Genomic DNA, 72089 nt, shown 5'->3' on the forward strand with positions numbered 1-72089 from the left:
CAGAGAAACTGCTTAGTGTTCTGTTAATTCATCTCACAGAGTTACATCTGTATTTCGTGGATCTCTTTGCTAGCCTTATTTCTGTGGAATCTGAGAACAGATATTGCGGATCCCTTTGAAGACTATAGGGTCAAAAGAAATATCCTCCGACAACAAAGAGAAAGAAGCTTTCTGAGAAACTTCTTTGTGTTCTATGAAATCATCTCACAGAGTTACAGCATTCGCCTCAAGAAGCCTTTCGCTAAGACAGTTCTTGTGGAATTGGCAAAGTGATATATGGACGCCCATAGAGGGCTATGGTGAAAAAGGAAATATCCTCAGATGAAATCTGGAAAGAAGCTTTCTGAGAAACTGCTTAGTGTTTTGTTAATTCATCTCACAGAGTTACATCTGTATTTCGTGGATCTCTTTGCTAGCCTTATTTCTGTGGAATCTGAGAACAGATATTTCGGATCCCTTTGAAGACTATAGGACCAAAAGGAAATATCCTACGATAACAAAGACAAAGAAGCTTTCTGAGAAACTTCTTTGTGTTCTGTGAAATCATCTCACAGAGTTACAGCTTTCCCCTCAAGAAGCCTTTCGCTAAGACAGTTCTTGTGGAATTGGCAAAGTGATATTTGGAAAAACATAGAGGGCTATGGTGAAAAAGGAAATATCCTCAGATGAAATCTGGAAAGAAGCTTTCTGAGAAACTGCTTAGTGTTCTGTTAATTCATCTAACAGAGTTACATCTGTATTTCGTGGATCTCTTTGCTAGCCTTATTTCTGTGGAATCTGAGAACAGATATTTCGGATCCCTTTGAAGACTATAGGGCCAAAGGAAATATCCTCCGATAACAAAGAGAAAGAAGCTTTCTGAGAAACTTCTTTGTGTTCTGTGAAATCATCTCACAGAGTTACAGCTTTCCCCTCAAGAAGCCTTTCGCTAAGGCAGTTCTTGTGGAATTCGCAAAGTGATATTTGCAAGCCCATAGAGGGCTATGGTGAAAAAGGAAATATCTTCAGATGAAATCTGGAAAGAAGCTTTTTGAGAAACTGCTTAGTGTTCTGTTAATTCATCTCACAGAGTTACATCTGTATTTCGTGGATCTCTTTGCTAGCCTTATTTCTGTGGAATCTGAGAACAGATATTTCGGATCCCTTTGAGGACTATAGGGCCAAAGGAAATATCCTCCGATAACAAAGAGAAAGAAGCTTTCTGAGAAACTTCTTTGTGTTCTGTGAAATCATCGCACAGAGTTACAGCTTTACCCTCAAGAAGCCTTTCGCTAAGACAGTTCTTGTGGAACTGGCAAAGTGATATTTGGAAGCCCATAGAGGGCTAAGGTGAAAAAGGAAATATCCTCAGATGAAATCTGGAAAGAAGCTTTCTGAGAAACCGCTTAGTGTTCTGTTAATTCATCTCACAGAGTTACATCTGTATTTCGTGGAACTCTTTGCTAGCCTTATTTCTGTGGAATCTGAGAACAGATATTTCGGATCCCTTTGAAGACTATAGGTCCATAGGAAATATCTTCCGAAAACAAACAGAAAGAAGCTTTCTGAGAAACTTCTTTGTGTGTTCTGTGAAATCATCTCACAGAGTTACAGCTTTCCCCTGAAGAAGCCTTTTGCTAAGACATTTCTTGTGGAAATGGCATAGTGATATTTGGAAGCCCATAGAGGGCTATGGTGAAAAAGGAAATATCCTCAGATGAAATCTGGAAAGAAGCTTTCTGAGAAAGTGCTTAGTGTTCTGTTAATTCATCTCACAGAGTTACATCTGTATTTCGTGGATCTCTTTGCTAGCCTTATTTCTGTGGAATCTGAGAACAGATATTTCGGATCCCTTTGAAGACTATAGGGCCATAGGAAATATCCTCCGAAAACAAACAGAAAGAAGCTTTCTGAGAAACTTCTTTGTGTGTTCTGTGAAGTCATCTCACAGAGTTACAGCTTTCCCCTCAAGAAGCCTTTTGCTAAGACATTTCTTGTGGAAATGGCATAGTGATATTTGGAAGCCCATAGAGGGCTATGGTGAAAAAGGAAATATCCTCAGATGAAATCTGGAAAGAAGCTTTCTGAGAAACTGCTTAGTGTTCTGTTAATTCATCTCACAGAGTTACATCTGTATTCGTGGATCTCTTTGCTAGCCTTATTTCTGTGGAATCTGAGAACAAATATTTCGGATCACATTGAAGACTATAGGGCCATAGGAAATATCCTCCGTTAACAAAGAGAAAGAAGCTTTCTGAGAAACTTCTTTGTGTGTTCTGTGAAATCATCTCACAGAGTTACAGCTTTCCCCTCAAGAAGCCTTTCGCTAAGACAGTTCTTGTGGAATTGGCAAAGTGATATTTGGAAGCCCATAGAGGGCTATTGTGAAAAAGGAAATATCCTCAGATGAAATCTGGAAAGAAGCTTTCTGAGAAACTGCTTAGTGTTCTGTTAATTCATCTCACAGAGTTACATCTGTATTTCGTGGATGTCTTTGCTAGCCTTATTTCTGTGGAATCTGAGAACAGATATTTCGGATCCCTTTAAAGACTATAGGGCCAAAGGAAAAATCCTCCGATAACAAAGAGAAAGAAGCTTTCTGAGAAACTTCTTTGTGTTTGTGAAATCACCTCACAGAGTTACAGCTTTCCCCTCAAGAAGCCTTTCGCTAAGACAGTTCTTGTGGAATTGGCAAAGTGATATTTGGAAGCCCATAGAGGGCTAAGATGAAAAAGGAAATATCCTCAGATGAAATCTGGAAAGAAGCTTTCTGAGAAACCGCTCAGTGTTTTGTTAATTCATCTCACAGAGTTACATCTGTATTTCGTGGAACTCTTTGCTAGCCTTATTTCTGTGGAATCTGAGAACAGATATTTCGGATCCCTTTGAAGACTATAGGGCCATAGGAAATATCCTCCGAAAACAAACAGAAAGAAGCTTTCTGAGAAACTGCTTTGTGTGTTCTGTGAAATCATCTCACAGAGTTACAGCATTCCCCTCAAGAAGACTTTTGCTAAGACATTTCTTGTGGAAATGGCATAGTGATATTTGGAAGCCCAGAGAGGGCTACGGTGAAAAAGGAAATATCCTCAGATGAAATCTGGAAAGAAGCTTTCTGAGAAACTGCTTAGTGTTCTGTTAATTCATCTCACAGAGTTACATCAGTATTTCGTGGATCTCTTTGCTAGCCTTATTTCTGTGGAATCTGACAATAGATATTTCGGATCCCTTTGAAGACTACAGGGCCAAAGGAAATATCATCCGATAACAAAGGGAAAGAAGCTTTCTGAGAAACTTGTTTGTGTTCTGTGAAATCATCTCACAGAGTTACAGCTTTCCCCTCAAGAAGCCTTTCGCTAAGACAGTTCTTGTGGAATTGGCAAAGTGATATTTGGAAGCCCATAGAGGGCTATGGTGAAAAAGGAAATATCCTCAGATGAAATCTGGAAAGAAGCTTTCTGAGAAACTGCTTAGTGTTCTGTTAATTCATCTCACAGAGTTACATCTGTATTTCGTGGATCACTTTGCTAGCATTATTTCTGTGGAATCTGAGAACAGATATTTCGGATCCCTATGAAGACTATAGGGCCAAAGGAAATATCCTCCGATAACAAAGAGAAAGAAGCTTTCTGAGAAACTTCTTTGTGTTCTGTGAAACCATCTCACAGAGTTACAGCTTTCCCCTCAAGAAGCCTTTCGCTAAGAGAGTTCTTGTGGAATTGGCAAAGTGATATTTGGAAGCCCATAGAGGGCTATGTTGAAAAAGGAAATATCCTCAGATGACATCTGGAAAAAAGCTTTCTAAGAAACTGCTTAGTGTTCTGTGACTTCCACTCAGTGAGTTATATCGGTATTTCGTGGATCTCTTTGCTAGCCTTATTTCTGTGGAATCTGAGAACAGATATTTCGGATCCCTTTGAAGACTATAGGGCCAAAGGAAAAATCCTCCGATAACAAAGAGAAAGAAGCTTTCTGTGAAACTTCTTTGTGTTCTGTGAAATCATCTCACAGAGTTACAGCTTTCCAATCAAGAAGCCTTTCGCTAAGACAGTTCTTGTGGAATTGGCAAAGTGATATTTGGAAGCCCATAGAGGGCTATGGTGAAAAAGGAAATATCCTCAGATGAAACCTGGAAAGAAGCTTTCTTAGAAACTGCTTAGTGTTCTGTTAATTCATCTCACAGAGTTACATCTGTATTCGTGGATCTCTTTGCTAACCTTATTTCTGTGGAATCTGAGAACAGATATTTCCGATCCCGTTGAAGACTATAGGGCCATAGGAAATATCCTCCGATAACAAAGAGAAAGAAGCTTTCTGTGAAACTCCTTTGTGTTCTTTGAAATCATCTCACAGAGTTACAGCTTTCCCCTCAAGAAGCCTTTCACTAAGACAGTTCTTGTGGAATTGGCAAAGTGATATTTGGAAGCCCGTAGAGGGCTAGGGTGAAAAAGGATCTATCCTCAGATGAAATCTGGAAAGAAGCTTTCTGAGAAACTGCTTAGTGTTCTGTTAATTCATCTCACAGAGTTACATCTGTATTTCGTGGATCTCTTTGCTAGCCTAATTTCTGTGGAATCTGAGAACAGATATTTCGGATCCCTTTGAAGACTATAGCGCCAAAGGAAATATCCTCCGATAACAAAGATAAAGAAGCTTTCTGAGAAACTTCTTTGTGTTCTATGAAATCATCTCACAGAGTTACAGCATTCGCCTCAAGAAGCCTTTCGCTAAGACAGTTCTTGTGGAATTGGCAAAGTGATATATGGACGCCCATAGAGGGCTATGGTGAAAAAGGAAATATCCTCAGATGAAATCTGGAAAGAAGCTTTCTGAGAAACTGCTTAGTGTTTTGTTAATTCATCTCACAGAGTTACATCTGTATTTCGTGGATCTCTTTGCTAGCCTTATTTCTGTGGAATCTGAGAACAGATATTTCGGATCCCTTTGAAGACTATAGCACCAAAAGGAAATATCCTACGATAACAAAGACAAAGAAGCTTTCTGAGAAACTTCTTTGTGTTCTGTGAAATCATCTCACAGAGTTACAGCTTTCCCCTCAAGAAGCCTTTCGCTAAGACAGTTCTTGTGGAATTGGCAAAGTGATATTTGGAAGCCCATAGAGGGCTATGGTGAAAAAGGAAATATCCTCAGATGAAATCTGGAAAGAAGCTTTCTGAGAAACTGCTTAGTGTTCTGTTAATTCATCTAACAGAGTTACATCTGTATTTCGTGGATCTCTTTGCTAGCCTTATTTCTGTGGAATCTGAGATCAGATATTTCGGATCCCTTTGAAGACTATAGGCCCAAGGAAATATCCTCCGATAACAAAGAGAAAGAAGCTTTCTGAGAAACTTCTTTGTGTTCTGTGAAATCATCTCACAGAGTTACAGCTTTCCCCTCAAGAAGCCTTTCGCCAAGACAGTTCTTGTGGAATTGGCAAAGTGATATTTGGAAGCCCATAGAGGGCTATGGTGAAAAAGGAAATATCCTCAGATGAAATCTGGAAAGAAGCTTTCTGAGAAACTGCTTAGTGTTTTGTTAATTCATCTCACAGAGTTACATCTGTATTTCGTGGATCTCTTTGCTAGCCTTATTTCTGTGGAATCTGAGAACAGATATTTCGGATCACTTTGAGGACTATAGGACCAAAAGGAAATATCCTACGATAACAAAGACAAAGAAGCTTTCTGAGAAACTTCTTTGTGTTCTGTGAAATCATCTCACAGAGTTACAGCTTTCCCCTCAAGAAGCCTTTCGCTAAGACAGTTCTTGTGGAATTGGCAAAGTGATATTTGGAAGCCCATAGAGGGCTATGGTGAAAAAGGATATATCCTCAGATGAAATCTGGAAAGAAGCTTTCTGAGAAACTGCTTAGTGTTCTGTTAATTCATCTCACAGAGTTACATCTGTATTTCGTGGGTCTCTTTGCTAGCCTTATTTCTGTGGAATCTGAGAACAGATATTTCGGATCCCTTTGAAGACTATAGGGCCAAAGGAAATATCCTCCGATAACAAAGAGAAAGAAGCTTTCTGAGAAACTTCTTTGTGTTCTGTGAAATCATCTCACAGAGTTACAGCTTTCCCCTCAAGAAGCCTTTCGCTAAGACAGTTCTTGTGGAATTGGCAAAGTGATATTTGGAAGCCCTTAGAGGGCTATTGTGCAAAAGGAAATATCCTCAGATGAAATCTGGAAACAAGCTTTCTGAGAAACTGCTTAGTGTTCTGTTAATTCATCTCACAGAGTTACATCTTTATTTCGTGGATCTCTTTGCTAGCCTTATTTCTGTGGAATCTGAGAACAGATATTTCGGATCCCTTTGAAGACTATAGGGCCAAAGGAAATATCCTCCGATAACAAAGAGAAAGAAGCTTTCTGAGAAACTTCTTTGTGTTCTGTGAAATCATCTTACAGAGTTACAGCTTTCCCCTCAAGAAGCCTTTCGCTAAGGCAGTTCTTGTGGAATTCGCAAAGTGATATTTGCAAGCCCATAGAGGGCTTTGGTGAAAAAGGAAATATCTTCAGATGAAATCTGGAAAGAAGCTTTCTGAGAAACTGCTTAGTGTTCTGTTAATTCATCTCACAGAGTTATATCTGTATTTCGTGGATCTCTTTGCTAGCCTTATTTCTGTGGAATCTGAGAACAGATATTTCGGATCCCTTTGAGGACTATAGGGCCAAAGGAAATATCCTCCGATAACAAAGAGAAAGAAGATTTCTGAGAAACTTCTTTGTGTTCTGTGAAATCATCGCACAGAGTTTCAGCTTTACCCTCAAGAAGCCGTTCGCTAAGACAGTTCTTGTGGAATTGGCAAGGTCATATTTGGAAGCCCTTAGAGGGCTATGGTGAAAAAGGAAATATCCTAAGATGAAATATTGAAAGAAGCTTTCTGAGAAACTGCTTAGTGTTCTGTTAATTCATTCCACAGAGTTACATCTGTATGTCGTGGATCTCTTCGCTAGCCTTAATTCTGTGGAATCTGAGAACAGATATTTCGGATCCCTTTGAAGACTATAGGGCCAAAGGAAATATCCTCCGATAACAAAGAGAAAGAAGCTTTCTGAGAAACTTCTTTGTGTTCTGTGAAATCATCTCACAGAGTTACATCTTTCCCCTCAAGAAGCTTTTCTCTAAGACAGTTCTTGTGGAATTGGCAAAGTGATATTTGGAAGCCCATAGAGGGCTATGGTGAAAAGGAAATATCCTCAGATGAAATCTGGAAAGAAGCTTTCTGAGAAACTGCTTAGTGTTCTTTTAATTCATCTCATAGAGTTACATCTGTATTTCGTGGATCTCTTTGCTAGCCTTATTTCTGTGGAATCTGAGAACAGATATTTCAGATCCCTTAGAAGACTATAGGGCCAAAGGAAATATCCTCCGATAACAAAGAGAAAGAAGCTTTCTGAGAAACTTCTTTGTGTTCTGTGAAATCACCTCACAGAGTTACAGCTTTCCCCTCAAGAAGCCTTTCGCTAAGACAGTTCTTGTGGAATTCGCAAAGTGATATTTGCAAGCCCCTAGAGGGCTATGGTGAAAAAGGAAATATCCTCAGATGAAATCTGGAAAGAAGCTTTCTGAGAAAGTGCTTAGTGTTCTGTTCATTCATCTCACAGAGTTGCATCTGTATTTCGTGGATCTCTTTGCTAGCCTTATTTCTGTGGAATCTGAGAACAGATATTGCGGATCCCTTTGAAGACTATAGGGTCAAAAGAAATATCCTCCGACAACAAAGAGAAAGAAGCTTTCAGAGAAACTTCTTTGTGTTCTGTGAAATCATCGCACAGAGTTACAGCTTTACCCTCAAGAAGCCTTTCGCTAAGACAGTTCTTGTGGAATTGGCAAGGTGATATTTGGAAGCCCTTAGAGGGCTATGGTGAAAAAGGAAATATCCTCAGATGAAATATTGAAAGAAGCTTTCTGAGAAACTGCTTAGTGTTCTGTTAATTCATTCCACAGAGTTACATCTGTATTTCGTGGATCTCTTTGCTAGCCTTAATTCTGTGGAATCTGAGAACAGATATTTCGGATCCCTTTGAAGACTATAGGGCCAAAGGAAATATCCTCCGATAACAAAGAGAAAGAAGCTTTCTGAGAAACTTGTTTGTGTTCTGTGAAATCATCTCACAGAGTTACAGCTTTCCCCTCAAGAAGCCTTTCGCCAAGACAGTTCTTGTGGAATTGGCAAAGTGATATTTGGAAGCCCATAGAGGGCTATGGTGAAAAAGGAAATATCCTCAGATGAAATCTAGAAAGAAGCTCTCTCAGAAACTGCTTAGTGTTCTGTTAATTCATCTCACAGAGTTACATCTGTATTTCGTGGATCTCTTTGCTAGCCTTATTTCTGTGGAATCTGAGAACAGATATTTCGGATCCCTTTGAAGACTATAGGGCCAAAGGAAATATCCTCCGATAACAAAGAGAAAGAAGCTTTCTGAGAAACTTCTTTGTGTTCTGTGAAATCATCTCACAGAGTTATAGCTTTCCCCTCAAGAAGCCTTTCTCTAAGACAGTTCTTGTGGAATTGGCAAAGTGATATTTGGAAACCCATAGAGGGCTATGGTGAAAAAGGAAATATCCTCAGATGAAATCTGGAAAGAAGCTTTCTGAGAAACTGCTTAGTGTTCTTTTAATTCATCTCATAGAGTTACATCTGTATTTCGTGGATCTCTTTGCTAGCCTTATTTCTGTGGAATCTGAGAACAGATATTTCGGATCCCTTAGAAGACTATAGGGCCAAAGGAAATATCCTCCGATAACAAAGAGAAAGAAGCTTTCTGAGAAACTTCTTTGTGTTCTGTGAAATCATCTCACAGAGTTACAGCTTTCCCCTCAAGAAGCCATTCGCTAAGACAGTTCTTGTGGAATTCGCAAAGTGATATTTGCAAGCCCCTAGAGGGCTATGGTGAAAAAGGAAATATCCTCAGATGAAATCTGGAAAGATTTCAGAGAAACTGCTTAGTGTTCTGTTAATTCATCTCACAGAGTTACATCTGTATTTCGTGGATCTCTTTGCTAGCCTAATTTCTGTGGAATCTGAGAACAGATATTTCGGATCCCTTTGAAGACTATAGCGCCAAAGGAAATATCCTCCGATAACAAAGAGAAAGAAGCTTTCTGAGAAACTTCTTTGTGTTCTATGAAATCATCTCACAGAGTTACAGCATTCGCCTCAAGAAGCCTTTCGCTAAGACAGTTCTTGTGGAATTGGCAAAGTGATATATGGACGCCCATAGAGGGCTATGGTGAAAAAGGAAATATCCTCAGATGAAATCTGGAAAGAAGCTTTCTGAGAAACTGCTTAGTGTTCTGTTAATTCATCTCACAGAGTTACATCTGTATTTCGTGGATCTCTTTGCTAGCCTTATTTCTGTGGAATCTGAGAACAGATATTTCGGATCCCTTTGAAGACTATAGGTCCAAAGGAAATATCCTCCGATAACAAAGAGAAAGAAGCTTTCTGAGAAACTTCTTTGTGTTCTGTGAAATCATCTCACAGAGTTACAGCTTTCCCCTCAAGAAGCCTTTCGCTAAGGCAGTTCTTGTGGAATTCGGAAAGCGATATTTGCAAGCCCATAGAGGGCTATGGTGAAAAAGGAAATATCTTCAGATGAAATCTGGAAAGAAGCTTTCTGAGAAACTGCTTAGTGTTCTGTTCATTCATCTCACAGAGTTGCATCTGTATTTCGTGGATCTCTTTGCTAGCCTTATTTCTGTGGAATCTGAGAACAGATATTGCGGATCCCTTTGAAGACTATAGGGTCAAAAGAAATATCCTCCGACAACAAAGAGAAAGAAGCTTTCAGAGAAACTTCTTTGTGTTCTGTGAAATCATCGCACAGAGTTACAGCTTTACCCTCAAGAAGCCTTTCGCTAAGACAGTTCTTGTGGAATTGGCAAGGTGATATTTGGAAGCCCTTAGAGGGCTATGGTGAAAAAGGAAATATCCTCAGATGAAATATTGAAAGAAGCTTTCTGAGAAACTGCTTAGTGTTCTGTTAATTCATTCCACAGAGTTACATCTGTATTTCGTGGATCTCTTTGCTAGCCTTAATTCTGTGGAATCTGATAACAGATATTTCGGATCCCTTTGAAGACTATAGGGCCAAAGGAAATATCCTCCGATAACAAAGAGAAAGAAGCTTTCTGAGAAACTTCTTTGTGTTCTGTGAAATCATCTCACAGAGTTACAGCTTTCCCCTCAAGAAGCCTTTCGCCAAGACAGTTCTTGTGGAATTGGCAAAGTGATATTTGGAAGCCCATAGAGGGCTATGGTAAAAAAGGAAATATCCTCAGATGAAATCTGGAAAGAAGCTCTCTCAGAAACTGCTTAGTGTTCTGTTAATTCATCTCACAGAGTTACATCTGTATTTCGTGGATCTCTTTGCTAGCCTTATTTCTGTGGAATCTGAGAACAGATATTTCGGATCCCTTTGAAGACTATAGGGCCAAAGGAAATATCCTCCGATAACAAAGAGAAAGAAGCCTTCTGAGAAACTTCTTTGTGTTCTGTGAAATCATCTCACAGAGTTATAGCTTTCCCTTCAAGAAGCCTTTCGCTAAGACAGTTCTTGTGGAATTGTCAAAGTGATATTTGGAAACCCATAGAGGGCTATGGTGAAAAAGGAAATATCCTCAGATGAAATCTGGAAAGAAGCTTTCTGAGAAACTGCTTAGTGTTCTTTTAATTCATCTCATAGAGTTACATCTGTATTTCGTGGATCTCTTTGCTAGCCTTATTTCTGTGGAATCTGAGAACAGATATTTCAGATCCCTTAGAAGACTATAGGGCCAAAGGAAATATCCTCCGATAACAAAGAGAAAGAAGCTTTCTGAGAAACTTCTTTGTGTTCTGTGAAATCATCTCACAGAGTTACAGCTTTCCCCTCAAGAAGCCTTTCGCTAAGACAGTTCTTGTGGAATTCGCAAAGTGATATTTGCAAGCCCCTAGAGGGCTATGGTGAAAAAGGAAATATCCTCAGATGAAATCTGGAAAGATTTCAGAGAAACTGCTTAGTGTTCTGTTAATTCATCTCACAGAGTTACATCTGTATTTCGTGGATCTCTTTGCTAGCCTTATTTCTGTGGAATCTGAGAACAGATATTGCGGATCCCTTTGAAGACTATAGGGTCAAAAGAAATATCCTCCGACAACAAAGAGAAAGAAGCTTTCTGAGAAACTTCTTTGTGTTCTATGAAATCATCTCACAGAGTTACAGCATTCGCCTCAAGAAGCCTTTCGCTAAGACAGTTCTTGTGGAATTGGCAAAGTGATATATGGACGCCCATAGAGGGCTATGGTGAAAAAGGAAATATCCTCAGATGAAATCTGGAAAGAAGCTTTCTGAGAAACTGCTTAGTGTTTTGTTAATTCATCTCACAGAGTTACATCTGTATTTCGTGGATCTCTTTGCTAGCCTTATTTCTGTGGAATCTGAGAACAGATATTTCGGATCCCTTTGAAGACTATAGGACCAAAAGGAAATATCCTACGATAACAAAGACAAAGAAGCTTTCTGAGAAACTTCTTTGTATTCTGTGAAATCATCTCACAGAGTTACAGCTTTCCCCTCAAGAAGCCTTTCGCTAAGACAGTTCTTGTGGAATTGGCAAAGTGATATTTGGAAGCCCATAGAGGGCTATGGTGAAAAAGAAAATATCCTCAGATGAAATCTGGAAAGAAGCTTTCTGAGAAACTGCTTAGTGTTCTGTTAATTCATCTAACAGAGTTACATCTGTATTTCGTGGATCTCTTTGCTAGCCTTATTTCTGTGGAATCTGAGAACAGATATTTCGGATCCCTTTGAAGACTATAGGGCCAAAGGAAATATCCTCCGATAACAAAGAGAAAGAAGCTTTCTGAGAAACTTCTTTGTGTTCTGTGAAATCATCTCACAGAGTTACAGCTTTCACCGCAAGAAGCCTTTCGCTAAGACAGTTCTTGTGGAATTGGCAAAGTGATATTTGGAAGCCCATAGAGGGCTATGGTGAAAAAGGAAATATCCTCAGATGAAATCTGGAAAGAAGCTTTCTGAGAAACTGCTTAGTGTTCTGTTAATTCATCTCACAGAGTTACATCTGTATTTCGTGGATCTCTTTGCTAGCCTTATTTCTGTGGAATCTGAGAACAGATATTTCGGATCCCTTTGAAGACTATAGGGCCAAAGGAAATATCCTCCGATAACAAAGAGAAAGAAGCTTTCTGAGAAACTTCTTTGTGTTCTGTGAAATCATCTCACAGAGTTACAGCTTTCCCCTCAAGAAGCCTTTCGCTAAGGCAGTTCTTGTGGAATTCGCAAAGTGATATTTGCAAGCCCATAGAGGGCTATGGTGAAAAAGGAAATATCTTCAGATGAAATCTGGAAAGAAGCTTTCTGAGAAACTGCTTAGTGTTCTATTCATTCATCTCACAGAGTTGCATCTGTATGTCGTGGATCTCTTTGCTAGCCTTATTTCTGTGGAATCTGAGAACAGATATTGCGGATCCCTTTGAAGACTATAGGGTCAAAAGAAATATCCTCCTACAACAAACAGAAAGAAGCTTTCAGAGAAACTTCTTTGTGTTCTGTGAAATCATCGCACAGAGTTACAGCTTTACCCTCAAGAAGCCTTTCGCTAAGACAGTTCTTGTGGAATTGGCAAGGTGATATTTGGAAGCCCTTAGAGGGCTATGGTGAAAAAGGAAATATCCTCAGATGAAATATTGAAAGAAGCTTTCTGAGAAACTGCTTAGTGTTCTGTTAATTCATTCCACAGAGTTACATCTGTATTTCGTGGATCTCTTTGCTAGCCTTAATTCTGTGGAATCTGAGAACAGATATTTCGGATCCCTTTGAAGACTATAGGGCCAAAGGAAATATCCTCCGATAACAAAGAGAAAGAAGCTTTCTGAGAAACTTCTTTGTGTTCTGTGAAATCATCTCACAGAGTTACAGCTTTCCCCTCAAGAAGCCTTTCGCCAAGACAGTTCTTGTGGAATTGGCAAAGTGATATTTGGAAGCCCATAGAGGGCTATGGTGAAAAAGGAAATATCCTCAGATGAAATCTAGAAAGAAGCTCTCTCAGAAACTGCTTAGTGTTCTGTTAATTCATCTCACAGAGTTACATCTGTATTTCGTGGATCTCTTTGCTAGCCTTATTTCTGTGGAATCTGAGAACAGATATTTCGGATCCCTTTGAAGACTATAGGGCCAAAGGAAATATCCTCCGATAACAAAGAGAAAGAATCTTTCTGAGAAACTTCTTTGTGTTCTGTGAAATCATCTCACAGAGTTATAGCTTTCCCCTCAAGAAGCCTTTCTCTAAGACAGTTCTTGTGGAATTGGCAAAGTGATATTTGGAAACCCATAGAGGGCTATGGTGAATAAGGAAATATCCTCAGATGAAATCTGGAAAGAAGCTTTCTGAGAAACTACTTAGTGTTCTTTCAATTCATCTCATAGAGTTACATCTGTATTTCGTGGATCTCTTTGCTAGCCTTATTTCTGTGGAATCTGAGAACAGATATTTCGGATCCCTTAGAAGACTATAGGGCCAAAGGAAATATCCTCCGATAACAAAGAGAAAGAAGCTTTCTGAGAAACTTCTTTGTGTTCTGTGAAATCATCTCACAGAGTTACAGCTTTCCCCTCAAGAAGCCTTTCGCTAAGACAGTTCTTGTGGAATTCGCAAAGTGATATTTGCAAGCCCATAGAGGGCTATGGTGAAAAAGGAAATATCCTCAGATGAAATCTGGAAAGATTTCAGAGAAACTGCTTAGTGTTCTGTTAATTCATCTCACAGAGTTACATCTGTATTTCGTGGATCTCTTTGCTAGCCTTATTTCTGTGGAATCTGAGAACAGATATTGCGGATCCCTTTGAAGACTATAGGGTCAAAAGAAATATCCTCCGACAACAAAGAGAAAGAAGCTTTCTGAGAAACTTCTTTGTGTTCTATGAAATCATCTCACAGAGTTACAGCATTCGCCTCAAGAAGCCTTTCGCTAAGACAGTTCTTGTGGAATTGGCAAAGTGATATATGGACGCCCATAGAGGGCTATGGTGAAAAAGGAAATATCCTCAGATGAAATCTGGAAAGAAGCTTTCTGAGAAACTGCTTAGTGTTTTGTTAATTCATCTCACAGAGTTACATTTGTATTTCGTGGATCTCTTTGCTAGCCTTATTTCTGTGGAATCTGAGAACAGATATTTCAGATCCCTTTGAAGACTATAGGACCAAAAGGAAATATCCTACGATAACAAAGACAAAGAAGCTTTCTGAGAAACTTCTTTGTGTTCTGTGAAATCATCTCACAGAGTTACAGCTTTCCCCTCAAGAAGCCTTTCGCTAAGACAGTTCTTGTGGAACTGGCAAAGTAATATTTGGAAGCCCATAGAGGGCTATGGTGAAAAAGGAAATATCCTCAGATGAAATCTGGAAAGAAGCTTTCTGAGAAACTGCTTAGTGTTCTGTTAATTCATCTAACAGAGTTACATCTGTATTTCGTGGATCTCTTTGCTAGCCTTATTTCTGTGGAATCTGAGAACAGATATTTCGGATCCCTTTGAAGACTATAGGGCCAAAGGAAATATCCTCCGATAACAAAGAGAAAGAAGCTTTCTGAGAAACTTCTTTGTGTTCTGTGAAATCATCTCACAGAGTTACAGCTTTCACCTCAAGAAGCCTTTCGCTAAGACAGTTCTTGTGGAATTGGCAAAGTGATATTTGGAAGCCCATAGAGGGCTATGGTGAAAAAGGAAATATCCTCAGATGAAATCTGGAAAGAAGCTTTCTGAGAAACTGCTTAGTGTTCTGTTAATTCATCTCACAGAGTTACATCTGTATTTCGTGGATCTCTTTGCTAGCCTTATTTCTGTGGAATCTGAGAACAGATATTTCGGATCCCTTTGAAGACTATAGGGCCAAAGGAAATATCCTCCGATAACAAAGAGAAAGAAGCTTTCTGAGAAACTTCTTTGTGTTCTTTGAAATCATCTCACAGAGTTACAGCTTTCCCCTCAAGAAGCCTTTCGCTAAGACAGTTCTTGTGGAATTCGCAAAGTGATATTTGCAAGCCCCTAGAGGGCTATGGTGAAAAAGGAAATATCCTCAGATGAAATCTGGAAAGATATCAGAGAAACTGCTTAGTGTTCTGTTAATTCATCTCACAGAGTTACATCTGTATTTCGTGGATCTCTTTGCTAGCCTTATTTCTGTGGAATCTGAGAACAGATATTGCGGATCCCTTTGAAGACTATAGGGTCAAAAGAAATATCCTCCGACAACAAAGAGAAAGAAGCTTTCTGAGAAACTTCTTTGTGTTCTATGAAATCATCTCACAGAGTTACAGCATTCGCCTCAAGAAGCCTTTCGCTAAGACAGTTCTTGTGGAATTGGCAAAGTGATATATGGACGCCCATAGAGGGCTATGGTGAAAAAGGAAATATCCTCAGATGAAATCTGGAAAGAAGCTTTCTGAGAAACTGCTTAGTGTTTTGTTAATTCATCTCACAGAGTTACATCTGTATTTCGTGGATCTCTTTGCTAGCCTTATTTCTGTGGAATCTGAGAACAGATATTTCGGATCCCTTTGAAGACTATAGGACCAAAAGGAAATATCCTACGATAACAAAGACAAAGAAGCTTTCTGAGAAACTTCTTTGTGTTCTGTGAAATCATCTCACAGAGTTACAGCTTTCCCCTCAAGAAGCCTTTCGCTAAGACAGTTCTTGTGGAATTGGCAAAGTGATATTTGGAAACCCATAGAGGGCTATGGTGAAAAAGGAAATATCCTCAGATGAAATCTGGAAAGAAGCTTTCTGAGAAACTGCTTAGTGTTCTGTTAATTCATCTAACAGAGTTACATCTGTATTTCGTGGATCTCTTTGCTAGCCTTATTTCTGTGGAATCTGAGAACAGATATTTCGGATCCCTTTGAAGACTATAGGGCCAAAGGAAATATCCTCCGATAACAAAGAGAAAGAAGCTTTCTGAGAAACTTCTTTGTGTTCTGTGAAATCATCTCACAGAGTTACAGCTTTCCCCTCAAGAAGCCTTTCGCTAAGGCAGTTCTTGTGGAATTCGCAAAGTGATATTTGCAAGCCCATAGAGGGCTATGGTGAAAAAGGAAATATCTTCAGATGAAATCTGGAAAGAAGCTTTTTGAGAAACTGCTTAGTGTTCTGTTAATTCATCTCACAGAGTTACATCTGTATTTCGTGGATCTCTTTGCTAGCCTTATTTCTGTGGAATCTGAGAACAGATATTTCGGATCCCTTTGAGGACTATAGGGCCAAAGGAAATATCCTCCGATAACAAAGAGAAAGAAGCTTTCTGAGAAACTTCTTTGTGTTCTGTGAAATCATCGCACAGAGTTACAGCTTTACCCTCAAGAAGCCTTTCGCTAAGACAGTTCTTGTGGAATTGGCAAGGTGATATTTGGAAGCCCTTAGAGGGCTATTGTGAAAAAGGAAATATCCTCAGATGAAATATTGAAAGAAGCTTTCTGAGAAACTGCTTAGTGTTCTGTTAATTCATTCCACAGAGTTACATCTGTATTTCGTGGATCTCTTTGCTAGCCTTAATTCTGTGGAATCTGAGAACAGATATTTCGGATCCCTTTGAAGACTATATGGCCAAAGGAAATATCCTCCGACAACAAAGAGAAAGAAGCTTTCTGAGAAACTTCTTTGTGTTCTGTGAAATCATCTCACAGAGTTACAGCTTTCCCATCAAGAAGCCTTTCGCTAAGACAGTTCTTGTGGAATTGGCAAAGTGATATTTGGAAGCCCATAGAGGGCTATGGTGAAAAAGGAAATATCCTCAGATGAAATCTGGAAAGATATCAGAGAAACTGCTTAGTGTTCTGTTAATTCATCTCACAGAGTTACATCTGTATTTCGTGGATCTCTTTGCTAGCCTTATTTCTGTGGAATCTGAGAACAGATATTTCGGATCCCTTTGAAGACTATAGGGTCAAAAGAAATATCCTCCGACAACAAAGAGAAAGAAGCTTTCTGAGAAACTTCTTTGTGTTCTGTGAAATCACCTCACAGAGTTACAGCTTTCCCCTCAAGAAGCCTTTCGCTAAGACAGTTCTTGTGGAATTGGCAAAGTGATATATGGACGCCCATAGAGGGCTATGGTGAAAAAGGAAATATCCTCAGATGAAATCTGGAAAGAAGCTTTCTGAGAAACTGCTTAGTGTTTTGTTAATTCATCTCACAGAGTTACATCTGTATTTCGTGGATCTCTTTGCTAGCCTTATTTCTGTGGAATCTGAGAACAGATATTTCGGATCCCTTTGAAGACTATAGGACCACAAGGAAATATCCTACGATAACAAAGACAAAGAAGCTTTCTGAGAAACTTCTTTGTGTTCTGTGAAATCATCTCACAGAGTTACAGCTTTCCCATCAAGAAGCCTTTCGCTAAGACAGTTCTTGTGGAATTGGCAAAGTGATATTTGGAAGCCCATAGAGGGCTATGGTGAAAAAGGAAATATCCTCAGATGAAATCTGGAAAGAAGCTTTCTGAGAAACTGCTTAGTGTTCTGTTAATTCATCTAACAGAGTTACATCTGTATTTCGTGGATCTCTTTGCTAGCCTTATTTCTGTGGAATCTGAGAACAGATATTTCGGATCCCTTTGAAGACTATAGGGCCAAAGGAAATATCCTCCGATAACAAAGAGAAAGAAGCTTTCTGAGAAACTTCTTTGTGTTCTGTGAAATCATCTCACAGAGTTACAGCTTTCCCCTCAAGAAGCCTTTCGCTAAGGCAGTTCTTGTGGAATTCGCAAAGTGATATTTGCAAACCCATAGAGGGCTATGGTGAAAAAGGAAATATCTTCAGATGAAATCAGGAAAGAAGCTTTCTGAGAAACTGCTTAGTGTTCTGTTAATTCATCTCACAGAGTTACATCTGTATTTCGTGGATCTCTTTGCTAGCCTTATTTCTGTGGAATCTGAGAACAGATATTTCGGATCCCTTTGAGGACTATAGGGCCAAAGGAAATATCCTCCGATAACAAAGAGAAAGAAGCTTTCTGAGAAACTTCTTTGTGTTCTGTGAAATCATCGCACAGAGTTACAGCTTTACCCTCAAGAAGCCTTTCGCTAAGACAGTTCTTGTGGAATTGGCAAGGTGATATTTGGAAGCCCTTAGAGGGCTATGGTGAAAAAGGAAATATCCTCAGATGAAATATTGAAAGAAGCTTTCCGAGAAACTGCTTAGTGTTCTGTTAATTCATTCCACAGAGTTACATCTGTATTTCGTGGATCTCTTCGCTAGCCTTAATTCTGTGGAATCTGATAACAGATATTTCGGATCCCTTTGAAGACTATAGGGCCAAAGGAAATATCCTCCGATAACAAAGAGAAAGAAGCTTTCTGAGATACATCTTTGTGTTCTGTGAAATCATCACACAGAGTTACAGCTTTCCCCTCAAGAAGCCTTTCGCCAAGACAGTTCTTGTGGAATTGGCAAAGTGATATTTGGAAGCCCATAGAGGGCTATGGTAAAAAAGGAAATATCCTCAGATGAAATCTGGAAAGAAGCTCTCTCAGAAACTGCTTAGTGTTCTGTTAATTCATCTCACAGAGTTACATCTGTATTTCGTGGATCTCTTTGCTAGCCTTATTTCTGTGGAATCTGAGAACAGATATTTCGGATCCCTTTGAAGACTATAGGGCCAAAGGAAATATCCTCCGATAACAAAGAGAAAGAAGCTTTCTGAGAAACTTCTTTGTGTTCTGTGAAATCATCTCACAGAGTTATAGCTTTCCCTTCAAGAAGCCTTTCGCTAAGACAGTTCTTGTGGAATTGTCAAAGTGATATTTGGAAACCCATAGAGGGCTATGGTGAAAAAGGAAATATCCTCAGATGAAATCTGGAAAGAAGCTTTCTGAGAAACTGCTTAGTGTTCTTTTAATTCATCTCATAGAGTTACATCTGTATTTCGTGGATCTCTTTGCTAGCCTTATTTCTGTGGAATCTGAGAACAGATATTTCAGATCCCTTAGAAGACTATAGGGCCAAAGGAAATATCCTCCGATAACAAAGAGAAAGAAGCTTTCTGAGAAACTTCTTTGTGTTCTGTGAAATCATCTCACAGAGTTACAGCTTTCCCCTCAAGAAGCCTTTCGCTAAGACAGTTCTTGTGGAATTCGCAAAGTGATATTTGCAAGCCCCTAGAGGGCTATGGTGAAAAAGGAAATATCCTCAGATGAAATCTGGAAAGATTTCAGAGAAACTGCTTAGTGTTCTGTTAATTCATCTCACAGAGTTACATCTGTATTTCGTGGATCTCTTTGCTAGCCTTATTTCTGTGGAATCTGAGAACAGATATTGCGGATCCCTTTGAAGACTATAGGGTCAAAAGAAATATCCTCCGACAACAAAGAGAAAGAAGCTTTCTGAGAAACTTCTTTGTGTTCTATGAAATCATCTCACAGAGTTACAGCATTCGCCTCAAGAAGCCTTTCGCTAAGACAGTTCTTGTGGAATTGGCAAAGTGATATATGGACGCCCATAGAGGGCTATGGTGAAAAAGGAAATATCCTCAGATGAAATCTGGAAAGAAGCTTTCTGAGAAACTGCTTAGTGTTTTGTTAATTCATCTCACAGAGTTACATCTGTATTTCGTGGATCTCTTTGCTAGCCTTATTTCTGTGGAATCTGAGAACAGATATTTCGGATCCCTTTGAAGACTATAGGACCAAAAGGAAATATCCTACGATAACAAAGACAAAGAAGCTTTCTGAGAAACTTCTTTGTGTTCTGTGAAATCATCTCACAGAGTTACAGTTTTCCCCTCAAGAAGCCTTTCGCTAAGACAGTTCTTGTGGAATTGGCAAAGTGATATTTGGAAGCCCATAGAGGGCTATGGTGAAAAAGAAAATATCCTCAGATGAAATCTGGAAAGAAGCTTTCTGAGAAACTGCTTAGTGTTCTGTTAATTCATCTAACAGAGTTACATCTGTATTTCGTGGATCTCTTTGCTAGCCTTATTTCTGTGGAATCTGAGAACAGATATTTCGGATCCCTTTGAAGACTATAGGGCCAAAGGAAATATCCTCCGATAACAAAGAGAAAGAAGCTTTCTGAGAAACTTCTTTGTGTTCTGTGAAATCATCTCACAGAGTTACAGCTTTCACCGCAAGAAGCCTTTCGCTAAGACAGTTCTTGTGGAATTGGCAAAGTGATATTTGGAAGCCCATAGAGGGCTATGGTGAAAAAGGAAATATCCTCAGATGAAATCTGGAAAGAAGCTTTCTGAGAAACTGCTTAGTGTTCTGTTAATTCATCTCACAGAGTTACATCTGTATTTCGTGGATCTCTTTGCTAGCCTTATTTCTGTGGAATCTGAGAACAGATATTTCGGATCCCTTTGAAGACTATAGGGCCAAAGGAAATATCCTCCGATAACAAAGAGAAAGAAGCTTTCTGAGAAACTTCTTTGTGTTCTGTGAAATCATCTCACAGAGTTACAGCTTTCCCCTCAAGAAGCCTTTCGCTAAGGCAGTTCTTGTGGAATTCGCAAAGTGATATTTGGAAGCCCATAGAGGGCTATGGTGAAAAAGGAAATATCTTCAGATGAAATCTGGAAAGAAGCTTTCTGAGAAACTGCTTAGTGTTCTATTCATTCATCTCACAGAGTTGCATCTGTATGTCGTGGATCTCTTTGCTAGCCTTATTTCTGTGGAATCTGAGAACAGATATTGCGGATCCCTTTGAAGACTATAGGGTCAAAAGAAATATCCTCCTACAACAAACAGAAAGAAGCTTTCAGAGAAACTTCTTTGTGTTCTGTGAAATCATCGCACAGAGTTACAGCTTTACCCTCAAGAAGCCTTTCGCTAAGACAGTTCTTGTGGAATTGGCAAGGTGATATTTGGAAGCCCTTAGAGGGCTATGGTGAAAAAGGAAATATCCTCAGATGAAATATTGAAAGAAGCTTTCTGAGAAACTGCTTAGTGTTCTGTTAATTCATTCCACAGAGTTACATCTGTATTTCGTGGATCTCTTTGCTAGCCTTAATTCTGTGGAATCTGAGAACAGATATTTCGGATCCCTTTGAAGACTATAGGGCCAGAGGAAATATCCTCCGATAACAAAGAGAAAGAAGCTTTCTGAGAAACTTCTTTGTGTTCTGTGAAATCATCTCACAGAGTTACAGCTTTCCCCTCAAGAAGCCTTTCGCCAAGACAGTTCTTGTGGAATTGGCAAAGTGATATTTGGAAGCCCATAGAGGGCTATGGTGAAAAAGGAAATATCCTCAGATGAAATCTAGAAAGAAGCTCTCTCAGAAACTGCTTAGTGTTCTGTTAATTCATCTCACAGAGTTACATCTGTATTTCGTGGATCTCTTTGCTAGCCTTATTTCTGTGGAATCTGAGAACAGATATTTCGGATCCCTTTGAAGACTATAGGGCCAAAGGAAATATCCTCCGATAACAAAGAGAAAGAATCTTTCTGAGAAACTTCTTTGTGTTCTGTGAAATCATCTCACAGAGTTATAGCTTTCCCCTCAAGAAGCCTTTCTCTAAGACAGTTCTTGTGGAATTGGCAAAGTGATATTTGGAAACCCATAGAGGGCTATGGTGAATAAGGAAATATCCTCAGATGAAATCTGGAAAGAAGCTTTCTGAGAAACTACTTAGTGTTCTTTCAATTCATCTCATAGAGTTACATCTGTATTTCGTGGATCTCTTTGCTAGCCTTATTTCTGTGGAATCTGAGAACAGATATTTCGGATCCCTTAGAAGACTATAGGGCCAAAGGAAATATCCTCCGATAACAAAGAGAAAGAAGCTTTCTGAGAAACTTCTTTGTGTTCTGTGAAATCATCTCACAGAGTTACAGCTTTCCCCTCAAGAAGCCTTTCGCTAAGACAGTTCTTGTGGAATTCGCAAAGTGATATTTGCAAGCCCATAGAGGGCTATGGTGAAAAAGGAAATATCCTCAGATGAAATCTGGAAAGATTTCAGAGAAACTGCTTAGTGTTCTGTTAATTCATCTCACAGAGTTACATCTGTATTTCGTGGATCTCTTTGCTAGCCTTATTTCTGTGGAATCTGAGAACAGATATTGCGGATCCCTTTGAAGACTATAGGGTCAAAAGAAATATCCTCCGACAACAAAGAGAAAGAAGCTTTCTGAGAAACTTCTTTGTGTTCTATGAAATCATCTCACAGAGTTACAGCATTCGCCTCAAGAAGCCTTTCGCTAAGACAGTTCTTGTGGAATTGGCAAAGTGATATATGGACGCCCATAGAGGGCTATGGTGAAAAAGGAAATATCCTCAGATGAAATCTGGAAAGAAGCTTTCTGAGAAACTGCTTAGTGTTTTGTTAATTCATCTCACAGAGTTACATTTGTATTTCGTGGATCTCTTTGCTAGCCTTATTTCTGTGGAATCTGAGAACAGATATTTCAGATCCCTTTGAAGACTATAGGACCAAAAGGAAATATCCTACGATAACAAAGACAAAGAAGCTTTCTGAGAAACTTCTTTGTGTTCTGTGAAATCATCTCACAGAGTTACAGCTTTCCCCTCAAGAAGCCTTTCGCTAAGACAGTTCTTGTGGAACTGGCAAAGTAATATTTGGAAGCCCATAGAGGGCTATGGTGAAAAAGGAAATATCCTCAGATGAAATCTGGAAAGAAGCTTTCTGAGAAACTGCTTAGTGTTCTGTTAATTCATCTAACAGAGTTACATCTGTATTTCGTGGATCTCTTTGCTAGCCTTATTTCTGTGGAATCTGAGAACAGATATTTCGGATCCCTTTGAAGACTATAGGGCCAAAGGAAATATCCTCCGATAACAAAGAGAAAGAAGCTTTCTGAGAAACTTCTTTGTGTTCTGTGAAATCATCTCACAGAGTTACAGCTTTCACCTCAAGAAGCCTTTCGCTAAGACAGTTCTTGTGGAATTGGCAAAGTGATATTTGGAAGCCCATAGAGGGCTATGGTGAAAAAGGAAATATCCTCAGATGAAATCTGGAAAGAAGCTTTCTGAGAAACTGCTTAGTGTTTTGTTAATTCATCTCACAGAGTTACATCTGTATTTCGTGGATCTCTTTGCTAGCCTTATTTCTGTGGAATCTGAGAACAGATATTTCGGATCCCTTTGAAGACTATAGGACCAAAAGGAAATATCCTACGATAACAAAGACAAAGAAGCTTTCTGAGAAACTTCTTTGTGTTCTGTGAAATCATCTCACAGAGTTACAGTTTTCCCCTCAAGAAGCCTTTCGCTAAGACAGTTCTTGTGGAATTGGCAAAGTGATATTTGGAAGCCCATAGAGGGCTATGGTGAAAAAGAAAATATCCTCAGATGAAATCTGGAAAGAAGCTTTCTGAGAAACTGCTTAGTGTTCTGTTAATTCATCTAACAGAGTTACATCTGTATTTCGTGGATCTCTTTGCTAGCCTTATTTCTGTGGAATCTGAGAACAGATATTTCGGATCCCTTTGAAGACTATAGGGCCAAAGGAAATATCCTCCGATAACAAAGAGAAAGAAGCTTTCTGAGAAACTTCTTTGTGTTCTGTGATATCATCTCACAGAGTTACAGCTTTCACCGCAAGAAGCCTTTCGCTAAGACAGTTCTTGTGGAATTGGCAAAGTGATATTTGGAAGCCCATAGAGGGCTATGGTGAAAAAGGAAATATCCTCAGATGAAATCTGGAAAGAAGCTTTCTGAGAAACTGCTTAGTGTTCTGTTAATTCATCTCACAGAGTTACATCTGTATTTCGTGGATCTCTTTGCTAGCCTTATTTCTGTGGAATCTGAGAACAGATATTTCGGATCCCTTTGAAGACTATAGGGCCAAAGGAAATATCCTCCGATAACAAAGAGAAAGAAGCTTTCTGAGAAACTTCTTTGTGTTCTGTGAAATCATCTCACAGAGTTACAGCTTTCCCCTCAAGAAGCCTTTCGCTAAGGCAGTTCTTGTGGAATTCGCAAAGTGATATTTGGAAGCCCATAGAGGGCTATGGTGAAAAAGGAAATATCTTCAGATGAAATCTGGAAAGAAGCTTTCTGAGAAACTGCTTAGTGTTCTATTCATTCATCTCACAGAGTTGCATCTGTATGTCGTGGATCTCTTTGCTAGCCTTATTTCTGTGGAATCTGAGAACAGATATTGCGGATCCCTTTGAAGACTATAGGGTCAAAAGAAATATCCTCCTACAACAAACAGAAAGAAGCTTTCAGAGAAACTTCTTTGTGTTCTGTGAAATCATTCCACAGAGTTACAGCTTTACCCTCAAGAAGCCTTTCGCTAAGACAGTTCTTGTGGAATTGGCAAGGTGATATTTGGAAGCCCTTAGAGGGCTATGGTGAAAAAGGAAATATCCTCAGATGAAATATTGAAAGAAGCTTTCTGAGAAACTGCTTAGTGTTCTGTTAATTCATTCCACAGAGTTACATCTGTGTTTCGTGGATCTCTTTGCTAGCCTTAATTCTGTGGAATCTGAGAACAGATATTTCGGATCCCTTTGAAGACTATAGGGCCAGAGGAAATATCCTCCGATAACAAAGAGAAAGAAGCTTTCTGAGAAACTTCTTTGTGTTCTGTGAAATCATCTCACAGAGTTACAGCTTTCCCCTCAAGAAGCCTTTCGCCAAGACAGTTCTTGTGGAATTGGCAAAGTGATATTTGGAAGCCCATAGAGGGCTATGGTGAAAAAGGAAATATCCTCAGATGAAATCTAGAAAGAAGCTCTCTCAGAAACTGCTTAGTGTTCTGTTAATTCATCTCACAGAGTTACATCTGTATTTCGTGGATCTCTTTGCTAGCCTTATTTCTGTGGAATCTGAGAACAGATATTTCGGATCCCTTTGAAGACTATAGGGCCAAAGGAAATATCCTCCGATAACAAAGAGAAAGAATCTTTCTGAGAAACTTCTTTGTGTTCTGTGAAATCATCTCACAGAGTTATAGCTTTCCCCTCAAGAAGCCTTTCTCTAAGACAGTTCATGTGGAATTGGCAAAGTGATATTTGGAAACCCATAGAGGGCTATGGTGAATAAGGAAATATCCTCAGATGAAATCTGGAAAGAAGCTTTCTGAGAAACTACTTAGTGTTCTTTCAATTCATCTCATAGAGTTACATCTGTATTTCGTGGATCTCTTTGCTAGCCTTATTTCTGTGGAATCTGAGAACAGATATTTCGGATCCCTTAGAAGACTATAGGGCCAAAGGAAATATCCTCCGATAACAAAGAGAAAGAAGCTTTCTGAGAAACTTCTTTGTGTTCTGTGAAATCATCTCACAGAGTTACAGCTTTCCCCTCAAGAAGCCTTTCGCTAAGACAGTTCTTGTGGAATTCGCAAAGTGATATTTGCAAGCCCATAGAGGGCTATGGTGAAAAAGGAAATATCCTCAGATGAAATCTGGAAAGATTTCAGAGAAACTGCTTAGTGTTCTGTTAATTCATCTCACAGAGTTACATCTGTATTTCGTGGATCTCTTTGCTAGCCTTATTTCTGTGGAATCTGAGAACAGATATTGCGGATCCCTTTGAAGACTATAGGGTCAAAAGAAATATCCTCCGACAACAAAGAGAAAGAAGCTTTCTGAGAAACTTCTTTGTGTTCTATGAAATCATCTCACAGAGTTACAGCATTCGCCTCAAGAAGCCTTTCGCTAAGACAGTTCTTGTGGAATTGGCAAAGTGATATATGGACGCCCATAGAGGGCTATGGTGAAAAAGGAAATATCCTCAGATGAAATCTGGAAAGAAGCTTTCTGAGAAACTGCTTAGTGTTTTGTTAATTCATCTCACAGAGTTACATTTGTATTTCGTGGATCTCTTTGCTAGCCTTATTTCTGTGGAATCTGAGAACAGATATTTCAGATCCCTTTGAAGACTATAGGACCAAAAGGAAATATCCTACGATAACAAAGACAAAGAAGCTTTCTGAGAAACTTCTTTGTGTTCTGTGAAATCATCTCACAGAGTTACAGCTTTCCCCTCAAGAAGCCTTTCGCTAAGACAGTTCTTGTGGAACTGGCAAAGTAATATTTGGAAGCCCATAGAGGGCTATGGTGAAAAAGGAAATATCCTCAGATGAAATCTGGAAAGAAGCTTTCTGAGAAACTGCTTAGTGTTCTGTTAATTCATCTAACAGAGTTACATCTGTATTTCGTGGATCTCTTTGCTAGCCTTATTTCTGTGGAATCTGAGAACAGATATTTCGGATCCCTTTGAAGACTATAGGGCCAAAGGAAATATCCTCCGATAACAAAGAGAAAGAAGCTTTCTGAGAAACTTCTTTGTGTTCTGTGAAATCATCTCACAGAGTTACAGCTTTCACCTCAAGAAGCCTTTCGCTAAGACAGTTCTTGTGGAATTGGCAAAGTGATATTTGGAAGCCCATAGAGGGCTATGGTGAAAAAGGAAATATCCTCAGATGAAATCTGGAAAGAAGCTTTCTGAGAAACTGCTTAGTGTTCTGTTAATTCATCTCACAGAGTTACATCTGTATTTCGTGGATCTCTTTGCTAGCCTTATTTCTGTGGAATCTGAGAACAGATATTTCGGATCCCTTTGAAGACTATAGGGCCAAAGGAAATATCCTCCGATAACAAAGAGAAAGAAGCTTTCTGAGAAACTTCTTTGTGTTCTGTGAAATCATCTCACAGAGTTACAGCTTTCCCCTCAAGAAGCCTTTCGCTAAGACAGTTCTTGTGGAATTCGCAAAGTGATATTTGCAAGCCCCTAGAGGGCTATGGTGAAAAAGGAAATATCCTCAGATGAAATCTGGAAAGATATCAGAGAAACTGCTTAGTGTTCTGTTAATTCATCTCACAGAGTTACATCTGTATTTCGTGGATCTCTTTGCTAGCCTTATTTCTGTGGAATCTGAGAACAGATATTGCGGATCCCTTTGAAGACTATAGGGTCAAAAGAAATATCCTCCGACAACAAAGAGAAAGAAGCTTTCTGAGAAACTTCTTTGTGTTCTATGAAATCATCTCACAGAGTTACAGCATTCGCCTCAAGAAGCCTTTCGCTAAGACAGTTCTTGTGGAATTGGCAAAGTGATATATGGAAGCCCATAGAGGGCTATGGTGAAAAAGGAAATATCCTCAGATGAAATCTGGAAAGAAGCTTTCTGAGAAACTGCTTAGTGTTTTGTTAATTCATCTCACAGAGTTACATCTGTATTTCGTGGATCTCTTTGCTAGCCTTATTTCTGTGGAATCTGAGAACAGATATTTCGGATCCCTTTGAAGACTATAGGACCAAAAGGAAATATCCTACGATAACAAAGACAAAGAAGCTTTCTGAGAAACTTCTTTGTGTTCTGTGAAATCATCTCACAGAGTTACAGCTTTCCCCTCAAGAAGCCTTTCGCTAAGACAGTTCTTGTGGAATTGGCAAAGTGATATTTGGAAACCCATAGAGGGCTATGGTGAAAAAGGAAATATCCTCAGATGAAATCTGGAAAGAAGCTTTCTGAGAAACTGCTTAGTGTTCTGTTAATTCATCTAACAGAGTTACATCTGTATTTCGTGGATCTCTTTGCTAGCCTTATTTCTGTGGAATCTGAGAACAGATATTTCGGATCCCTTTGAAGACTATAGGGCCAAAGGAAATATCCTCCGATAACAAAGAGAAAGAAGCTTTCTGAGAAACTTCTTTGTGTTCTGTGATATCATCTCACAGAGTTACAGCTTTCCCCTCAAGAAGCCTTTCGCTAAGGCAGTTCTTGTGGAATTCGCAAAGTGATATTTGCAAGCCCATAGAGGGCTATGGTGAAAAAGGAAATATCTTCAGATGAAATCTGGAAAGAAGCTTTTTGAGAAACTGCTTAGTGTTCTGTTAATTCATCTCACAGAGTTACATCTGTATTTCGTGGATCTCTTTGCTAGCTTTATTTCTGTGGAATCTGAGAACAGATATTTCGGATCCCTTTGAGGACTATAGGGCCAAAGGAAATATCCTCCGATAACAAAGAGAAAGAAGCTTTCTGAGAAACTTCTTTGTGTTCTGTGAAATCATCGCACAGAGTTACAGCTTTACCCTCAAGAAGCCTTTCGCTAAGACAGTTCTTGTGGAATTGGCAAGGTGATATTTGGAAGCCCTTAGAGGGCTATTGTGAAAAAGGAAATATCCTCAGATGAAATATTGAAAGAAGCTTTCTGAGAAACTGCTTAGTGTTCTGTTAATTCATTCCACAGAGTTACATCTGTATTTCGTGGATCTCTTTGCTAGCCTTAATTCTGTGGAATCTGAGAACAGATATTTCGGATCCCTTTGAAGACTATATGGCCAAAGGAAATATCCTCCGACAACAAAGAGAAAGAAGCTTTCTGAGAAACTTCTTTGTGTTCTGTGAAATCATCTCACAGAGTTACAGCTTTCCCATCAAGAAGCCTTTCGCTAAGACAGTTCTTGTGGAATTGGCAAAGTGATATTTGGAAGCCCATAGAGGGCTATGGTGAAAAAGGAAATATCCTCAGATGAAATCTGGAAAGATATCAGAGAAACTGCTTAGTGTTCTGTTAATTCATCTCACAGAGTTACATCTGTATTTCGTGGATCTCTTTGCTAGCCTTATTTCTGTGGAATCTGAGAACAGATATTTCGGATCCCTTTGAAGACTATAGGGTCAAAAGAAATATCCTCCGACAACAAAGAGAAAGAAGCTTTCTGAGAAACTTCTTTGTGTTCTGTGAAATCACCTCACAGAGTTACAGCTTTCCCCTCAAGAAGCCTTTCGCTAAGACAGTTCTTGTGGAATTGGCAAAGTGATATATGGACGCCCATAGAGGGCTATGGTGAAAAAGGAAATATCCTCAGATGAAATCTGGAAAGAAGCTTTCTGAGAAACTGCTTAGTGTTTTGTTAATTCATCTCACAGAGTTACATCTGTATTTCGTGGATCTCTTTGCTAGCCTTATTTCTGTGGAATCTGAGAACAGATATTTCGGATCCCTTTGAAGACTATAGGACCACAAGGAAATATCCTACGATAACAAAGACAAAGAAGCTTTCTGAGAAACTTCTTTGTGTTCTGTGAAATCATCTCACAGAGTTACAGCTTTCCCATCAAGAAGCCTTTCGCTAAGACAGTTCTTGTGGAATTGGCAAAGTGATATTTGGAAGCCCATAGAGGGCTATGGTGAAAAAGGAAATATCCTCAGATGAAATCTGGAAAGAAGCTTTCTGAGAAACTGCTTAGTGTTCTGTTAATTCATCTAACAGAGTTACATCTGTATTTCGTGGATCTCTTTGCTAGCCTTATTTCTGTGGAATCTGAGAACAGATATTTCGGATCCCTTTGAAGACTATAGGGCCAAAGGAAATATCCTCCGATAACAAAGAGAAAGAAGCTTTCTGAGAAACTTCTTTGTGTTCTGTGAAATCATCTCACAGAGTTACAGCTTTCCCCTCAAGAAGCCTTTCGCTAAGGCAGTTCTTGTGGAATTCGCAAAGTGATATTTGCAAACCCATAGAGGGCTATGGTGAAAAAGGAAATATCTTCAGATGAAATCAGGAAAGAAGCTTTCTGAGAAACTGCTTAGTGTTCTGTTAATTCATCTCACAGAGTTACATCTGTATTTCGTGGATCTCTTTGATAGCCTTATTTCTGTGGAATCTGAGAACAGATATTTCGGATCCCTTTGAGGACTATAGGGCCAAAGGAAATATCCTCCGATAACAAAGAGAAAGAAGCTTTCTGAGAAACTTCTTTGTCTTCTGTGAAATCATCGCACAGAGTTACAGCTTTACCCTCAAGAAGCCTTTCGCTAAGACAGTTCTTGTGGAATTGGCAAGGTGATATTTGGAAGCCCTTAGAGGGCTATGGTGAAAAAGGAAATATCCTCAGATGAAATATTGAAAGAAGCTTTCTGAGAAACTGCTTAGTGTTCTGTTAATTCATTCCACAGAGTTACATCTGTATTTCGTGGATCTCTTTGCTAGCCTTAATTCTGTGGAATCTGAGAACAGATATTTCGGATCCCTTTGAAGACTATATGGCCAAAGGAAATATCCTCCGACAACAAAGAGAAAGAAGCTTTCTGAGAAACTTCTTTGTGTTCTGTGAAATCATCTCACAGAGTTACAGCTTTCCCCTCAAGAAGCCTTTCGCCAAGACAGTTCTTGTGGAATTGGCAAAGTGATATTAGGAAGACCATAGAGGGCTATGGTGAAAAAGGAAATATCTTCAGATGAAATCTAGAAAGAAGCTCTCTCAGAAACTGCTTAGTGTTCTGTTAATTCATCTCACAGAGTTACATCTGTATTTCGTGGATCTCTTTGCTAGCCTTATTTCTGTGGAATCTGAGAACAGATATTTCGGATCCCTTTGAAGACTATAGGGCCAAAGGAAATATCCTCCGATAACAAAGAGAAAGAAGCTTTCTGAGAAACTTCTTTGTGTTCTGTGAAATCATCTCACAGAGTTATAGCTTTCCCCTAAAGAAGCCTTTCTCTAAGACAGTTCTTGTGGAATTGGCAAAGTGATATTTGGAAACCCATAGAGGGCTATGGTGAAAAAGGAAATATCCTCAGATGAAATCTGGAAAGAAGCTTTTTGAGAAACTGCTTAGTGTTCTTTTAATTCATCTCATAGAGTTACATCTGTATTTCCTGGATCTCTTTGCTAGCCTTATTTCTGTGGAATCTGAGAACAGATATTGCGGATCCCTTTGAAGACTATAGGGCCAAAGGAAATATCCTCCGATAACAAAGAGAAAGAAGCTTTCTGAGAAACTTCTTTGTGTTCTGTGAAATCATCTCACAGAGTTACAGCTTTCCCCTCAAGAAGCCTTTCGCTAAGACAGCTCTTGTGGAATTCGCAAAGTGATATTTGCAAGCCCCTAGAGGGCTATGGTGAAAAAGGAAATATCCTCAGATGAAATCTGGAAAGATATCAGAGAAACTGCTTAGTGTTCTGTTAATTCATCTCACAGAGTTACATCTGTATTTCGTGGATCTCTTTGCTAGCCTTATTTCTGTGGAATCTGAGAACAGATATTTCGGATCCCTTTGAAGACTATAGGGTCAAAAGAAATATCCTCCGACAACAAAGAGAAAGAAGCTTTCTGAGAAACTTCTTTGTGTTCTGTGAAATCACCTCACAGAGTTACAGCTTTCCCCTCAAGAAGCCTTTCGCTAAGACAGTTCTTGTGGAATTGGAAAAGTGATATATGGACGCCCATAGAGGGCTATGGTGAAAAAGGAAATATCCTCAGATGAAATCTGGAAAGAAGCTTTCTGAGAAACTGCTTAGTGTTTTGTTAATTCATCTCACAGAGTTACATTTGTATTTCGTGGATCTCTTTGCTAGCCTTATTTCTGTGGAATCTGAGAACAGATATTTCGGATCCCTTTGAAGACTATAGGACCACAAGGAAATATCCTACGATAACAAAGACAAAGAAGCTTTCTGAGAAACTTCTTTGTGTTCTGTGAAATCATCTCACAGAGTTACAGCTTTCCCATCAAGAAGCCTTTCGCTAAGACAGTTCTTGTGGAATTGGCAAAGTGATATTTGGAAGCCCATAGAGGGCTATGGTGAAAAAGGAAATATCCTCAGATGAAATCTGGAAAGAAGCTTTCTGAGAAACTGCTTAGTGTTCTGTTAATTCATCTAACAGAGTTACATCTGTATTTCGTGGATCTCTTTGCTAGCCTTATTTCTGTGGAATCTGAGAACAGATATTTCGGATCCCTTTGAAGACTATAGGGCCAAAGGAAATATCCTCCGATAACAAAGAGAAAGAAGCTTTCTGAGAAACTTCTTTGTGTTCTGTGAAATCATCTCACAGAGTTACAGCTTTCCCCTCAAGAAGCCTTTCGCTAAGGCAGTTCTTGTGGAATTCGCAAAGTGATATTTGCAAGCCCATAGAGGGCTATGGTGAAAAAGGAAATATCTTCAGATGAAATCTGGAAAGAAGCTTTCTGAGAAACTGCTTAGTGTTCTGTTAATTCATCTCACAGAGTTACATCTGTATTTCGTGGATCTCTTTGCTAGCCTTATTTCTGTGGAATCTGAGAACAGATATTTCGGATCCCTGTGAGGACTAGAGGGCCAAAGGAAATATCCTCCGATAACAAAGAGAAAGAAGCTTTCTGAGAAACTTCTTTGTGTTCTGTGAAATCATCGCACAGAGTTACAGCTTTACCCTCAAGAAGCCTTTCGCTAAGACAGTTCTTGTGGAATTGGCAAGGTGATATTTGGAAGCCCTTAGAGGGCTATGGTGAAAAAGGAAATATCCTCAGATGAAATATTGAAAGAAGCTTTCCGAGAAACTGCTTAGTGTTCTGTTAATTCATTCCACAGAGTTACATCTGTATTTCGTGGATCTCTTCGCTAGCCTTAATTCTGTGGAATCTGATAACAGATATTTCGGATCCCTTTGAAGACTATAGGGCCAAAGGAAATATCCTCCGATAACAAAGAGAAAGAAGCTTTCTGAGAAACATCTTTGTGTTCCGTGAAATCATCTCACAGAGTTACATCTTTCCCCTCAAGAAGCCTTTTTCTAAGACAGTTCTTGTGGAATTGGCAAAGTGATATTTGGAATCCCATAGAGGGCTATGGTGAAAAAGGAAATATCCTCAGATGAAATCTGGAAAGAAGCTTTCTGAGAAACTGCTTAGGGTTCTTTTAATTCATCTCATAGAGTTACATCTGTATTTCGTGGATCTCTTTGCTAGCCTTATTTCTGTGAAATCTGAGAACAGATATTTCAGATCCCTTAGAAGACTATAGGGCCAAAGGAAATATCCTCCGATAACAAAGAGAAAGAAGCTTTCTGAGAAACTTCTTTGTGTTCTTTGAAATCATCTCACAGAGTTACAGCTTTCCCCTCAAGAAGCCTTTCGCTAAGACAGTTCTTGTGGAATTCGCAAAGTGATATTTGCAAGCCCCTAGAGGGCTATGGTGAAAAAGGAAATATCCTCAGATGAAATGTGGAAAGAAGCTTTCTGAGAAAGTGCTTAGTGTTCTGTTCATTCATCTCACAGAGTTGCATCTGTATTTCGTGCATCTCTTTGCTAGCCTTATTTCTGTGGAATCTGAGAACAGATATTGCGGATCCCTTTGAAGACTATAGGGTCAAAAGAAATATCCTCCGACAACAAAGAGAAAGAAGCTTTCAGAGAAACTTCTTTGTGTTCTGTGAAATCATCGCACAGAGTTACAGCTTTACCCTCAAGAAGCCTTTCGCTAAGACAGTTCTTGTGGAATTGGCAAGGTGATATTTGGAAGCCCTTAGAGGGCTATGGTGAAAAAGGAAATATCCTCAGATGAAATATTGAAAGAAGCTTTCTGAGAAACTGCTTAGTGTTCTGTTAATTCATTCCACAGAGTTACATCTGTATTTCGTGGATCTCTTTGCTAGCCTTAATTCTGTGGAATCTGAGAACAGATATTTCGGATCCCTTTGAAGACTATAGGGCCAAAGGAAATATCCTCCGACAACAAAGGGAAGGAAGCTTTCTGAGAAACTTCTTTGTGTTCTGTGAAATCATCTCACAGAGTTACAGCTTTCCCCTCAAGAAGCCTTTCACCAAGACAGTTCTTGTGGAATTGGCAAAGTGATATTTGGAAGCCCATAGAGGGCTATGGTGAAAAAGGAAATATCCTCAGATGAAATCTAGAAAGAAGCTCTCTCAGAAACTGCTTAGTGTTCTGTTAATTCATCTCACAGAGTTACATCTGTATTTCGTGGAACTCTTTGCTAGCCTTATTTCTGTGGAATCTGAGAACAGATATTTCGGATCCCTTTGAAGACTATAGGGCCAAAGGAAATATCCTCCGATAACAAAGAGAAAGAAGCTTTCTGAGAAACTTCTTTGTGTTCTGTGAAATCATCTCACAGAGTTATAGCTTTCCCCTCAAGAAGACTTTCTCTAAGACAGTTCTTGTGGAACTGGCAAAGTGATATTTGGAAACCCATAGAGGGCTATGGTGAAAAAGGAAATATCCTCAGATGAAATCTGGAAAGAAGCTTTCTGAGAAACTGCTTAGTGTTCTTTTAATTCATCTCATAGAGTTACATCTGTATTTCGTGGATCTCTTTGCTAGCCTTATTTCTGTGGAATCTGAGAACAGATATTGCGGATCCCTTTGAAGACTATAGGGCCAAAGGAAATATCCTCCGATAACAAAGAGAAAGAAGCTTTCTGAGAAACTTCTTTGTGTTCTGTGAAATCATCTCACAGAGTTACAGCTTTCCCCTCAAGAAGCCTTTCGCTAAGACAGTTCTTGTGGAATTCGCAAAGGGATATTTGCAAGCCCCTAGAGGGCTATGGTGAAAAAGGAAATATCCTCAGATGAAATCTGGAAAGATATCAGAGAAACTGCTTAGTGTTCTGTTAATTCATCTCACAGAGTTACATCTGTATTTCGTGGATCTCTTTGCTAGCCTTATTTCTGTGGAATCTGAGAACAGATATTTCGGATCCCTTTGAAGACAATAGGGTCAAAAGAAATATCCTCCGACAACAAAGAGAAAGAAGCTTTCTGAGAAACTTCTTTGTGTTCTGTGAAATCACCTCACAGAGTTACAGCTTTCCCCTCAAGAAGCCTTTCGCTAAGACAGTTCTTGTGGAATTGGCAAAGTGATATATGGACGCCCATAGAGGGCTATGGTGAAAAAGGAAATATCCTCAGATGAAATCTGGAAAGAAGCTTTCTGAGAAACTGCTTAGTGTTTTGTTAATTCATCTCACAGAGTTACATCTGTATTTCGTGGATCTCTTTGCTAGCCTTATTTCTGTGGAATCTGAGAACAGATATTTCGGATCCCTTTGAAGACTATAGGACCAAAAGGAAATATCCTACGATAACAAAGACAAAGAAGCTTTCTGAGAAACTTCTTTGTGTTCTGTGAAATCATCTCACAGAGTTACAGCTTTCCCCTCAAGAAGCCTTTCGCTAAGACAGTTCTTGTGGAATTGGCAAAGTGATATTTGGAAGCCCATAGAGGGCTATGGTGAAAAAGGAAATATCCTCAGATGAAATCTGGAAAGAAGCTTTCTGAGAAACTGCTTAGTGTTCTGTTAATTCATCTCACAGAGTTACATCTGTATTTCGTGGATCTCTTTGCTAGCCTTATTTCTGTGGAATCTGAGAACAGATATTTCGGATCCCTTTGAGGACTATAGGGCCAAAGGAAATATCCTCCGATAACAAAGAGAAAGAAGCTTTCTGAGAAACTTCTTTGTGTTCTGTGAAATCATCGCACAGAGTTACAGCTTTACGTTCAAGAAGCCTTTCGCTAAGACAGTTCTTGTGGAATTGGCAAGGTGATATTTGGAAGCCCTTAGAGGGCTATGGTGAAAAAGGAAATATCCTCAGATGAAATATTGAAAGAAGCTTTCTGAGAAACTGCTTAGTGTTCTGTTAATTCATTCCACAGAGTTACATCTGTATTTCGTGGATCTCTTCGCTAGCCTTAATTCTGTGGAATCTGAGAACAGATATTTCGGATCCCTTTGAAGACTATAGGGCCAAAGGAAATATCCTCCGATAACAAAGAGAAAGAAGCTTTCTGAGAAACTTCTTTGTGTTCTGTGAAATCATCTCACAGAGTTACATCTTTCCCCTCAAGAAGCCTTTCTCTAAGACAGTTCTTGTGGAATTGGCAAAGTGATATTTGGAAGCCCATAGAGGGCTATGGTGAAAAAGGAAATATCCTCAGATGAAATCTGGAAAGAAGCTTTCTGAGAAACTGCTTAGTGTTCTTTTAATTCATCTCATAGAGTTTCATCTGTATTTCGTGGATCTCTTTGCTAGCCTTATTTCTGTGGAATCTGAGAACAGATATTTCAGATCCCTTAGAAGACTATAGGGCCAAAGGAAATATCCTCCGATAACAAAGAGAAAGAAGCTTTCTGAGAAACTTCTTTGTGTTCTGTGAAATCATCTCACAGAGTTACAGCTTTCCCCTCAAGAAGCCTTTCGCTAAGACAGTTCTTGTGGAATTCGCAAAGTGATATTTGCAAGCCCCTAGAGGGCTATGGTGAAAAAGGAAATATCCTCAGATGAAATCTGGAAAGAAGCTTTCTGAGAAAGTGCTTAGTGTTCTGTTCATTCATCTCACAGAGTTGCATCTGTATTTCGTGGATCTCTTTGCTAGCCTTATTTCTGTTTAATCTGAGAACAGATATTGCGGATCCCTTTGAAGACTATAGGGTCAAAAGAAATATCCTCCGACAACAAAGAGAAAGAAGCTTTCAGAGAAACTTCTTTGTGTTCTGTGAAATCATCGCACAGAGTTACAGCTTTACCCTCAAGAAGCCTTTCGCTAAGACAGTTCTTGTGGAATTGGCAAGGTGATATTTGGAAGCCCTTAGAGGGCTATGGTGAAAAAGGAAATATCCTCAGATGAAATCTGGAAAGAAGCTTTCTGAGAAACTGCTTAGTGTTCTGTTAATTCATTCCACAGAGTTACATCTGTATTTCGTGGATCTCTTTGCTAGCCTTAATTCTGTGGAATCTGAGAACAGATATTTCGGATCCCTTTGAAGACTATAGGGCCAAAGGAAATATCCTCCGATAACAAAGAGAAAGAAGCTTTCTGAGAAACTTCTTTGTGTTCTGTGAAATCATCTCACAGAGTTACAGCTTTCCCCTCAAGAAGCCTTTCGCCAAGACAGTTCTTGTGGAATTGGCAAAGTGATATTTGGAAGCCCATAGAGGGCTATGGTGAAAAAGGAAATATCCTCTGATGAAATCTAGAAAGAAGCTCTCTCAGAAACTGCTTAGTGTTCTGTTAATTCATCTCACAGAGTTACATCTGTATTTCGTGGATCTCTTTGCTAGCCTTATTTCTGTGGAATCTGAGAACAGATATTTCGGATCCCTTTAAAGACTATAGGGCCAAAGGAAATATCCTCCGATAACAAAGAGAAAGAAGCTTTCTGAGAAACTTCTTTGTGTTCTGTGAAATCATCTCACAGAGTTATAGCTTTCCCCTCAAGAAGCCTTTCTCTAAGACAGTTCTTGTGGAATTGGCAAAGTGATATTTGGAAACCCATAGAGGGCTATGGTGAAAAAGGAAATATCCTCAGATGAAATCTGGAAAGAAGCTTTCTGAGAAACTGCTTAGTGTTCTTTTAATTCATCTCATAGAGTTACATCTGTATTTCGTGGATCTCTTTGCTAGCCTTATTTCTGTGGAATCTGAGAAGAGATATTTCGGATCCCTTAGAAGACTATAGGGCCAAAGGAAATATCCTCCGATAACAAAGAGAAAGAAGCTTTCTGAGAAACTTCTTTGTGTTCTGTGAAATCATCTCACAGAGTTACAGTTTTCCCCTCAAGAAGCCTTTCGCTAAGACAGTTCTTGTGGAATTCGCAAAGTGATATTTGCAAGCCCCTATAGGGCTATGGTGAAAAAGGAAATATCCTCAGATGAAATCTGGAAAGATTTCAGAGAAACTGCTTAGTGTTCTGTTAATTCATCTCACAGAGTTACATCTGTAGTTCGTGGATCTCTTTGCTAGCCTTATTTCTGTGGAATCTGAGAACAGATATTGCGGATCCCTTTGAAGACTATAGGGTCAAAAGAAATATCCTCCGACAACAAAGAGAAAGAAGCTTTCTGAGAAACTTCTTTGTGTTCTATGAAATCATCTCACAGAGTTACAGCATTCGCCTCAAGAAGCCTTTCGCTAAGACAGTTCTTGTGGAATTGGCAAAGTGATATATGGACGCCCATAGAGAGCTATGGTGAAAAAGGAAATATCCTCAGATGAAATCTGGAAAGAAGCTTTCTGAGAAACTGCTTAGTGTTTTGTTAATTCATCTCACAGAGTTACATCTGTATTTCGTGGATCTCTTTGCTAGCCTTATTTCTGTGGAATCTGAGAACAGATATTTCGGATCCCTTTGAAGACTATAGGACCAAAAGGAAATATCCTACGATAACAAAGACAAAGAAGCTTTCTGAGAAACTTCTTTGTGTTCTGTGAAATCACCTCACAGAGTTACAGCATTCGCCTCAAGAAGCTTTTCGCTAAGACAGTTCTTGTGGAATTGGCAAAGTGATATTTGGAAGCCCATAGAGGGCTATGGTGAAAAAGGAAATATCCTCAGATGAAATCTGGAAAGAAGCTTTCTGAGAAACTGCTTAGTGTTCTGTTAATTCATCTCACAGAGTTACATCTGTATTTCGTGGATCTCTTTGCTAGCCTTATTTCTGTGGAATCTGAGAACAGATATTTCGGATCCCTTTGAAGACTATAGGACCAAAAGGAAATATCCTACGATAACAAAGAGAAAGAAGCTTTCTGAGAAACTTCTTTGTGTTCTGTGAAATCATCTCACAGAGTTACAGCTTTCCCCTCAAGAAGCCTTTCGCTAAGACAATTCTTGTGGAATTGGCAAAGTGATATTTGGAAGCCCATAGAGGGCTATGGTGAAAAAGGAAATATCCTCAGATGAAATCTGGAAAGAAGCTTTCTGAGAAACTGCTTAGTGTTCTGTTAATTCATCTAACAGAGTTACATCTGTATATCGTGGATCTGTTTGCTAGCCTTATTTCTGTGGAATCTGAGAACAGATATTTCGGATCCCTTAGAAGACTATAGGGCCAAAGGAAATATCCTCCGATAACAAAGAGAAAGAAGCTTTCTGAGAAACTTCTTTGTGTTCTGTGAAATCATCTCACAGAGTTACAGCTTTCACCTCAAGAAGCCTTTCGCTAAGACAGTTCTTGTGGAATTGGCAAAGTGATATTTGGAAGCCCATAGAGGGCTATGGTGAAAAAGGAAATATCCTCAGATGAAATCTGGAAACAAGCTTTCTGAGAAACTGCTTAGTGTTCTGTTAATTCATCTCACAGAGTTACATCTGTATTTCGTGGATCTCTTTGCTAGCCTTATTTCTGTGGAATCTGAGAACAGATATTTCGGATCCCTTTGAAGACTATAGGGCCAAAGGAAATATCCTCCGTTAACAAAGAGAAAGAAGCTTTCTGAGAAACTTCTTTGTGTTCTGTGAAATCATCTCACAGAGTTACAGCTTTCCCCTCAAGAAGCCTTTCGCTAAGACAGTTCTTGTGGAATTCGCAAAGTGATATTTGCAAGCCCATAGAGGGCTATGGTGAAAAAGGAAATATCTTCAGATGAAATCTGGAAAGAAGCTTTCTGAGAAACTGCTTAGTGTTCTGTTCATTCATCTCACAGAGTTGCATCTGTATTTCGTGGATCTCTTTGCTAGACTTATTTCTGTGGAATCTGAGAACAGATATTGCGGATCCCTTTGAAGACTATAGGGTCAAAAGAAATATCCTCCGACAACAAAGAGAAAGAAGCTTTCAGAGAAACTTCTTTGTGTTCTGTGAAATCATCTCACAGAGTTACAGCTTTCCCCTCAAGAAGCCTTTCGCCAAGACAGTTCTTGTGGAATTGGCAAAGTTTTATTTGGAAGCCCATAGAGGGCTATGGTGAAAAAGGAAATATCCTCAGATGAAATCTAGAAAGAAGCTCTCTCAGAAACTGCTTAGTGTTCTGTTAATTCATCTCACAGAGTTACATCTGTATTTCGTGGATCTCTTTGCTAGCCTTATTTCTGTGGAATCTGAGAACAGATATTTCGGATCCCTTAGAAGACTATAGGGCCAAAGGAAATATCCTCCGATAACAAAGAGAAAGAAGCTTTCTGAGAAACTTCTTTGTGTTCTATGAAATCATCTCACAGAGTTACAGCATTCGCCTCAAGAAGCCTTTCGCTAAGACAGTTCTTGTGGAATTGGCAAAGTGATATATGGACGCCCATAGAGGGCTATGGTGAAAAAGGAAATATCCTCAGATGAAATCTGGAAAGAAGCTTTCTGAGAAACTGCTTAGTGTTTTGTTAATTCATCTCACAGAGTTACATCTGTATTTCGTGGATCTCTTTGCTAGCCTTATTTCTGTGGAATCTGAGAACAGATATTTCGGATCCCTTTGAAGACTATAGGACCAAAAGGAAATATCCTCCGATAACAAAGAGAAAGAAGCTTTCTGAGAAACTTCTTTGTGTGTTCTGTGAAATCATCTCACAGAGTTACAGCTTTCCCCTCAAGAAGCCTTTCGCTAAGACAGTTCTTGTGGAATTGGCAAAGTGATATTTGGAAACCCATAGAGGGCTGTGGTGAAAAAGGAAATATCCTCAGATGAAATCTGGAAAGAAGCTTTCTGAGAAACTGCTTAGTGTTCTGTTAATTCATCTAACAGAGTTACATCTGTATTTCGTGGATCTCTTTGCTAGCCTTATTTCTGTGGAATCTGAGAACAGATATTTCGGATCCCTTTGAAGACTATAGGGCCAAAGGAAATATCCTCCGATAACAAAGAGAAAGAAGCTTTCTGAGAAACTTCTTTGTGTTCTGTGAAATCATCTCACAGAGTTACAGCTTTCCCCTCAAGAAGCCTTTCGCTAAGGCAGTTCTTGTGGAATTCGCAAAGTGATATTTGCAAGCCCATAGAGGGCTATGTTGAAAAAGGAAATATCTTCAGATGAAATCTGGAAAGAAGCTTTTTGAGAAACTGCTTAGTGTTCTGTTAATTCATCTCACAGAGTTACATCTGTATTTCTTGGATCTCTTTGCTAGCCTTATTTCTGTGGAATCTGAGAACAGATATTTCGGATCCCTTTGAGGACTATAGGGCCAAAGGAAATATCCTCCGATAACAAAGAGAAAGAAGCTTTCTGAGAAACTTCTTTGTGTTCTGTGAAATCATCGCACAGAGTTACAGCTTTACCCTCAAGAAGCCTTTCGCTAAGACAGTTCTTGTGGAATTGGCAAGGTGATATTTGGAAGCCCTTAGAGGGCTATGGTGAAAAAGGAAATATCCTCAGATGAAATATTGAAAGAAACTTTCTGAGAAACTGCTTAGTGTTCTGTTAATTCATTCCACAGAGTTACATCTGTATTTCGTGGATCTCTTCGCTAGCCTTAATTCTGTGGAATCTGATAACAGATATTTCGGATCCCTTTGAAGACTATAGAGCCAAAGGAAATATCCTCCGATAACAAAGAGAAAGAAGCTTTCTGAGAAACTTCTTTGTGTTCTGTGAAATCATCTCACAGAGTTACATCTTTCCCCTCAAGAAGCCTTTCTCTATGAGAGTTCTTGTGGAATTGGCAAAGTGATATTTGGAAGCCCATAGAGGGCTATGGTGAAAAAGGAAATATCCTCAGATGAAATCTGGAAAGAAGCTTTCTGAGAAACTGCTTAGTGTTCTTTTAATTCATCTCATAGAGTTACATCTGTATTTCGTGGATCTCTTTGCTAGCCTTATTTCTGTGGAATCTGAGAACAGATATTTCAGATCCCTTAGAAGACTATAGGGCCAAAGGAAATATCCTCCGATAACAAAGAGAAAGAAGCTTTCTGAGAAACTTCTTTGTGTTCTGTGAAATCATCTCACAGAGTTACAGCTTTCCCCTCAAGAAGCCTTTCGCTAAGACAGTTCTTGTGGAATTCGCAAAGTGATATTTGCAAGCCCCTAGAGGGCTATGGTGAAAAAGGAAATATCCTCAGATGAAATCTGGAAAGAAGCTTTCTGAGAAAGTGCTTAGTGTTCTGTTCATTCATCTCACAGAGTTGCATCTGTATTTCGTGCATCTCTTTGCTAGCCTTATTTCTGTGGAATCTGAGAACAGATATTTCGGATCCCTTTGAAGACTATAGGGCCAAAGGAAATATCCTCCGATAACAAAGAGAAAGAAGCTTTCTGAGAAACTTCTTTCTGTTCTGTGAAATCATCTCACAGAGTTATAGCTTTCCCCTAAAGAAGCCTTTCTCTAAGACAGTTCTTGTGTAATTGGCAAAGTGATATTTGGAAACCCATAGAGGGCTATGGTGAAAAAGGAAATATCCTCAGATGAAATCTGGAAAGAAGCTTTCTGAGAAACTGCTTAGTGTTCTTTTAATTCATCTCATAGAGTTACATCTGTATTTCGTGGATCTCTTTGCTAGCCTTATTTCTGTGGAATCTGAGAACATATATTGCGGATCCCTTTGAAGACTATAGGGCCAAAGGAAATATCCTCCGATAACAAAGAGAAAGAAGCTTTCTGAGAAACTTCTTTGTGTTCTGTGAAATCATCTCACAGAGTTACAGCTTTCCCCTCAAGAAGCCTTTCGCTAAGACAGTTCTTGTGGAATTCGCAAAGTGATATTTGCAAGCCCCTAGAGGGCTATGGTGAAAAAGGAAATATCCTCAGATGAAATCTGGAAAGATATCAGAGAAACTGCTTAGTGTTCTGTTAATTCATCTCACAGAGTTACATCTGTATTTCGTGGATCTCTTTGCTAGCCTTATTTCTGTGGAATCTGAGAACAGATATTTCGGATCCCTTTGAAGACTATAGGGTCAAAAGAAATATCCTCCGACAACAAAGAGAAAGAAGCTTTCTGAGAAACTTCTTTGTGTTCTGTGAAATCACCTCACAGAGTTACAGCTTTCCCCTCAAGAAGCCTTTCGCTAAGACAGTTCTTGTGGAATTGGCAAAGTGATATATGGACGCCCATAGAGGGCTATGGTGAAAAAGGAAATATCCTCAGATGAAATCTGGAAAGAAGCTTTCTGAGAAACTGCTTAGTGTTTTGTTAATTCATCTCACAGAGTTACATCTGTATTTCGTGGATCTCTTTGCTAGCCTTATTTCTGTGGAATCTGAGAACAGATATTTCGGATCCCTTTGAAGACTATAGGACCACAAGGAAATATCCTACGATAACAAAGACAAAGAAGCTTTCTGAGAAACTTCTTTGTGTTCTGTGAAATCATCTCACCGAGTTACAGCTTTCCCATCAAGAAGCCTTTCGCTAAGACAGTTCTTGTGGAATTGGCAAAGTGATATTTGGAAGCCCATAGAGGGCTATGGTGAAAAAGGAAATATCCTCAGATGAAATCTGGAAAGAAGCTTTCTGAGAAACTGCTTAGTGTTCTGTTAATTCATCTAACAGAGTTACATCTGTATTTCGTGGATCTCTTTGCTAGCCTTATTTCTGTGGAATCTGAGAACAGATATTTCGGATCCCTTTGAAGACTATAGGGCCAAAGGAAATATCCTCCGATAACAAAGAGAAAGAAGCTTTCTGAGAAACTTCTTTGTGTTCTGTGAAATCATCTCACAGAGTTACAGCTTTCCCCTGAAGAAGCCTTTCGCTAAGGCAGTTCTTGTGGAATTCGCAAAGTGATATTTGCAAGCCCATAGAGGGCTACGGTGAAAAAGGAAATATCTTCAGATGAAATCTGGAAAGAAGCTTTCTGAGAAACTGCTTAGTGTTCTGTTAATTCATCTCACAGAGTTACATCTGTATTTCGTGGATCTCCTTGCTAGCCTTATTTCTGTGGAATCTGAGAACAGATATTTCGGATCCCTTTGAGGACTATAGGGCCAAAGGAAATATCCTCCGATAACAAAGAGAAAGAAGCTTTCTGAGAAACTTCTTTGTGTTCTGTGAAATCATCGCACAGAGTTACAGCTTTACCCTCAAGAAGCCTTTCGCTAAGACAGTTCTTGTGGAATTGGCAAGGTGATATTTGGAAGCCCTTAGAGGGCTATGGTGAAAAAGGAAATATCCTCAGATGAAATATTGAAAGAAGCTTTCCGAGAAACTGCTTAGTGTTCTGTTAATTCATTCCACAGAGTTACATCTGTATTTCGTGGATCTCTTCGCTAGCCTTAATTCTGTGGAATCTGATAACAGATATTTCGGATCCCTTTGAAGACTATAGGGCCAAAGGAAATATCCTCCGATAACAAAGAGAAAGAAGCTTTCTGAGAAACATCTTTGTGTTCTGTGAAATCATCTCACAGAGTTACATCTTTCCCCTCAAGAAGCCTTTCTCTAAGACAGTTCTTGTGGAATTGGCAAAGTGATATTTGGAATCCCATAGAGGGCTATGGTGAAAAAGGAAATATCCTCAGATGAAATCTGGAAAGAAGCTTTCTGAGAAACTGCTTAGTGTTCTTTTAATTCATCTCATAGAGTTACATCTGTATTTCGTGGATCTCTTTGCTAGCCTTATTTCTGTGGAATCTGAGAACAGATATTTCAGATCCCTTAGAAGACTATAGGGCCAAAGGAAATATCCTCCGATAACAAAGAGAAAGAAGCTTTCTGAGAAACTTCTTTGTGTTCTTTGAAATCATCTCACAGAGTTACAGCTTTCCCCTCAAGAAGCCTTTCGCTAAGACAGTTCTTGTGGAATTCGCAAAGTGATATTTGCAAGCCCCTAGAGGGCTATGGTGAAAAAGGAAATATCCTAAGATGAAATCTGGAAAGAAGCTTTCTGAGAAAGTGCTTAGTGTTCTGTTCATTCATCTCACAGAGTTGCATCTGTATTTCGTGCATCTCTTTGCTAGCCTTATTTCTGTGGAATCTGAGAACAGATATTGCGGATCCCTTTGAAGACTATAGGGTCAAAAGAAATATCCTCCGACAACAAAGAGAAAGAAGCTTTCAGAGAAACTTCTTTGTGTTCTGTGAAATCATCGCACAGAGTTACAGCTTTACCCTCAAGAAGCCTTTCGCTAAGACAGTTCTTGTGGAATTGGCAAGGTGATATTTGGAAGCCCTTAGAGGGCTATGGTGAAAAAGGAAATATCCTCAGATGAAATATTGAAAGAAGTTTTCTGAGAAACTGCTTAGTGTTCTGTTAATTCATTCCACAGAGTTACATCTGTATTTCGTGGATCTCTTTGCTAGCCTTAATTCTGTGGAATCTGAGAACAGATATTTCGGATCCCTTTGAAGACTATAGGGCCAAAGGAAATATCCTCCGACAACAAAGGGAAGGAAGCTTTCTGAGAAACTTCTTTGTGTTCTGTGAAATCATCTCACAGAGTTACAGCTTTCCCCTCAAGAAGCCTTTCGCCAAGACAGTTCTTGTGGAATTGGCAAAGTGATATTTGGAAGCCCATAGAGGGCTATGGTGAAAAAGGAAATATCCTCAGATGAAATCTAGAAAGAAGCTCTCTCAGAAACTGCTTAGTGTTCTGTTAATTCATCTCACAGAGTTACATCTGTATTTCGTGGATCTCTTTGCTAGCCTTATTTCTGTGGAATCTGAGAACAGATATTTCGGATCCCTTTGAAGACTATAGGGCCAAAGGAAATATCCTCCGATAACAAAGAGAAAGAAGCTTTCTGAGAAACTTCTTTGTGTTCTGTGAAATCATCTCACAGAGTTATAGCTTTCCCCTCAAGAAGCCTTTCTCTAAGACAGTTCTTGTGGAATTGGCAAAGTGATATTTGGAAACCCATAGAGGGCTATGGTGAAAAAGGAAATATCCTCAGATGAAATCTGGAAAGAAGCTTTCTGAGAAACTGCTTAGTGTTCTTTTAATTCATCTCATAGAGTTACATCTGTATTTCGTGGATCTCTTTGCTAGCCTTATTTCTGTGGAATCTGAGAACAGATATTGCGGATCCCTTTGAAGACTATAGGGCCAAAGGAAATATCCTCCGATAACAAAGAGAAAGAAGCTTTCTGAGAAACTTCTTTGTGTTCTGTGAAATCATCTCACAGAGTTACAGCTTTCCCCTCAAGAAGCCTTTCGCTAAGACAGTTCTTGTGGAATTCGCAAAGGGATATTTGCAAGCCCCTAGAGGGCTATGGTGAAAAAGGAAATATCCTCAGATGAAATCTGGAAAGATATCAGAGAAACTGCTTAGTGTTCTGTTAATTCATCTCACAGAGCTACATCTGTATTTCGTGGATCTCTTTGCTAGCCTTATTTCTGTGGAATCTGAGAACAGATATTTCGGATCCCTTTGAAGACTATAGGGTCAAAAGAAATATCCTCCGACAACAAAGAGAAAGAAGCTTTCTGAGAAACTTCTTTGTGTTCTGTGAAATCACCTCACAGAGTTACAGCTTTCCCCTCAAGAAGCCTTTCGCTAAGACAGTTCTTGTGGAATTGGCAAAGTGATATATGGACGCCCATAGAGGGCTATGGTGAAAAAGGAAATATCCTCAGATGAAATCTGGAAAGAAGCTTTCTGAGAAACTGCTTAGTGTTTTGTTAATTCATCTCACAGAGTTACATCTGTATTTCGTGGATCTCTTTGCTAGCCTTATTTCTGTGGAATCTGAGAACAGATATTTCGGATCCCTTTGAAGACTATAGGACCAAAAGGAAATATCCTACGATAACAAAGACAAAGAAGCTTTCTGAGAAACTTCTTTGTGTTCTGTGAAATCACCTCACAGAGTTACAGCTTTCCCCTCAAGAAGCCTTTCGCTAAGACAGTTTTTGTGGAATTGGCAAAGTGATATTTGGAAGCCCATAGAGGGCTATGGTGAAAAAGGAAATATCCTCAGATGAAATCTGGAAAGAAGCTTTCTGAGAAACTGCTTAGTGTTCTGTTAATTCATCTCACAGAGTTACATCTGTATTTCGTGGATCTCTTTGCTAGCCTTATTTCTGTGGAATCTGAGAACAGATATTTCGGATCCCTTTGAAGACTATAGGGCCAAAGGAAATATCCTCCGATAACAAAGAGAAAGAAGCTTTCTGAGAAACTTCTTTGTGTTCTGTGAAATCATCTTACAGAGTTACAGCTTTCCCCTCAAGAAGCCTTTCGCTAAGGCAGTTCTTGTGGAATTCGCAAAGTGATATTTGCAAGCCCCTAGAGGGCTATGGTGAAAAAGGAAATATCCTCAGATGAAATCTGGAAAGAAGCTTTCTGAGAAACTGCTTAGTGTTCTGTTCATTCATCTCACAGAGTTGCATCTGTATTTCGTGGATCTCTTTGCTAGCCTTATTTCTGTTTAATCTGAGAACAGATATTGCGGATCCCTTTGAAGACTATAGGGTCAAAAGAAATATCCTCCGACAACAAAGAGAAAGAAGCTTTCTGAGAAACTTCTTTGTGTTCTGTGAAATCATCGCACAGAGTAACAGCTTTACCCTCAAGAAGCCTTTCGCTAAGACAGTTCTTGTGGAATTGGCAAGGTGATATTTGGAAGCCCTTAGAGGGCTATGGTGAAAAAGGAAATATCCTCAGATGAAATCTGGAAAGAAGCTTTCTGAGAAACTGCTTAGTGTTCTGTTAATTCATTCCACAGAGTTACATCTGTATTTCGTGGATCTCTTTGCTAGCCTTAATTCTGTGGAATCTGAGAACAGATATTTCGTATCCCTTTGAAGACTATAGGGCCAAAGGAAATATCCTCCGATAACAAAGAGAAAGAAGCTTTCTGGGAAACTTCTTTGTGTTCTGTGAAATCATCTCACAGAGTTACAGCTTTCCCCTCAAGAAGCCTTTCGCCAAGACAGTTCTTGTGGAATTGGCAAAGTGATATTTGGAAGCCCATAGAGGGCTATGGTGAAAAAGGAAATATCCTCTGATGAAATCTAGAAAGAAGCCTTCTGAGAAACTGCTTAGTGTTCTTTTAATTCATCTCATAGAGTTACATGTGTATTTCGTGGATCTCTTTGCTAGCCTTATTTCTGTGGAATCTGAGAACAGATATTTCGGATCCCTTAGAAGACTATAGGGCCAAAGGAAATATCCTCCGATAACAAAGAGAAAGAAGCTTTCTGAGAAACTTCTTTGTGTTCTGTGAAATCATCTCACAGAGTTACAGTTTTCCCCTCAAGAAGCCTTTCGCTAAGACAGTTCTTGTGGAACTCGCAAAGTGATATTTGCAAGCCCCTAGAGGGCTATGGTGAAAAAGGAAATATCCTCAGATGAAATCTGGAAAGATTTCAGAGAAACTGCTTAGTGTTCTGTTAATTCATCTCACAGAGTTACATCTGTATTTCGTGGATCTCTTTGCTAGCCTTATTTCTGTGGAATCTGAGAACAGATATTGCGGATCCCTTTGAAGACTATAGGGTCAAAAGAAATATCCTCCGACAACAAAGAGAAAGAAGCTTTCTGAGAAACTTCTTTGTGTTCTATGAAATCATCTCACAGAGTTGCAGCATTCGCCTCAAGAAGCCTTTCGCTAAGACAGTTCTTGTGGAATTGGCAAAGTGATATATGGACGCCCATAGAGGGCTATGGTGAAAAAGGAAATATCCTCAGATGAAATCTGGAAAGAAGCTTTCTGAGAAACTGCTTAGTGTTTTGTTAATTCATCTCACAGAGTTACATCTGTATTTCGTGGATCTCTTTGCTAGCCTTATTTCTGTGGAATCTGAGAACAGATATTTCGGATCCCTTTGAAGACTATAGGACCAAAAGGAAATATCCTACGATAACAAAGACAAAGAAGCTTTCTGAGAAACTTCTTTGTGTTCTGTGAAATCACCTCACAGAGTTACAGCTTTCCCCTCAAGAAGCCTTTCGCTAAGACAGTTCTTGTGGAATTGGCAAAGTGATATTTGGAAGCCCATAGAGGGCTATGGTGAAAAAGGAAATATCCTCAGATGAAATCTGGAAAGAAGCTTTCTGAGAAACTGCTTAGTGTTCTCTTAATTCATCTAACAGAGTTACATCTGTATTTCGTGGATCTCTTTGCTAGCCTTATTTCTGTGGAATCTGAGAACAGATATTTCGGATCCCTTTGAAGACTATAGGGCCAAAGGAAATATCCTCCGATAACAAAGAGAAAGAAGCTTTCTGAGAAACTTCTTTGTGTTCTGTGAAATCATCTCACAGAGTTACAGCTTTCACCTCAAGAAGCCTTTCGCTAAGACAGTTCTTGTGGAATTGGCAAAGTGATATTTGGAAGCCCATAGAGGGCTATGGTGAAAAAGGAAATATCCTCAGATGAAATCTGGAAACAAGCTTTCTGAGAAACTGCTTAGTGTTCTGTTAATTCATCTCACAGAGTTACATCTGTATTTCGTGGATCTCTTTGCTAGCCTTATTTCTGTGGAATCTGAGAACAGATATTTCGGATCCCTTTGAAGACTATAGGGCCAAAGGAAATATCCTCCGATAACAAAGAGAAAGAAGCTTTCTGAGAAACTTCTTTGTGTTCTGTGAAATCATCTTACAGAGTTACAGCTTTCCCCTCAAGAAGCCTTTCGCTAAGGCAGTTCTTGTGGAATTCGCAAAGTGATATTTGCAAGCCCATAGAGGGCTATGGTGAAAAAGGAAATATCTTCAGATGAAATCTGGAAAGAAGCTTTCTGAGAAACTGCTTAGTGTTCTGTTAATTCATCTCACAGAGTTACATCTGTATTTCGTGGATCTCTTTGCTAGCCTTATTTCTGTGGAATATGAGAACAGATATTTCGGATCCCTTTGAGGACTATAGGGCCAAAGGAAATATCCTCCGATAACAAATAGAAAGAAGCTTTCTGAGAAACTTCTTTGTGTTCTGTGAAATCATCGCACAGAGTAACAGCTTTACCCTCAAGAAGCCTTTCGCTAAGACAGTTCTTGTGGAATTGGCAAGGTGATATTTGGAAGCCCTTAGAGGGCTATGGTGAAAAAGGAAATATCCTCAGATGAAATATTGAAAGAAGCTTTCTGAGAAACTGATTAGTGTTCTGTTAATTCATTCCACAGAGTTACATCTGTATTTCGTGGATCTCTTCGCTAGCCTTAATTCTGTGGAATCTGAGAACAGATATTTCGGATCCCTTTGAAGACTATAGGACCAAAGGAAATATCCTCCGATAACAAAGAGAAAGAAGCTTTCTGAGAAACTTCTTTGTGTTCTGTGAAATCATCTCACAGAGTTACATCTTTCCCCTCAAGAAGCCTTTCTCTAAGACAGTTCTTGTGGAATTGGCAAAGTGATATTTGGAAGCCCATAGAGGGCTATGGTGAAAAAGGAAATATCCTCAGGTGAAATCTAGAAAGAAGCTCTCTCAGAAACTGCTTAGTGTTCTGTTAATTCATCTCACAGAGTTACATCTGTATTTCGTGGATCTCTTTGCTAGCCTTATTTCTGTGGAATCTGAGAACAGATATTTCGGATCCCTTTGAAGACTATAGGGCCAAAGGAAATATCCTCCGATAACAAAGAGAAAGAAGCTTTCTGAGAAACTTCTTTGTGTTCTGTGAAATCATCTCACAGAGTTATAGCTTTCCCCTCAAGAAGCCTTTCTCTAAGACAGTTCTTGTGGAATTGGCAAAGTGATATTTGGAAACCCATAGAGGGCTATGGTGAAAAAGGAAATATCCTCAGATGAAATCTGGAAAGAAGCTTTCTGAGAAACTGCTTAGTGTTCTTTTAATTCATCTCATAGAGTTACATCTGTATTTCGTGGATCTCTTTGCTAGCCTTATTTCTGTGGAATCTGAGAACAGATATTTCGGATCCCTTAGAAGACTATAGGGCCAAAGGAAATATCCTCCGATAACAAAGAGAAAGAAGCTTTCTGAGAAACTTCTTTGTGTTCTGTGAAATCATCTCACAGAGTTACAGCTTTCCCCTCAAGAAGCCTTTCGCTAAGACAGTTCTTGTGGAATTCGCAAAGTGATATTTGCAAGCCCCTAGAGGGCTATGGTGAAAAAGGAAATATCCTCAGATGAAATCTGGAAAGATTTCAGAGAAACTGCTTAGTGTTCTGTTAATTCATCTCACAGAGTTACATCTGTATTTCGTGGATCTCTTTGCTAGCCTTATTTCTGTGGAATCTGAGAACAGATATTGCGGATCCCTTTGAAGACTATAGGGTCAAAAGAAATATCCTCCGACAACAAAGAGAAAGAAGCTTTCTGAGAAACTTCTTTGTGTTCTATGAAATCATCTCACAGAGTTACAGCTTTCGCCTCAAGAAGCCTTTCGCTAAGACAGTTCTTGTGGAATTGGCAAAGTGATATATGGACGCCCATAGAGGGCTATGGTGAAAAAGGAAATATCCTCAGATGAAATCTGGAAAGAAGCTTTCTGAGAAACTGCTTAGTGTTGTGTTAATTCATCTCACAGAGTTACATCTGTATTTCGTGGATCTCTTTGCTAGCCTTATTTCTGTGGAATCTGAGAACAGATATTTCGGATCCCTTTGAAGACTATAGGACCAAAAGGAAATATCCTACGATAACAAAGACAAAGAAGCTTTCTGAGAAACTTCTTTGTGTTCTGTGAAATCATCTCACAGAGTTACAGCTTTCCCCTCAAGAAGCCTTTCGCTAAGACAGTTCTTGTGGAATTGGCAAAGTGGTATTTGGAAGCCCATAGAGGGCTATGGTGAAAAAGGAAATATCCTCAGATGAAATCTGGAAAGAAGCTTTCTGAGAAACCGCTTAGTGTTCTGTGACTTCCACTCACAGAGTTACATCTGTATTTCTTGGATCTCTTTGCTAGCCTTATTTCTGTGGAATCTGAGAACAGATATTTCGGATCCCTTTGAAGACTATAGGGCCAAAGGAAATATCCTCCGACAACAATGAGAAAGAAGCTTTCTGAGAAACTTCTTTGTGTTCTGTGAAATCATCTCACAGAGTTACAGCTTTCTTCTCATGAAGCCGTTCGCTAAGACTGTTCTAGTGGAATTGGCAAAGGGATATTTGGAAGCCCATAGAGGTCTATGGTGAAAAAGGAAATATGCTCAGGTGAAATCTGGAAAGAAGCTTTCTGAGAAACCGCTTAGTGTTCTGTGACTTCCACTCACAGAGTTACATCTGTCTTTCGTGGATCTCTTTCCTAGCCTTATTTCTGTGGAATCTGAAAACAGATATTTCGGATCCCTTTTAAGACTATAGAGCGAAAAGAAATATTTTCCGACAACAAAGAGAAAGAAGCTTTCTGAGAAACTTGTTTGTTTTCTATGAAATCATCTCACAAAGTTACAGCTTTCCCCTCAAGAAGCCTTTCGCTAAGACAGTTCTTGTGGAATTGGCAAAGTGATATTTGGAAGCCCCTAGAGGGCTATGGTGAAAAAGGAAATATCCTCAGATGAAATCTGGAAAGAAGCTTTCTGAGAAACTGCTTAGTGTTCTGTTAATTCATCTCACAGAGTTACATCTGTATTTCGTGGAACTCTTTGCTAGCATTATTTCTGTGGAATCTGAGAAAAGATATTTTGGATCCCTTTGAAGACTAAAGGGCCATAGGAAATATCCTCCGATAACAAAGAGAAAGAAGCTTTCTGAGAAACTTCTTTGTGTGTTCTGTGAAATCATCTCACAGAGTTACAGCTTTCCCCTCAAGAAGCCTTTTGCTAAGACATTTCTTGTGGAAATGGCATAGTGATATTTGGAAGCCCGTAGAGGGCTATGGTGAAAAAGGAAATATCCTCAGATGAAATCTGGAAACAAGCTTTCTGAGAAACTGCTTAGTGTTCTGTTAATTCATCTCACAGAGTTACATCAGTATTTCGTGGATCTCTTTGCTAGCCTTATTTCTGTGGAATCTGACAATAGATATTTCGGATCCCATTGAAGACTACAGGGCCAAAAGAAATATCCTCCGATAACAAAGAGAAAGAAGCTTTCTGAGAAACTTGTTTGTGTTCTGTGAAATCATCTCACAGAGTTACAGCTTTCCCCTCAAGAAGCCTTTTGCTAAGACAGTTCTTGTGGAATTGGCAAAGTGATATTTGGAAGCCCATAGAGGGCTATGGAGAAAAAGGAAATATCCTCAGATGAAATCTGGAAAGAAGCTTTCTGAGAAACTGCTTAGTGTTCTGTTAATTCATCTCACAGAGTTACATCTGTATTTCGTGGATCACTTTGCTAGCATTATTTCTGTGGAATCTGAGAACAGATATTTCGGATCCCTTTGAAGACTATAGGGCCAAAGGAAATATCCTCCGATAACAAAGAGAAAGAAGCTTTCTGAGAAACTTCTTTGTGTTCTGTGAAACCATCTCACAGAGTTACAGCTTTCCCCTCAAGAAGCCTTTTGCTAAGACAGTTCTTGTGGAATTCGCAAAGTGATATTTGGAAGCCCATAGAGGGCTATGTTGAAAAAGGAATTATCCTCAGATGACATCTGGAAAAAAGCTTTCTAAGAAACTGCTTAGTGTTCTGTTAATTCATCTCACAGAGTTACATCTGTATTTCGTGGATCTCTTTGCTAGCCTTATTTCTGTGGAATCTGAGAACAGATATTTCGGATCCCTTTGAAGACTATAGGGCCAAAGGAAATATCCTCCGATAACAAAGAGAAAGAAGCTTTCTGAGAAACTTCTTTGTGTTCTGTGAAATCATCTCACAGAGTTACAGCTTTCCCCTCAAGAAGCCTTTCGCTAAGACAGTTCTTGTGGAATTGGCAAAGTGATATTTGGAAGCCCGTAGAGGGCTATGGTGAAAAAGGAAATATCCTCAGATGAAATCTGGAAAGAAGCTTTCTGAGAAACTGCTTAGTGTTCTGTTAATTCATCTCGCAGACTTACATCTGTATTTCGTGGATCTCTTTGCTAGCCTTATTTCTGTGGAATCTGAGAACAGATATTTCGGATCCCTTTGAAGACTATAGGGCCAAAGGAAAAATCCTCCGATAACAAAGAGAAAGAAGCTTTCTGAGAAACTTCTTTGTGTTCTGTGAAATCATCTCACAGAGTTACAGCTTTCCCCTCAAGAAGCCTTTCGCTAAGACAGTTCTTGTGGAATTGGCAAAGTGATATTTGGAAGCCCATAGAGGGCTATGGTGAAAAAGGAAATATCCTCAGATGAAATCTGGAAAGAAGCTTTCTGAGAAACTGCTTAGTGTTCTGTTAATTCATCTCACAGAGTTACATCTGTATTTCGTGGATCTCTTTGCTAGCCTTATTTCTGTGGAATCTGAGAACAGATATTTCGGATCCCTTTGAAGACTATAGGGCCAAAGGAAATATCCTCCGATAACAAAGAGAAAGAAGCTTTCAGAGAAACTTCTTTGTGTTCTGTGAAATCATCTCACAGAGTTACAGCTTTCCCCTCAAGAAGCCTTTCGCTAAGACAGTTCTTGTTTAATTGGCAAAGTGATATTTGGAAGCCCATAGAGGGCTATGGTGAAAAAGGAAATATCCTCAGATGAAATCTGGAAAGAAGCTTTCTGAGAAACTGCTTAGTGTTCTGTTAATTCATCTCACAGAGTTACATCTGTATTTCGTGGATCTCTTTGCTAGCCTTATTTCTGTGGAATCTGAGAACAGATATTTCGGATCCCTTTGAAGACTAAAGGACCAAAATGAAATATCCTACGATAACAAAGACAAAGAAGCTTTCTGAGAAACTTCTTTGTGTTCTGTGAAATCATCTCACAGAGTTACAGCTTTCCCCTCAAGAAGCCTTTCGCTAAGACAGTTCTTGTGGAATTGGCAAAGTGGTATTTGGAAGCCCATAGAGGGCTACGGTGAAAAAGGAAATATCCTCAGATGAAATCTGGAAAGAAGCTTTCTGAGAAACCGCTTAGTGTTCTGTGATTCCACTCACAGAGTTACATCTGTGTTTCGTGGATCTCTTTGTTAGCCTTATTTCTGTGGAATCTGAGAACAGATATTTCGGATCCCTTTGAAGACTATAGGGCCAAAGGAAATATCCTCCGACAACAATGAGAAAGAAGCTTTCTGAGAAACTTCTTTGTTTTCTGTGAAATCATCTCTCAGAGTTACAGCTTTCTCCTCAAGAAGCCTTTCGCTAAGACAGTTCTTGTGGAATTGGCAAAGGGATATTTGGAAGCCCATAGAGGGCTATGGTGAAAAAGGAAATATCCTCAGATGAAACCTGGAAAGAAGCTTTCTGAGAAACCGCTTAGTGTTCTGTGACTTCCACTCACAGAGTTACATCTGTATTTCGTGGATCTCTTTGCTAGCCTTCTTTCTGTGGAATCTGAGAACAGATATTTCGGATCCCATTGAAGAATAAAGGGCCATAGGAAATATCCTCCGATAACAAAGAGAAAGAAGCTTTCTGAGAAACTTCTTTGTGTGTTCTGTGAAATCATCTCACAGAGTTACAGCTTTCCCCTCAAGAAGCCTTTTGCTAAGACATTTCTTGTGGAAATGGCATAGTGATATTTGGAAGCCCGTAGAGGGCTATGGTGAAAAAGGAAATATCCTCAGATGAAATCTGGAAACAAGCTTTCTGAGAAACTGCTTAGTGTTCTGTTAATTCATCTCACAGAGTTACATCAGTATTTCGTGGATCTCTTTGCTAGCCTTGTTTCTGTGGAATCTGACAATAGATATTTTGTATCCCTTTGAAGACTACAGGGCCAAAAGAAATATCCTCCGATAACAAAGAGAAAGAAGCTTTCTGAGAAACTTGTTTGTGTTCTGTGAAATCATCTCACAGAGTTACAGCTTTCCCCTCAAGAAGCCTTTCGCTAAGACAGTTCTTGTGGAATTGGCAAAGTGATATTTGGAAGCCAATAGAGGGCTATGGTGAAAAAGGAAATATCCTCAGATGAAATCTGGAAAGAAGCTTTCTGAGAAACTGCTTAGTGTTCTGTTAATTCATCTCACAGAGTTACATCTGTATTTCGTGGATCACTTTGCTAGCATTATTTCTGTGGAATCTGAGAACAGATATTTCGGATCCCTTTGAAGACTATAGGGCCAAAGGAAATATCCTCCGATAACAAAGAGAAAGAAGCTTTCTGAGAAACTTCTTTGTGTTCTGTGAAACCATCTCACAGAGTTACAGCTTTCCCCTCAAGAAGCCTTTTCTTAGACAGTTCTTGTGGAATTCGCAAAGTGATATTTGGAAGCCCATAGAGGGCTATATTGAAAAAGGAATTATCCTCAGATGACATCTGGAAAAAAGCTTTCTAAGAAACTGCTTAGTGTTCTGTTAATTCATCTCACAGAGTTACATCTGTATTTCGTGGATCTCTTTGCTAGCCTTATTTCTGTGGAATCTGAGAACAGATATTTCGGATCCCTTTGAAGACTATAGGGCCAAAGGAAATATCCTCCGATAACAAAGAGAAAGAAGCTTTCTGAGAAACTTCTTTGTGTTCTGTGAAATCATCTCACAGAGTTACAGCTTTCCCCTCAAGAAGCCTTTCGCTAAGACAGTTCTTGTGGAATTGGTAAAGTGATATTTGGAAGCCCGTAGAGGGCTATGGTGAAAAAGGAAATATCCTCAGATGAAATCTGGAAAGAAGCTTTCTGAGAAACTGCTTAGTGTTCTGTTAATTCATCTGGCAGACTTACATCTGTATTTCGTGGATCTCTTTGCTAGCCTTATTTCTGTGGAATCTGAGAACAGATATTTCGGATCCCTTTGAAGTCTATAGGGCCAAAGGAAAAATCCTCCGATAACAAAGAGAAAGAAGCTTTCTGAGAAACTTCTTTGTGTTCTGTGAAATCATCTCACAGAGTTACAGCTTTCCCCTCAAGAAGCCTTTCGCTAAGACAGTTCTTGTGGAATTGGCAAAGTGATATTTGGAAGCCCATAGAGGGCTACGGTGAAAAAGGAAATATCCTCAGATGAAATCTGGAAAGAAGCTTTCTGAGAAACTGCTTAGTGTTCTGTTAATTCATCTCACAGAGTTACATCTGTATTTCGTGGATCTCTTTGCTAGCCTTATTTCTGTGGAATCTGAGAACAGATATTTCGGATCCCTTTGAAGACTATAGTGGCAAAGGAAATATCCTCCGATAACAAAGAGAAAGAAGCTTTCAGAGAAACTTCTTTGTGTTCTGTGAAATCATCTCACAGAGTTACAACTTTCCCCTCAAGAAGCCTTTCGCTAAGACAGTTCTTGTGGAATTGGCAAAGTGATATTTGGAAGCCCATAGAGGGCTATGGTGAAAAAGGAAATATCCTCAGATGAAATCTGGAAAGAAGCTTTCTTAGAAACTGCTTAGTGTTCTGTTAATTCATCTCACAGAGTTACATCTGTATTCGTGGATCTCTTTGCTAACCTTTTTTCTGTGGAATCTGAGAACAGATATTTCGGATCCCATTGAAGACTATAGGGCCATAGGAAATATCCTCCGATAACAAAGAGAAAGAAGCTTTCTGTGAAACTCCTTTGTGTTCTGTGAAATCATCTCACAGAGTTACAGCTTTCCCCTCAAGAAGCCTTTCGCTAAGACAGTTCTTGTGGAATTGGCAAAGTGATATTTGGAAGCCCGTAGAGTTCTATGGTGAAAAAGGAAATATCCTCAGATGAAATCTGGAAAGAAGCTTTCTGAGAAACTGCTTAGTGTTCTTTTAATTCATCTCATAGAGTTACATCTGTATTTCGTGGATCTCTTTGCTAGCCTTATTTCTGTGGAATCTGAGAACAGATATTTCGGATCCCTTAGAAGACTATAGGGCCAAAGGAAATATCCTCCGATAACAAAGAGAAAGAAGCTTTCTGAGAAACTTCTTTGTGTTCTGTGAAATCATCTCACAGAGTTACAGCTTTCCCCTCAGAAGCCTTTCGCTAAGACAGTTCTTGTGGAATTCGCAAAGTGATATTTGCAAGCCCCTAGAGGGCTATGTTGAAAAAGGAAATATCCTCAGATGAAATCTGGAAAAAAGCTTTCTGAGAAAGTGCTTAGTGTTCTGTTCATTCATCTCACAGAGTTGCATCTGTATTTCGTGGATCTCTTTGCTAGCCTTATTTCTGTGGAATCTGAGAACAGAAATTGCGGATCCCTTTGAAGACTATAGGGTCAAAAGAAATATCCTCCGACAACAAAGAGAAAGCAGCTTTCAGAGAAACTTCTTTGTGTTCTGTGAAATCATCGCACAGAGTTACAGCTTTCCCCTCAGGAAGCCTTTCGCCAAGACAGTTCTTGTGGAATTGGCAAAGTGATATTTGGAAGCCCATAGAGGGCTATGGTGAAAAAGGAAATATCCTCAGATGAAATCTGGAAAGAAGCTTTCTGAGAAACTGCTTAGTGTTCTTTTAATTCATCTCATAGAGTTACATCTGTATTTCGTGGATCTCTTTGCTAGCCTTATTTCTGTGGAATCTGAGAACAGATATTTCGGATCCCTTTGAAGACTATAGGGCCAAAGGAAATATCCTCCGATAACAAAGAGAAAGAAGCTTTCTGAGAAACTTCTTTGTGTTCTGTGAAATCATCTCACAGAGTTACAGCTTTCCCCTCAAGAAGCCTTTCGCTAAGACAGTTCTTGTGGAATTCGCAAAGTGATATTTGCAAGCCCCTAGAGGGCTATGGTGAAAAAGGAAATATCCTCAGATGAAATCTGGAAAGATTTCAGAGAAACTGCTTAGTGTTCTGTTAATTCATCTCATAGAGTTACATCTGTATTTCGTGGATCTCTTTGCTAGCCTTATTTCTGTGGAATCTGAGAACAGATATTGCGGATCCCTTTGAAGACTATAGGGTCAAAAGAAATATCCTCCGACAACAAAGAGAAAGAAGCTTTCTGAGAAACTTCTTTGTGTTCTATGAAATCATCTCACAGAGTTACAGCTTTCGCCTCAAGAAGCCTTTCGCTAAGACAGTTCTTGTGGAATTGGCAAAGTGATACTTGGAAGCCCATAGAGGGCTATGGTGAAAAAGGAAATATCCTCAGATGAAATCTGGAAAGAAGCTTTCTGAGAAACTGCTTAGTGTTCTGTGACTTCCACTCACAGAGTTACATCTGTATTTCGTGGATCTCGTTGCTAGCCTTATTTCTGTGGAATCTGAGAACAGATATTTCGGATCCCTTTGAAGACTATAGGGCCAAAGGAAATATCCTCCGATAACAAAGAGAAAGAAGCTTTCTGAGAAACTTCTTTGTGTTCTGTGAAATCATCTCACAGAGTTACAGCTTTCCCCTCAAGAAGCCTTTCGCTAAGACAGTTCTTGTGGAATTGGCAAAGTGATATTTGGAAGCCCATAGAGGGCTATGGTGAAAAAGGAAATATCCTCAGATGAAATCTGGAAAGAAGCTTTCTGAGAAACTGCTTAGTGTTCTGTTAATTCATCTCACAGAGTTACATCTGTATTCGTGGATCTCTTTGCTAACCTTATTTCTGTGGAATCTGAGAACAGATATTTCGGATCCCATTGAAGACTATAGGGCCATAGGAAATATCCTCCGATAACAAAGAGAAAGAACCTTTCTGAGAAACTTCTTTGTGTTCTGTGAAATCACCTCACAGAGTTACAGCTTTCCCCTCAAGAAGCCTTTGGCTAAGACAGTTCCTGTGGAATTGGCAAAGTGATATTTGGGAGCCCTTAGAGGGCTATGGTGAAAAAGGAAATATCCTCAGATGAAATCTGGAAAGAAGCTTTCTGAGAAACTGCTTAGTGTTCTGTTAATTCATCTCGCAGACTTACATCTGTATTTCGTGGATCTCTTTGCTAGCCTTATTTCTGTGGAATCTGAGAACAGATATTTCGGATCCCTTTGAAGACTATAGGGCCAAAGGAAAAATCCTCCGATAACAAAGAGAAAGAAGCTTTCTGAGAAACTTCTTTGTGTTCTGTGAAATCATCTCACAGAGTTACAGCTTTCCCCTCAAGAAGCCTTTCGCTAAGACAGTTCTTGTGGAATTGGCAAAGTGATATTTGGAAGCCCATTGAGGGCTATGGTGAAAAAGGAAATATCCTCAGATGAAATCTGGAAAGAAGCTTTCTGAGAAACTGCTTAGTGTTCTGTTAATTCATCTCACAGAGTTACATCTGTATTTCGTGGATCTCTTTGCTAGCCTTATTTCTGTGGAATCTGAGAACAGATATTTCGGATCCCTTTGAAGACTATAGGGCCAAAGGAAATATCCTCCGATAACAAAGAGAAAGAAGCTTTCAGAGAAACTTCTTTGTGTTCTGTGAAATCATCTCACAGAGTTACAGCTTTCCCCTCAAGAAGCCTTTCGCTAAGACAGTTCTTGTTTAATTGGCAAAGTGATATTTGGAAGCCCATAGAGGGCTATGGTGAAAAAGGAAATATCCTCAGATGAAATCTGGAAAGAAGCTTTCTGAGAAACTGCTTAGTGTTCTGTTAATTCATCTCACAGAGTTACATCTGTATTTCGTGGATCTCTTTGATAGCCTTATTTCTGTGGAATCTGAGAACAGATATTTCGGATCCCTTTGAAGACTAAAGGACCAAAATGAAATATCCTACGATAACAAAGACAAAGAAGCTTTCTGAGAAACTTCTTTGTGTTCTGTGAAATCATCTCACAGAGTTACAGCTTTCCCCTCAAGAAGCCTTTCGCTAAGACAGTTCTTGTGGAATTGGCAAAGTGGTATTTGGAAGCCCATAGAGGGCTACGGTGAAAAAGGAAATATCCTCAGATGAAATCTGGAAAGAAGCTTTCTGAGAAACCGCTTAGTGTTCTGTGATTCCACTCACAGAGTTACATCTGTGTTTCGTGGATCTCTTTGTTAGCCTTATTTCTGTGGAATCTGAGAACAGATATTTCGGATCCCTTTGAAGACTATAGGGCCAAAGGAAATATCCTCCGACAACAATGAGAAAGAAGCTTTCTGAGAAACTTCTTTGTTTTCTGTGAAATCATCTCTCAGAGTTACAGCTTTCTCCTCAAGAAGCCTTTCGCTAAGACAGTTCTTGTGGAATTGGCAAAGGGATATTTGGAAGCCCATAGAGGGCTATGGTGAAAAAGGAAATATCCTCAGATGAAACCTGGAAAGAAGCTTTCTGAGAAACCGCTTAGTGTTCTGTGACTTCCACTCACAGAGTTACATCTGTATTTCGTGGATCTCTTTGCTAGCCTTCTTTCTGTGGAATCTGAGAACAGATATTTCGGATCCCATTGAAGAATAAAGGGCCATAGGAAATATCCTCCGATAACAAAGAGAAAGAAGCTTTCTGAGAAACTTCTTTGTGTGTTCTGTGAAATCATCTCACAGAGTTACAGCTTTCCCCTCAAGAAGCCTTTTGCTAAGACATTTCTTGTGGAAATGGCATAGTGATATTTGGAAGCCCGTAGAGGGCTATGGTGAAAAAGGAAATATCCTCAGATGAAATCTGGAAACAAGCTTTCTGAGAAACTGCTTAGTGTTCTGTTAATTCATCTCACAGAGTTACATCAGTATTTCGTGGATCTCTTTGCTAGCCTTGTTTCTGTGGAATCTGACAATAGATATTTTGTATCCCTTTGAAGACTACAGGGCCAAAAGAAATATCCTCCGATAACAAAGAGAAAGAAGCTTTCTGAGAAACTTGTTTGTGTTCTGTGAAATCATCTCACAGAGTTACAGCTTTCCCCTCAAGAAGCCTTTCGCTAAGACAGTTCTTGTGGAATTGGCAAAGTGATATTTGGAAGCCAATAGAGGGCTATGGTGAAAAAGGAAATATCCTCAGATGAAATCTGGAAAGAAGCTTTCTGAGAAACTGCTTAGTGTTCTGTTAATTCATCTCACAGAGTTACATCTGTATTTCGTGGATCACTTTGCTAGCATTATTTCTGTGGAATCTGAGAACAGATATTTCGGATCCCTTTGAAGACTATAGGGCCAAAGGAAATATCCTCCGATAACAAAGAGAAAGAAGCTTTCTGAGAAACTTCTTTGTGTTCTGTGAAATCATCTCACAGAGTTACAGCTTTCCCCTCAAGAAGCCTTTCGCTAAGACAGTTCTTGTGGAATTGGCAAAGTGATATTTGGAAGCCCATAGAGGGCTACGGTGAAAAAGGAAATATCCTCAGATGAAATCTGGAAAGAAGCTTTCTGAGAAACTGCTTAGTGTTCTGTTAATTCATCTCACAGAGTTACATCTGTATTTCGTGGATCTCTTTGCTAGCCTTATTTCTGTGGAATCTGAGAACAGATATTTCGGATCCCTTTGAAGACTATAGTGCCAAAGGAAATATCCTCCGATAACAAAGAGAAAGAAGCTTTCAGAGAAACTTCTTTGTGTTCTGTGAAATCATCTCACAGAGTTACAGCTTTCCCCTCAAGAAGCCTTTCGCTAAGACAGTTCTTGTGGAATTGGCAAAGTGATATTTGGAAGCCCATAGAGGGCTATGGTGAAAAAGGAAATATCCTCAGATGAAATCTGGAAAGAAGCTTTCTTAGAAACTGCTTAGTGTTCTGTTAATTCATCTCACAGAGTTACATCTGTATTCGTGGATCTCTTTGCTAACCTTTTTTCTGTGGAATCTGAGAACAGATATTTCGGATCCCATTGAAGACTATAGGGCCATAGGAAATATCCTCCGATAACAAAGAGAAAGAAGCTTTCTGTGAAACTCCTTTGTGTCTGTGAAATCATCTCACAGAGTTACAGCTTTCCCCTCAAGAAGCCTTTCGCTAAGACAGTTCTTGTGGAATTGGCAAAGTGATATTTGGAAGCCCGTAGAGTTCGATGGTGAAAAAGGAAATATCCTCAGATGAAATCTGGAAAGAAGCTTTCTGAGAAACTGCTTAGTGTTCTTTTAATTCATCTCATAGAGTTACATCTGTATTTCGTGGATCTCTTTGCTAGCCTTATTTCTGTGGAATCTGAGAACAGATATTTCGGATCCCTTAGAAGACTATAGGGCCAAAGGAAATATCCTCCGATAACAAAGAGAAAGAAGCTTTCTGAGAAACTTCTTTGTGTTCTGTGAAATCATCTCACAGAGTTACAGCTTTCCCCTCAGAAGCCTTTCGCTAAGACAGTTCTTGTGGAATTCGCAAAGTGATATTTGCAAGCCCCTAGAGGGCTATGGTGAAAAAGGAAATATCCTCAGATGAAATCTGGAAAAAAGCTTTCTGAGAAAGTGCTTAGTGTTCTGTTCATTCATCTCACAGAGTTGCATCTGTATTTCGTGGATCTCTTTGCTAGCCTTATTTCTGTGGAATCTGAGAACAGAAATTGCGGATCCCTTTGAAGACTATAGGGTCAAAAGAAATATCCTCCGACAACAAAGAGAAAGAAGCTTTCAGAGAAACTTCTTTGTGTTCTGTGAAATCATCGCACAGAGTTACAGCTTTCCCCTCAGGAAGCCTTTCGCCAAGACAGTTCTTGTGGAATTGGCAAAGTGATATTTGGAAGCCCATAGAGGGCTATGGTGAAAAAGGAAATATCCTCAGATGAAATCTGGAAAGAAGCTTTCTGAGAAACTGCTTAGTGTTCTTTTAATTCATCTCATAGAGTTACATCTGTATTTCGTGGATCTCTTTGCTAGCCTTATTTCTGTGGAATCTGAGAACAGATATTTCGGATCCCTTAGAAGACTATAGGGCCAAAGGAAATATCCTCCGATAACAAAGAGAAAGAAGCTTTCTGAGAAACTTCTTTGTGTTCTGTGAAATCATCTCACAGAGTTACAGCTTTCCCCTCAAGAAGCCTTTCGCTAAGACAGTTCTTGTGGAATTCGCAAAGTGATATTTGCAAGCCCCTAGAGGGCTATGGTGAAAAAGGAAATATCCTCAGATGAAATCTGGAAAGATTTCAGAGAAACTGCTTAGTGTTCTGTTAATTCATCTCATAGAGTTACATCTGTATTTCGTGGATCTCTTTGCTAGCCTTATTTCTGTGGAATCTGAGAACAGATATTGCGGATCCCTTTGAAGACTATAGGGTCAAAAGAAATATCCTCCGACAACAAAGAGAAAGAAGCTTTCTGAGAAACTTCTTTGTGTTCTATGAAATCATCTCACAGAGTTACAGCTTTCGCCTCAAGAAGCCTTTCGCTAAGACAGTTCTTGTGGAATTGGCAAAGTGATACTTGGAAGCCCATAGAGGGCTATGGTGAAAAAGGAAATATCCTCAGATGAAATCTGGAAAGAAGCTTTCTGAGAAACTGCTTAGTGTTCTGTGACTTCCACTCACAGAGTTACATCTGTATTTCGTGGATCTCTTTGCTAGCCTTCTTTCTGTGGAATCTGAGAACAGATATTTCGGATCCCTTTGAAGACTATAGGGCCAAAGGAAATATCCTCCGATAACAAAGAGAAAGAAGCTTTCTGAGAAACTTCTTTGTGTTCTGTGAAATCATCTCACAGAGTTACAGCTTTCCCCTCAAGAAGCCTTTCGCTAAGACAGTTCTTGTGGAATTGGCAAAGTGATATTTGGAAGCCCATAGAGGGCTATGGTGAAAAAGGAAATATCCTCAGATGAAATCTGAAAAGAAGCTTTCTGAGAAACTGCTTAGTGTTCTGTTAATTCATCTCACAGAGTTACATCTGTATTCGTGGATCTCTTTGCTAACCTTATTTCTGTGGAATCTGAGAACAGATATTTCGGATCCCATTGAAGACTATAGGGCCATAGGAAATATCCTCCGATAACAAAGAGAAAGAACCTTTCTGAGAAACTTCTTTGTGTTCTGTGAAATCACCTCACAGAGTTACAGCTTTCCCCTCAAGAAGCCTTTGGCTAAGACAGTTCCTGTGGAATTGGCAAAGTGATATTTGGGAGCCCTTAGAGGGCTATGGTGAAAAAGGAAATATCCTCAGATGAAATCTGGAAAGAAGCTTTCTAAGAAACTGCTTAGTGTTCTGTGACTTCCACTCACAGAGTTACAACTGTATTTCGTGGATCTCTTTGCTAGCCTTATTTCTGTGGAACCTGAGAACAGATATTTCGGATCCCTTTGAAGACTATAGGGCCAAAGGAAATATCCTCCGATAACAAAGAGAAAGAAGCTTTCTGAGAAACTTCTTTGTGTTCTGTGAAATCATCTCACAGAGTTACAGCTTTCCCCTCAAGAAGCCTTTCGCTAAGACAGTTCTTGTGGAATTGGTAAAGTGATATTTGGAAGCCCGTAGAGGGCTATGGTGAAAAAGGAAATATCCTCAGATGAAATCTGGAAAGAAGCTTTCTAAGAAACTGCTTAGTGTTCTGTTAATTCATCTGGCAGACTTACATCTGTATTTCGTGGATCTCTTTGCTAGCCTTATTTCTGTGGAATCTGAGAACAGATATTTCGGATCCCTTTGAAGTCTATAGGGCCAAAGGAAAAATCCTCCGATAACAAAGAGAAAGAAGCTTTCTGAGAAACTTCTTTGTGTTCTGTGAAATCATCTCACAGAGTTACAGCTTTCCCCTCAAGAAGCCTTTCGCTAAGACAGTTCTTGTGGAATTGGCAAAGTGATATTTGGAAGCCCATAGAGGGCTACGGTGAAAAAGGAAATATCCTCAGATGAAATCTGGAAAGAAGCTTTCTGAGAAACTGCTTAGTGTTCTGTTAATTCATCTCACAGAATTACATCTGTATTTCGTGGATCTCTTTGCTAGCCTTATTTCTGTGGAATCTGAGAACAGATATTTCGGATCCCTTTGAAGACTATAGTGCCAAAGGAAATATCCTCCGATAACAAAGAGAAAGAAGCTTTCAGAGAAACTTCTTTGTGTTCTGTGAAATCATCTCACAGAGTTACAGCTTTCCCCTCAAGAAGCCTTTCGCTAAGACAGTTCTTGTGGAATTGGCAAAGTGATATTTGGAAGCCCATAGAGGGCTATGGTGAAAAAGGAAATATCCTCAGATGAAATCTGGAAAGAAGCTTTCTTAGAAACTGCTTAGTGTTCTGTTAATTCATCTCACAGAGTTACATCTGTATTCGTGGATCTCTTTGCTAACCTTTTTTCTGTGGAATCTGAGAACAGATATTTCGGATCCCATTGAAGACTATAGGGCCATAGGAAATATCCTCCGATAACAAAGAGAAAGAAGCTTTCTGTGAAACTCCTTTGTGTTCTGTGAAATCATCTCACAGAGTTACAGCTTTCCCCTCAAGAAGCCTTTCGCTAAGACAGTTCTTGTGGAATTGGCAAAGTGATATTTGGAAGCCCGTAGAGTTCTATGGTGAAAAAGGAAATATCCTCAGATGAAATCTGGAAAGAAGCTTTCTGAGAAACTGCTTAGTGTTCTTTTAATTCATCTCATAGAGTTACATCTGTATTTCGTGGATCTCTTTGCTAGCCTTATTTCTGTGGAATCTGAGAACAGATATTTCGGATCCCTTAGAAGACTATAGGGCCAAAGGAAATATCCTCCGATAACAAAGAGAAAGAAGCTTTCTGAGAAACTTCTTTGTGTTCTGTGAAATCATCTCACAGAGTTACAGCTTTCCCCTCAGAAGCCTTTCGCTAAGACAGTTCTTGTGGAATTCGCAAAGTGATATTTGCAAGCCCCTAGAGGGCTATGGTGAAAAAGGAAATATCCTCAGATGAAATCTGGAAAAAAGCTTTCTGAGAAAGTGCTTAGTGTTCTGTTCATTCATCTCACAGAGTTGCATCTGTATTTCGTGGATCTCTTTGCTAGCCTTATTTCTGTGGAATCTGAGAACAGAAGTTGCGGATCCCTTTGAAGACTATAGGGTCAAAAGAAATATCCTCCGACAACAAAGAGAAAGAAGCTTTCAGAGAAACTTCTTTGTGTTCTGTGAAATCATCGCACAGAGTTACAGCTTTCCCCTCAGGAAGCCTTTCGCCAAGAAAGTTCTTGTGGAATTGGCAAAGTGATATTTGGAAGCCCATAGAGGGCTATGGTGAAAAAGGAAATATCCTCAGATGAAATCTGGAAAGAAGCTTTCTGAGAAACTGCTTAGTGTTCTTTTAATTCATCTCATAGAGTTACATCTGTATTTCGTGGATCTCTTTGCTAGCCTTATTTCTGTGGAATATGAGAACAGATATTTCGGATCCCTTAGAAGACTATAGGTCCAAAGGAAATATCCTCCGATAACAAAGAGAAAGAAGCTTTCTGAGAAACTTCTTTGTGTTCTGTGAAATCATCTCACAGAGTTACAGCTTTCCCCTCAAGAAGCCTTTCGCTAAGACAGTTCTTGTGGAATTCGCAAAGTGATATTTGCAAGCCCCTAGAGGGCTATGGTGAAAAAGGAAATATCCTCAGATGAAATCTGGAAAGATTTCAGAGAAACTGCTTAGTGTTCTGTTAATTCATCTCACAGAGTTACATCTGTATTTCGTGGATCTCTTTGCTAGCCTTATTTCTGTGGAATCTGAGAACAGATATTGCGGATCCCTTTGAAGACTATAGGGTCAAAAGAAATATCCTCCGACAACAAAGAGAAAGAAGCTTTCTGAGAAACTTCTTTGTGTTCTATGAAATCATCTCACAGAGTTACAGCTTTCGCCTCAAGAAGCCTTTCGCTAAGACAGTTCTTGTGGAATTGGCAAAGTGATACTTGGAAGCCCATAGAGGGCTATGGTGAAAAAGGAAATATCCTCAGATGAAATCTGGAAAGAAGCTTTCTGAGAAACTGCTTAGTGTTCTGTGACTTCCACTCACAGAGTTACATCTGTATTTCGTGGATCTCTTTGCTAGCCTTCTTTCTGTGGAATCTGAGAACAGATATTTCGGATCCCTTTGAAGACTATAGGGCCAAAGGAAATATCCTCCGATAACAAAGAGAAAGAAGCTTTCTGAGAAACTTCTTTGTGTTGTGTGAAATCATCTCACAGAGTTACAGCTTTCCCCTCAAGAAGCCTTTCGCTAAGACAGTTCTTGTGGAATTGGCAAAGTGATATTTGGAAGCCCATAGAGGGCAATGGTGAAAAAGGAAATATCCTCAGATGAAATCTGGAAAGAAGCTTTCTGAGAAACTGCTTAGTGTTCTGTTAATTCATCTCACAGAGTTACGTCTGTATTCGTGGATCTCTTTGCTAACCTTATTTCTGTGGAATCTGAGAACAGATATTTCGGATCCCATTGAAGACTATAGGGCCATAGGAAATATCCTCCGATAACAAAGAGAAAGAACCTTTCTGAGAAACTTCTTTGTGTTCTGTGAAATCACCTCACAGAGTTACAGCTTTCCCCTCAAGAAGCCTTTGGCTAAGACAGTTCCTGTGGAATTGGCAAAGTGATATTTGGGAGCCCTTAGAGGGCTATGGTGAAAAAGGAAATATCCTCAGATGAAATCTGGAAAGAAGCTTTCTAAGAAACTGCTTAGTGTTCTGTGACTTCCACTCACAGAGTTACAACTGTATTTCGTGGATCTCTTTGCTAGCCTTATTTCTGTGGAACCTGAGAACAGATATTTAGGATCCCTTTGAAGACTATAGGGCCAAAGGAAAAATGCTCCGATAACAAAGAGAAAGAAGCTTTCTGTGAACCTCCTTTGTGTCCTGTGAAATCATCTCACAGAGTTACAGCTTTCCCCTCAAGAAGCCTTTCGCTAAGACAGTTCTTGTGGAATTAGCAAAGTGATATTTGGAAGCCCATAGAGGGCTATGGTGAAAAAGGAAATATCCTCAGATGAAATCTGGAAAGAAGCTTTCTGAGAAACTGCTTAGTGTTCTGTTAATTCATCTCACAGAGTTACATCTGTATTCGTGGATCTCTTTGCTAGCCTTATCTCTGTGGAATCTGAGAACAGATATTTCGGATCCCATTGAAGACTACAGGGCCATAGGAAATATCCTCCGTTAACAAAGAGGAAGAAGCTTTCTGAGAAACTTCTTTGTGTGTTCTGTGAAATCATCTCAAAGAGTTACAGCTTTCCCCTCAAGAAGCCTTTCGCTAAGACAGTTCTTGTGGAATTGGCAAAGTGATATTTGGAAGCCCTTAGAGGGCTACTGTGAAAAAGGAAATATCCTCAGATGAAATCTGGAAAGAAGCTTTCTGAGAAACTGCTTAGTGTTCTGTTAATTCATCTCACAGAGTTACATCTGTATTTCGTGGATCTCTTTGCTAGCCTTATTTCTGTGGAATCTGAGAACAGATATTTCGGATCCCTTTGAAGACTATAGGGCCAAAGGAAAAATCCTCCGATAACAAAGAGAAAGAAGCTTTCTGAGAAACTTCTTTGTGTTTGTGAAATCACCTCACAGAGTTACAGCTTTCCCCTCAAGAAGCCTTTCGCTAAGACAGTTCTTGTGGAATTGGCAAAGTGATATTTGGAAGCCCATAGAGGGCTATGGTGAAAAAGGAAATATCCTCAGATGAAATCTGGAAAGAAGCTTTCTGAGAAACCGCTTAGTGTTCTGTTAATTCATCTCACAGAGTTACCTTTGTATTTCGTGGAACTCTTTGCTAGCCTTATTTCTGTGGAATCTGAGAACAGATATTTCGGATCCCTTTGAAGACTATAGGGCCATAGGAAATATCCTCCGATAACAAAGAGAAAGAAGCTTTCTGAGAAACTTCTTTGTGTGTTCTCTGAAATCATCTCACAGAGTTACAGCTTTCCTCTCAAGAAGCCTTTTGCTAAGACATTTCTTGTGGAAATGGCATAGTGATATTTGGAAGCCCATAGAGGACTATGGTGAAAAAGGAAATAACCTCAGATGAAATCTGGAAAGAGCTTTCTGAGAAACTGCTTAGTGTTCTGTTAATTCATCTCACAGAGTTACATCTGTATTTCGTGGATCTCTTTGCTAGCCTTATTTCTGTGGAATCTGAGAACAGATATTTCGGATCCCTTTGAAGACTATAGGGCCAAAGGAAATATCCTCCGATAACAAAGAGAAAGAAGCTTTCTGAGACACTTCTTTGTGTTCTGTGAAATCATCTCACAGAGTTACAGCTTTCCCCTCAAGAAGCCTTTCGCTAAGACAGTTCTTGTGGAATTGGCAAAGTGATATTTGGAAGCCCATAGAGGGCTATGGTGAAAAAGGAAATATCGTCAGATGAAATCTGGAAAGAAGCTTTCTGAGAAACTGCTTAGTGTTCTGTTAATTCATCTCACAGACTTACATCTGTATTTCGTGGATCTCTTTGCTAGCCTTATTTCTGTGGTTTCTGAGAACAGATATTTCGGATCCCTTTGAAGACTATAGGGCCAAAGGAAATATCCTCCGATAACAAAGAGAAAGAAGCTTTCTGAGAAACTTCTTTGTGTTCTGTGAAATCATCTCACAGAGTTACAGCTTTCCCCTCAAGAAGCCTTTCGCTAAGACAGTTCTTGTGGAATTGGCAAAGTGATATTTGGAAGCCCATAGAGGGCTATGGTGAAAAAGGAAATATCCTCAGATGAAATCTGGAAAGAAGCTTTCTGAGAAACTGCTTAGTGTTCTGTTAATTCATCTAACACAGTTACATCTGTATTTCGTGGATCTCTTTGCTAGCCTTATTTCTGTGGAATCTGAGAACAGATATTTCGGATCCCTTTGAAGAGTATAGGGCCAAAGGAAATATCCTCCGATAACAAAGAGAAAGAAGCTTTCTGAGAAACTTCTTTGTGTTCTGTGAAATCATCTCACCGAGTTACAGCTTTCACCTCAAGAAGCCTTTCGCTAAGACAGTTCTTGTGGAATTGGCAAAGTGATATTTGGAAGCCCATAGAGGGCTATCGTGAAAAAGGAAATATCCTCAGATGAAATCTGGAAGCAAGCTTTCTGAGAAACTGCTTAGTGTTCTGTTAATTCATCTCACAGAGTTACATCTGTATTTCGTGGATCTCTTTGCTAGCCTTATTTCTGTGGAATCTGAGAACAGATATTTCGGATCCCTTTGAAGAATATAGGGCCAAAGGAAATATCCTCCGATAACTAAGAGAAAGAAGCTTTCTGAGAAACTCTTTGTGTTCTGTGAAATCATCTCACAGAGTTACAGCTTTCCCCTCAAGAAGCCTTTCGCTAAGACAGTTCTTGTGGAATTGGCAAAGTGATATTTGGAAGCCCATAGAGGGCTATGGTGAAAAAGGAAATATCCTCAGATGAAATCTGGAAAGAAGCTTTCTGAGAAACTGCTTAGTGTTCTGTTAATTCATCTCACAGAGTTACATCTGTATTTCGTGGATCTCTTTGCTAGCCTTATTTCTGTGGAATCTGAAAACAGATATTTCGGATCCCTTTGAGGACTATAGGGCCAAAGGAAATATCCTCCGATAACAAACAGAAAGAAGCTTTCTGAGAAACTTCTTTGTGTTCTGTGAAATCAACGCACAGAGTTACAGCTTTCCCCTCAAGAAGCCTTTCGCTAAGACAGTTCTTGTGGAATTGGCAAAGTGATATTTGGAAGCCCTTAGAGGGCTATGGTGAAAAAGGAAATATCCTCAGATGACATCTTGAAAGAAGCTTTCTGAGAAACTGCTTAGTGTTCTGTTAATTCATTCCACAGAGTTACATCTGTATTTCGTGGATCTCTTTGCTAGCCTTAATTCTGTGGAATCTGAGAACAGATATTTCGGATCCCTTTGAAGACTATAGGGCCAAAGGAAATATCCTCCGATAACAAAGAGAAAGAAGCTTTCTGAGAAACTTCTTTGTGTTCTGTGAAATCATCTCACAGAGTTACAGCTTTCCCCTCAAGAAGCCTTTCGCGAAGACAGTTCTTGTGGAATTGGCAAAGTGATATTTGGAAGCCCATAGAGGGCTATGATGAAAAAGGAAATATCCTCAGATGAAATCTGGAAAGAAGCTCTCTGAGAAACTGCTTAGTGTTCTGTTAATTCATCTCACAGAGTTACATCTGTATTTCGTGGATCTCTTTGCTAGCCTTATTTCTGTGGAATCTGAGAACAGATATTTCGGATCCCTTTGAAGACTATAGGGCCAAAGGAAATATCCTCCGATAACAAAGAGAAAGAAGCTTTCTGAGAAACTTCTTTGTGTTCTGTGAAATCATCTCACAGAGTTACAGGTTTCCCCTTAAGAAGCCTTTCTCTAAGACAGTTCTTGTGGAATTGGCAAAGTGATATTTGGAAGCCCATAGAGGGCAAGGTGAAAAAGGAAATATCCTCAGATGAAATCTGGAAAGAAGCTTTCTGAGAAACTGCTTAGTGTTCTTTTAATTCATCTCATAGAGTTACATCTGTATTTCGTGGATCTCTTTGCTAGCCTTCTTTCTGTGGAATCTGAGAACAGATATTTCGGATCCCTTAGAAGACTATAGGGCCATAGGAAATATACTCCGATAACAAAGAGAAAGAAGTTTCTGAGAAACTTCTTTTTGTGTTCTGTGAAATCATCTCACAGAGTTACAGCTTTCCCCTCAAGAAGCCTTTTGCTAAGACATTTCTTGTGGAAATGGCATAGTGATATTTGGAAGCCCATAGAGGGCTATGGTGAAAAAGGAAATAACCTCAGATGAAATCTGGAAAGAAGCTTTCTGAGAAACTGCTTAGTGTTCTGTTAATTCATCTCACAGAGTTACATCTGTATTTCGTGGATCTCTTTGCTAGCCTTATTTCTGTGGAATCTGAGAACAGATATTTCGGATCCCTTTGAAGACTATAGGGCCAAAGGAAATATCCTCCGATAACAAAGAGAAAGAAGCTTTCTGAGAAACTTCTTTGTGTTCTGTGAAATCATCTCATAGAGTTACAGCTTTCCCCTCAAGAAGCCTTTCGCTAAGACAGTTCTTGTGGAATTGGCAAAGTGATATTTGGAAGCCCGTAGAGAGCTATGGTGAAAAAGGAAATATCCTCAGATGAAATCTGGAAAGAAGCTTTCTGAGAAACTGCTTAGTATTCTGTTAATTCATCTCGCAGACTTACATCTGTATTTCGTGGATCTCTTTGCTAACCTTATTTCTGTGGAATCTGAGAA

Source organism: Macaca mulatta, chromosome 5 (genome assembly GCF_049350105.2).
Source record: "Macaca mulatta isolate MMU2019108-1 chromosome 5, T2T-MMU8v2.0, whole genome shotgun sequence".
Taxonomy (NCBI): domain Eukaryota; kingdom Metazoa; phylum Chordata; class Mammalia; order Primates; family Cercopithecidae; genus Macaca; species Macaca mulatta.